At 48.4% G+C, this 72089-nt stretch overlaps 1 protein-coding gene and 2 non-coding genes across 3 annotated transcripts; all 3 read right to left on the bottom strand.

The window, feature by feature from the left end:
• Nucleotides 1-2727: 2727 nt before the first annotated feature.
• LOC143973707 (TOG array regulator of axonemal microtubules protein 2-like) lies at nt 2728-20998 on the bottom strand. Its single transcript, XM_077474558.1, has 7 exons — nt 20936-20998; nt 19476-19585; nt 9425-9583; nt 8570-8687; nt 8117-8223; nt 5821-6031; nt 2728-3262 (listed from the first exon to the last, which is right to left on the bottom strand). Exons 1-7 carry the CDS (start codon nt 20996-20998, stop codon nt 2954-2956), a joined length of 1077 nt encoding a protein of 358 aa, XP_077330684.1. The 3' UTR covers nt 2728-2953.
• On the bottom strand, nt 15978-16049 carry TRNAG-UCC (transfer RNA glycine (anticodon UCC)). Its single transcript has one exon. It is a non-coding gene; the product is annotated as a tRNA-Gly (tRNA).
• Nucleotides 20999-55259: 34261 nt separating the features above from the next.
• TRNAG-UCC (transfer RNA glycine (anticodon UCC)) lies at nt 55260-55331 on the bottom strand. The gene has a single exon. It is a non-coding gene; the product is annotated as a tRNA-Gly (tRNA).
• Nucleotides 55332-72089: the final 16758 nt, after the last annotated feature.

Raw genomic sequence — 72089 nt, forward strand, 5'->3', positions numbered from 1 at the left:
CTTTTCTAATCTGTTCTATTCTTTTTTTTTTTCTCTATTTTATTCTTTCTTGTTTTCAAATAAAATTTTTTATTAATTTTCTATTTGAATTTCGGCTGAATTTTGTTTCATTATTTCGGATCAGTTTAAATTTGTTTCTCTTGTAATTTGGAAATTCGGGTTCATCAAATAATGAAAAACGTGTCCGATTCGGAACGCAGCGATCTTCACGTCTCTGGAAGTCGCCCTGACAGAGACGGACAACCAAAACTCTGACAAAGGTTCTTACTTTTCCCTTTCTTGCTATAAAATGAAGGAACATGGAACTCTAAAGCCACGGCATCTCCCATGTCTCCATCCTCATTGGTTCCCCTTTAATCCTTCCAGTCAATCTACTTCCTGCGTTGAGGCGAGTTACCTGACAATCGTTCGGTCACGTCACTCATGGCGCGGCCGCTGAGGAAGCGGATGCGGCTGGCGAATGGTTGCAGAAGCCACAGATTGTCTGTAATGTAAAAATGATGGTCAATAAAGATTTCCTGTTTGTAGGGAAAGCTGAGAGTTCACGCTTTTCTCTCCTTTCTTTGCCGCTAATCTGCAGTCATGTGACCGACATTCCAAAAATTGCGTCTCTCCCCGCCCCCGACTACATCACGCTGTCTGACAGCAGAAGAAGAGTTCAAGTCAAATGCACCCTTCTCCATTCTAACGCACAAATGCATGCGTCCCAATGCAGGCCGCAGTGGTCGGCAAGGAAAGGCTTTGTTGGACTTGCTTTGCCTGCAATCCAAATTCCCCTCAATTGGAGCCACTGCATGCGAAGAAATGCAACGCAAAATCCAAACGCAGCCTCTGAACTGTCATCTAAATGCAGCCCCCCCCCCCCCCCCCCGCCCTGAGCAGGAACATCGATTTAGAATTAGAGTTACTAGGCTGTAGTCAGCCAGAGCTAGATTGATAGTTCGTCGTTCTTGGAACTCTCTGGTATTCGTTTGCTTCTGCCTGCTGCTGGGTAGTGCCCCAGAGAATGGTGTGGGGGGCGGCACTAATCATGGAGTGTGGGAGGATGTAGATGGCTGACTGGACCTCTTAGGCCCGCTGCCTGGGTAGAGTGACCATTTGTTTGGATAGAGGCCAAGGATTGGGACTTGGTGAGGTAAGTGAGGGGTGAAAGCACCATGGAAGAACTCAACTTCAATCCGGGTATCTGAGAAACTGGACAGACGCTTTGCCCCTGACTGCAGTGTGGTGGTCTCTCCCCTAGGAGGCGGTCACTGAACTATTTAGTATCTAATTTCACAGAATGTTGGGTTGACTTAAAGGTTCTCAATCTGTGAAGGCTGTAAGTACTTTTTGCCACTCTCCTGGTGACAGTTAAGTCCATGGGTGTCCTATGCCCCAGCCCTCTCCTTCGGGAGTGTTGGGTGAAATCTAATAAACTCCTTATTTGGTCTAAAAACTGACCATCTGTTCACACCGCTTCACTCCTACTGAGGACTAGATCTTGGCGTGAATGCTAACCTGCCCCGCACCTGAGGTTCCTAATATAACTTTGGGGGTCATGGGGTAGCAACATACACTACTCCATTAAGGACTAGTCCTGGGGGTGAAAAGCTGGTCTGATGTTCTTCACTTATCTTTGGAGGTCATGGAATTGCTACATACACTACTCCATTGAGAACTAGGTCTGGGGGTGAAATACTGGCCTGACCTGCATTTGAGGTTCCTCATATGTCTTTGGGGTCATGGGGTGGCAACACACACACTACTCCATTGAGGACTAGACCTGGGGGTAAAAAGCTGGTCTGATGTTCTTCACTTATCTTTGGAGGTCATGGAATTGCTACATACACTACTTCATTGAGGACTAGGCCTGGGGGTGAAATACTGGCCTGACCTGCATTTGAGGTTCCTCGTATGTCTTTGGGGGTTATGGTGCTGCAACATACACTACTCCACTGAAGACTAAACCTAGGAGGTGAAATGCTAGCCTGAGGTTCCTTATATGTCTTTGGGGGTCATGGGGTTGCAACATATAATACTATATTGAGAACTAAATGTAGAGGTGAAATGCCAAGTCCATGGGTGTCCTATGCCCCAGCCCTCTCCTTCGGGAGTATTGGGTGAAACGTAATGAACTCTTTATTTGGTCTAAAAACTGACCGTCTGTTCACACTGCTTCACTCCTGCTGAGGACTAGACCTTGGCGTGAATGCTAACCTGCCCCGCACCTGAGGTTCCTAATATACCTTTGGGGGTCATGGGGTAGCAACATACACTACTCCATTAAGGACTAGTCCTGGGGGTGAAAAGCTGGTCTGATGTTCTTCACTTATCTTTGGAGGTCATGGAATTGCTACATACACTACTCCATTGAGAACTAGTCATGGGGGTGAAATGCTGGTCTGAGGTTCTTCATATGTCTTTGGAGTTCATGGGGTAGCAACATACACTACTCCATTGAGTACTAGACCTAGGGTTGAAATGCTGGCCTGACCAGCATTTGAGGTTCCTCATATGTATTTGGGGGTCATGGGGTGGCAACACACACACACTACTCCATTGAGGACTAGACCTGGGGGTAAAAAGCTGGTCTGAGGTTCTTCACATATCTTTGGGGGTCATGGAATTGCTACATACACTACTTCATTGAGGACTAGGCCTGGGGGTGAAATACTGGCCTGCCCCGCATTTGAGGTTCCTCATATGTCTTTGGGGGTTATGGTGCTGCAACATACACTACTCCACTGAAGACTAAACCTAGGAGGTGAAATGCTAGCCTGAGGTTCCTCATATGTCTTTGGGGGTCATGGCGTTACAACATATACTACTCCATTGAGAACTAAATGCAGAGGTGAAATGTTGGCCTGAGGTTCCTCATATGCCCTTGGAGGTCAATGAGAATTTATTCATCCCAAAAAATGTGAGAAGAGTGTTTGCAAGAAAAGGAAAAAACCCCAATAAAGGTTACCGGCTATAACGCCAGGAATGATGAATATAGGATGGAGGTGGAAGGTCCTCCTAATGTGGAAGGAAGAGTACCGGATACAGTCAGCAATGATTTACCTATATTTTTCATGAGTGTGTCCAGGACGGTCACTGCGGCCGTGTAGATACCGGTGTGCTTGGAGTTCAGGTTGTCCGTGACGACAGTCACCATAGGGACTAACACATGGTGCAGACTGTCCTTCAGAATCGGGATCATGACCACCGCAGACTCCAGAGCGTACTGATTGACCTTCTTGTTGGCGTCCTGCATCCTCGGGTTAAAGGCATCAAATATCTGTGAATATAATAAAAATAAGATGTAATAAAATGACGGTTGTTGGCGAGGATCCTGTATAATATGAATTGGTTTCATGAAGTTATGTGAATTTGGAACAAAGTTCATTTACTAAACATTTCCACAGCCACCTATAATCTCCCAGCGATCAGCTTGTGACGTTCCTCCTACACACCTTCTATAGGAGTCTTCCATTATAGCGTCCCCATTACCCTTGGAAATTCACCTTCCCCATACTAGGGGTCTATTTGTCAAGGTTGTCTCTTAAAATTCCCAAGACTTTCACATAAGATTCACTCGTTTCTAATGGAATCCTATGTGGAAAATATTTGAACCTTGGGTGAAAGTTGTGAGAATCTTGGGTGAAAACATTAACCCTTTCAGCCTCCACACCCATATACCGCTTTTGGGTCAGAGCGGTTTTTAGCAGCTTCGTATAAATGGTAAAGGTACCTGTGTTGGTCTTCAAATCGGTCCCTGAAGAATCCCTTGGATCCTAGACCAGGACTTCTGCCCAAGAAGAGAATAAGCCCCACCCCCTGCTGAGGATAAGTACTTGCCCCAGAGGCTCTACTGCCCACTAAAGTACTGGCATTTGACAAGGGGCAGGATTTGGCCTTCATGAGGGAAGGGCTTATGCCTCGTACACACGGTTGGATTTTCCGATGGGAAATGTTGGATGTGAGCTTGTTGGCTGAAAGTCGGACCGTGTGTACGCTCCATCGGACATTTGTTGTCGGACTTTTTCTGCCAACAAATGTTGGCTAGCAGGTTCTCAAATTTTCCACCAACAAAACTTTGTTGTGGGAATTTCCGATCGTGTGCGCACAAGTCTGACGCACAAAAGTTCACGCACGCCCGGAATCAAGTATGAGCCGGAAGCGCCAGGTCTTGTAAAACTAGCGTCCGTAATGGAGAGATCACATGACTATAGAACTTCTTTTTTATCAGCTCGTCGTACGTCTTGTACGCCACTACGTTCGGAGTTGTTGGCCAACATTTGTGTGCCGTGTGCAGGGGCGGACTGACCATTCGGGCACTCGGGCTCTGCCCGAGGGCCCCATGCCACTAAGGGGCCCCATCAGGGTTGCCAGCCTCAATAAAACCAGCGACAGTATGTAAAAATCTGTGTTTTTTTTTAAAAAAATCCCAAGATTATAGCTGCCCCGCCTCTCCAATACCTTTTCAGGGTGTGTGTGTGTATTCTGTGTGTGTATATTGTGTGTCTGTGTGTATACTGTATGTGTGTGTATACTGTGTGGCCCCATAATCTATTGCCCGGAGGCCCCATAATCTTCTCCTATTGCCTGGGGGCCCCATGAGTTGTCAGTCCACCCCTGGCCGTGTGTATACAAGACAAGTTGGAGCCAACAGCCTTCCAACAATAATCCGCGGTTTTGTTGTGGGGAAGTGCGATGGTGTGGACGTTGCATTCGAGTATAACTCCAGCCAAATCTATTCTTTTTTATTTGGATAGATTAGGGAAAGGTTGGATTCCTCTGCCAAGTTTTCATTGCTGAGATTCTTAAATGGAGCGGTTTGGAGAAGATACGAAATGTCTTGAAGATTACAGAAGAAGAGCCAGATTGGAATGTGATTGGCCACTAGAGACAGGGACGTAACTATAGGGGGTGCAGCAGTTGCGACCGCAACTGGGCCATGTGATGCAGGGGGCCCATGCAACCCCCTCTACATATGGCCGGCAGCAGCATAGGCAGCTAGGGGTACCAGTGCACCATGCACACGGGTGGCTGGAGGTGGAGGGTGACTAGCAGAGCTCCATGCTTGACTATCGCACTGGCTGCTCTTTAGTTGTGAATTCCCCACATGACCTGTGTCCTCGGCCGGCTCCTCAGAGTACCCCTCTCCTGCTCCATGCATTGCCTCTCAGTCCGATGTCTGTTCTCCCCAGGCCAACATGGATGAGTGCGCAGCCTACAGCTTGGTCATGGTGAGTGAGAGGACCCCATCCCCCACACACCATTACTTACCCCCTCCATCTCCCCCAGGGGACAGAGGCCCCTTCTCACGTGGGGACAGGGACCCCCATCTCCCCTGGGGACAGGGACCCCTTCTCACCTGTGGGCAGTAACTTCATCTGCCCTGGAGAAAAGGACCTCATCTCTTCTGGGGTGGGGACCCAATCCTGCCTAGGGACAGTCCCCCAATAGGGCACCTAAAGGGGGGGCCCTTCATGGTTTCTTGCATCGGGGCCCTGAAGGTTCTAGTTACGCCACTGACTACAGACCTCATTGGTGGTCATGCTACAACAGATTCTTCAGCAAAGTGAATAGGAATGAGTAATTACACAACTATAGTCACAGGAAACAATTTTTCTTTTTTATAAAATAAAGGCTTATTGAGTAGGTAGGTTACAGAGCAGGGTGCTACACAATAGCAGAGGTTACGGAGGTAAGTGTATACAGGATAACAAATGATCTACAATGTATAACAAGATGCCAATAATGTTTCTCCTGCAGAACTAAACTGATCAGAAGCCTCTTATCTCATTGATCGTTATTTCTAAATCGTTCTTTTTTTTCTGCTTCTCCACTTACTGGAGTGATGTTGGAGGTGACAAACCTCACGTTGTTCTTGCAGCGCTCCAGGAGAAGCGTCACTCCCTCCATTTTGCTTTGATATTCCTTAGCGGAGAGAAGTTTGCTGAGCTCCTTCAGTTGCTCCGTCACTTCCGCTGCCCGGACCGGCGGCCTTCCAGGGACCGGGGATTCCTGCGCTTCTGCTTCCACATCTGCAGGTCTGGTAATGCTACAGAAAAAAAAAATATGTTTTATTTATTCCAAACTGATCCTCAGGATCCAGAGAGAGGACAAGTTCTCATACGTCATAGCTGTCCATAGCTGTCTATGGCTGTCCATAGCTGTCCATGGCTGCCCATGGCTGTCCATAGCTGTCCATGGCTGTCCATGGCTGTCCATAGCTGTCCATGGCTGTCCATGGCTGTCCATGGCTGTCCATAGCTGTCCATGGCTGCCCATGGCTGTCCATGGCTGTCCATGGCTGTCCATGGCTGTCCATAGCTGTCCATGGCTGTCCATGGCTGTCCATGGCTGTCCATGGCGTTCCCTCCGGGGACAATGCAGGCTGCACACCAAGGACCCCATTATAAAGATGGAGCAACTTTGCAGTGTCCAAGGGAATCTCCTCCCTGCTATACAGTGCCTTGCGAAAGTATTCGGCCCCCTTGAACTTTTCAACCTTTTGCCACATTTCAGGCTTCAAAACATAAAGATATAAAATTTTAATTTTTTGTGAAGAATCACCAACAAGTGGGACACAATTGTGAAGTGGAACGAAATCTTTTGGATTTTTGAAACTTTTTTAACTAATAAAAAAATGAAAAGTGGGGCGTGCAAAATGATTGGGCCCCCTTGCGTTAATACTTTGTAGAGCCGCCTTTTGCTGCGATTACAGCTGCAAGTCGCTTGGGGTGTCTCTATCAGTTTTGCACATCGAGAGACTGAAATTCTTGCCCATTCTTCCTTGCAAAACAGCTGGAGCTCAGTGAGGTTGGATGGAGAGCGTTTGTGAACAGCAGTTTTCAGCTCTTTCCACAGATTCTCGATTGGATTCAGGTCTGGACTTTGACTTGGCCATTCTAACACCTGGATACGTTTATTTGTGAACCATTCCTTTGTAGATTTTGCTGTATGTTTGGGATCATTGTCTTGTTGGAAGATAAGTCTCCGTCCCAGTTTCAGGTCTTTTGCAGACTCCAACAGGTTTTCATCCAGAATGGTCCTGTATTTGGCTGCATCCATCTTCCCCTCAATTGTAACCATCTTCCCTGTCCCTGCTGAAGAAAAGCAGGCCCAAACCATGATGCTGCCACCACCATGTGTGACAGTGGGGATGGTGTGTTGAGGGTGATGAGCTGTGTTGCTTTTACGCCAAACATATCGTTTTGCATTGTGGGCAAAAAGTTGGATTTCGGTTTCATGTGACCAGAGCACCTTCTTCCACATGTTTGGTGTGTCTCCCAGGTGGCTTGTGGCAAACTTTAGACAAGACTTTTTATGGATATCTTTTGGAAATGTCTTTCTTCTTGCCACTCTTCCATAAAGGGCAGATTTGTGCAGTGTACGACTGATTGTTGTCCTATGGACAGACTCTCCCACCTCAGCTGTAGTCCTCTGCAGTTCATCCAGAGTGATCATGGGCCTTTTGGCTGCATCTCTGATCAGTCTTCTCCTTGTCTGAGCTGAAAGTTTAGAGGGACGGCCAGGTCTTGGTAGATTTGCAGTGGTCTGATACTCCTTCCATTTCAAAATGATCGCTTGCACAGTGCTCCTTGGGATGTTTAAAGCTTGGGAAATCTTTTTGTATCCAAATCCAGCTTTAAACTTCTCCACAACAGTATTACGGACCTGCCTGGTGTGTTCCTTGGTCTTCATGATGCTCTCTGCGCTTTCAACAGAACCCTGAGACTATCACAGAGCAGGTGCATTTATACAGAGACTTGATTACACACAGGTGGATTCTATTTATCACCATCAGTCATTTAGGACAACATTGGATCATTCAGAGATCCTCGCTGAACTTCTGGAGTGAGTTTGCTGCACTGAAAGTAAAGGGGCCGAATAATTTTGCACGCACCACTTTTCAGTTTTTTATTTGCTAAAAAAGTTTAAAATATCCAATAGATTTCATTCCACTTCACAATTGTGTCCCACTTGTTGGTGATTCTTCACAAAAAATTAAAATGTTATATCTTTATGTTTGAAGCCTGAAATGTGGCAAAAGGTTGAAAAGTTCAAGGGGGCCGAATACTTTCGCAAGGCACTGTATATATATATATATATATATATACACACAGACACACACACACTTTACCTTTCCTCTGGTTGCTGGACATCCTGGGCCATCACGGCGGCGCTATTCTTCTGAGGAGGACGCTGGCTTCTAGCGGACGGGATCTCGGAGACGCTGTCACTCAGCTCCTGGAATAATCATCATATCATGTATTATAAAGTTTGTGTAAAACAAGGATCTCCAAACTGCGGCCCGTGGGCCGGATGTGGGCACTATCCCTCCCAATGATACCAGAGATGGGAAACAAATTCTCTCACTGACACCAATGATTATTTAACTCCCGCTGACCACCAAGCCTGTGCCATTGATTACTCCCTCCGATGCCGGGGCATTTTCTATACCCATTGGCCACAGTCCGGCCCCCTTCACATTTGAAGGGCAGTAAGCTGGCACTTTGTTTTTAGAACATTTGGAGACCCCTGGTGTAAAACCTGAAATATGAGGCATATGAGGCACATCACACAGCTCACATACTTTCTGCTTCACAGTGGCGATGAGGTCGCGGAGCTCATGTGACGGGATCAAACGTTCCATCTGCACCTCGAACTTGGGATGAGCCATGACCAGGCTGAACATCCGACGTCCGTAAAACCTGCAATACGGGTGATCATTATTACAATGTGTGGAATACACTCAGGACTGTAGGTGGGGGAGTTGGTCACTTAAATCCTCCCTCCGCCCCCCCCCCTTCAGTCTTGCACAGTTGTAGCGGCTCTTCTCATGGACTGGAATGTCTTACTCTGATGTCACTGCACACTGTCAGCTTCTCACAATGGGCATTAGAAGCTGCAGAAAGTCAGATAAACCCTGCCTCATTTCCTAAGAGGAGGACATCCAGTGTCCCTGGCCCCGCACCCTTTGAATTTTCTTTGGATTCGGGGGGGCGGTCTGCAGGGGGAGGAGGGGAGGTACATGGGGGAATCAGATGTGGTCAGCACAGGGAGGGGGGTCAGTATGGTGGGATGGTGGGAGGACAATTACAGAACGATGCACTGTGTCTGTGTCTCTCCCTCCAGCAGCTAAAAGCTGGCAGGAGGGAGAGGAGAGAAAACAGCTTTCTGCTGCTGGAGGGAGAGACACAGACACAGTGCATCGTTCTGTACTTGTCCTTCTAGCCCTCCGTGCCAATTCTCTGGGCCCTCCTGTGTTCCTGGGCCCCCTACAGGAGGCCTGGTGGTACCCCTTATCGGCGGCCCTGATGGCATGTGTGAGTTGCCCTGGGCAGAGGAAAAGGGGCCCCTCCAAGGAAGGGAGCTATAAAATAATCCCATAATAAGTCAAAGTCCATCAAATGGCATGGCTGGGAGGGTGACCTCTGTATGAAAGTACCTGGTGTCCTGCTGTCCATCCTGAACCAGTCTGACGAGGGTGCGGAGGAAGGTGTCTGTACTTTCTCTGGTTCCACACAGAAGTTTCTGGGCCCCCAGGAGCTCCATCACCCTGAGCAGATGTTTGGCTGTACATTTCCTCACTGCGCTGTTTCGGTGACTGTGGAGGAGAACGGCACAAATTACAACCTCAGGAGACCACAATGGGCATCAACGTCTCCTTATACCTCTATGGTGCCCCAAGAGATGGCAACATTTAATGGGCACAGCTTTGCCAGTGTGCCCGGGCTCCTCATGTAAATGGCTCTTTTGGAACGCCAATCCCCCCCCAGGCTCTCAGCATCCTTATACTGCAATGCTAGAGTTACACCTCCAAGTGGACCTATTTTGTTCACATTAAAAGATACCGACAGGGACAACATGTGCAAAAAAAAGGCTTGTTTTACCACTTATTGGCTTCTCAAGAAACAAGCTGCCAGAAAGGTAAGTATATGTAGGCAAGGCCACTTAGAAATCATGGGGCCCCATATATCCTTCCTGATGAGGCCCCCCAACCTCGCCTACAAAGGGGTGTAGCAGAACAGCAGCACTGACTTTATCCACCTACGCCCCAGAAATGAAAAAAAAAAAAGTCCCTCTTCTGCTTCCACCTCCTGGGCCCCTCTATTGATGGTAATTGAAGCCCTGGTAAGGGAGCAGAAGCGGGGATGTGATCTAGTAAAATCTATTTGTTCACTTAGGAACAATAAATGTGTCGATCGATATTCCTTCTTTGTTCTCCTTTCAGCAGCCTCTTATCATACGGATCAGCTTGTAATGCCGCATTTTCAGGGTCCAGTGTTTTGCGGGAGCGTGCGCTGGTCAGCGCCTCATAGAGCAGCTGGGGGGGTTAGCGGGTGAGCCAGGCTCCTCCCACCTGCCCCCGCCCCCCTCGCCATCTCCCGGGTGTGCCGCAGTGTGGATTTCTATCAGCAAAAAAATAAAAAAATAAAAGAGAAAAATTCTATATATTGAAATGCAGTTTGTTTAATGGAAGTGATGTAGAATCTCTCAGTAGTCGTGTAATAAAATAATTATCTCTCGTGTCACCGTTTCTAGATGTGTGTTTTATTTTCATGTGCGGGGACACCGTGTCCTGTAAGTGGCCAGAAACAGATCCTCGTCCGATCGACACCGACGGGCTCTGATTATGGACACTCCATAATTCAGAAAAATTAGGGGTGCTGAAACCGAAAATGCAGGATGCACTTAGTGGAAAACCGAAAACCTTTATTTTTATATACAATTGTATTATATTTGACTTATTAAATTGAGGATATTAATTAATATGAGGTTATTGTTGCCCATTATTGGCACCTTTTTACTGCAAGAAAAGCTCAGGAAAAATGCAGTCTGCAGTCTCTGACCGTCTCTTGTATCGTGTCCTCTCTGACCGTCTCTTGTATCGTGTCCTCTCTGACCGTCTCTTGTATCGTGTCCTCAGTCTATTGACCGTCTCTTGCATCGTGTCCTCAGTCTATTGACCGTCTCTTGTATCGTGTCCTCTCTGACCGTCTCTTGTATCGTGTCCTCTCTGACCGTCTCTTGCATCGTGTTCTCAGTCTATTGACCGTCTCTTGCATCGTGTCCTCAGTCTATTGACCGTCTCTTGCATCGTGTCCTCAGTCTATTGACCGTCTCTTACATCGTGTCCTCAGTCTATTGACCGTCTCTTGCATCGTGTCCTCAGTCTATTGACCGTCTCTTGCATTGTGTCCTCAGTCTATTGACCGTCTCTTGCATCGTGTCCTCAGTCTATTGACCATCTCTTGCATCGTGTCCTCAGTCTATTGATCGTCTCTTGCATCGTGTCCTCTCTGACCGTCTCTTGCATCGTGTCCTCAGTCTCTGTCTCTTGCATCGTGTCCTCAGTCTCTGACCGTCTCTTGCATCGTGTCCTCAGTCTCTGTCTCTTGCATCGTGTCCTCAGTCTCTGACCGTCTCTTGCATTGTGTCCTCAGTCTCTGTCTCTTGCATCGTGTCCTCAGTCTCTGTCTCTTGCATCGTGTCCTCAGTCTCTGACCGTCTCTTGCATCGTGTCCTCAGTCTCTGTCTCTTGCATCGTGTCCTCAGTCTCTGACCGTCTCTTGCATCGTGTCCTCAGTCTCTGACCGTCTCTTGCATTGTGTCCTCAGTCTCTGTCTCTTGCATCGTGTCCTCAGTCTCTGTCTCTTGCATCGTGTCCTCAGTCTCTGACCGTCTCTTGCATCGTGTCCTCAGTCTCTGTCTCTTGCATCGTGTCCTCAGTCTCTGTCTCTTGCATCGTGTCCTCAGTCTCTGACCGTCTCTTGCATCGTGTCCTCAGTCTCTGTCTCTTGCATCGTGTCCTCAGTCTCTGACCGTCTCTTGCATCGTGTCCTCAGTCTATTGACCTTCTCTTGCATCGTGTCTGCAGCCTTACTTAAATATCAGCGCCCATCAGAGGCAGCTTACCAGTGTCTGGGTCGTTTAGAGCGGCGATTTCCCGCTGTGTCATGGAGCTGGATTTGAATTTCTCGGGCCGGGAGGCCGCAGTAACGAAGTCCCACCTCCTGTGATGGACGTCACACTGTTTACATTTCCCGCCACTGGATGTGTGTGCCGTCTATTGACACTTTGGGCCCAATCTGGAGATTTTCACTTAGGGGTGTACTGACTTTTGTTGCCAGCAGTTTAGACATGAATGGCTGTGTGTTGAGTTATTTTGAGGGGACAGGAAATTTACACTGTTATACAAGCTGTACACTCACTACTTTACATTGTAGACAAGTGTCATTTCTTCAGTGTTGTCACATGAAAAGAGAGAAGAAATGTCACTGAGGGGTGTACTTACTTTTGTCACATACTGCATATACTGTACACTCACCGGCCACTTTATTATTTCCTCCTTGCTAGTAGCAGGTCGGACCCCCTTTATTAGATTCCCTATTGGTAGCAATTTTCACCCGTGACCTCAATGTTGGGGGTTATAAGTCCACAGATGGATGTCTGTATTGCTAGGACCCCCCACTCAGGTCACCAACCAATACCCCCCCCCCACAGAAATCCGGAGCACGGAACCCCACACATCATGGGGGGACTGACACCAATTATTCCCATCACCATGACGATGATAAACAATCACTGATCAAATTCTATGATGAAATATTGGAAATCAATCTACCTTGTTATTTACTTAACCACTTGCTTACTGGGCACTTAAACCCCCCTCCTGCCCAGACCAATTTTCAGCGCTGATGCACTTTGAATGACAATTACGCGGTCATACAACACTGTACCCAAATGAAATTTTTATCATTTTTTTCCCACAAATAGATATTTCTTTTGGTGGTATTTAATTACAGCTGGGAGATTTATTTTTTGCTAAACAAACAAAAAAAGATGCAAAAAAAAAAAAAAAATCATGTTTAATAGTTTGTTATAAAATTTTGCAAACAGGTAATTTTTCTCATTCATTGAAGTGCGCTGAAGAGGCGGCACTAGTGGGCACTGATAGGCATAGTTAAGGCGGCACCGATGGGCACAGATAAGGCGGCACCGATGGGCACAGATAAGGCGGCACCGATGGGCACAGATAAGGCGGCACCGATGGGCACAGATAAGATGGCACGGATGGGTGGCACTAAGGGGCACTGATAGGTACCACTGATAGATGAGACTGATGGGCACTGATAGGTGGCACTGATGGGCAGCCCTGCTGAGCACTGATGGGCACTGGTAGATGACACTGATGGGCACGGATATGTGGCCCTGGGGTGCAGCACCTTTGTTGAGGCAGGTTGTGGGCACTGCTGGGTGGCACTGTGGGCACTGCTGGGTGGCACTGTGGGCACTGCAGGGTGGCACTGAGGGGGGCACTTATTTTTTTATTATGTTCAGTGATGAGGGGGCAGGTGGGCACTGGCAGGGCAGGCCGTGATCGGGACTAATGTCCCGATCACGGCCGCCGGTGATCGGCTCTTTTTTTTTCTCCTCGCGCTGTCAGCGCGAGGAGGAATAATAGCCGATTACCGTCTCCGTTATATCACATGATCAGCTGTCATTGGCTGACAGCTGATCACGTGATAAGGGGTCGGGATCGACCCCTTGCTCGGATCAGTGATCAGGCGAGTCTCATAGACTCGCCGATCATAGAGCGTGCCGCGCGCGCCCCTCGTGCACGGGACGACGTCAATAGACGTAGACCCGGCAATGGAGATCCGCGCTGTAGCCGTCATTCGGCTATAGCACGGGTCTTAAGTGGTTAAAAATACCCCCCCCCCCCCAACATTGAGGTTACTGGTAGAAATTATAACCCCCAACATTGAGGTTACAACCCCCAACATTGAGGTTACTGGTAGAAATTATAACCCCCAACATTGGGGTCACTGGCAGCAATTACAACCCTCAACATTGGGGTCACAAAGTAATTCTAACCACCAATTTTGGGGTCACTGGTAGCAATTATAACCCCCAACATTCGGGTCACTGGCACCAATAATTACCAACAACATTGGGGTCACTGGTAGCAATTATAACCCCCAACATTGGGGTCACTGGCAGCAATTATAACCCCCAAAATTGGGTTCACTGGCAGCAATTACAACCCCCAACATTGGGGTCACTGTCAGCAATAATAACCCCCAACATTGGGGTCACTGTCAGCAATAATAACCCCCAACATTGGGGTCACTGACAGCAATTGTAACCTCCAACATTGGGGTCGCTGACAGATATTATAACACCCCACATTGGGGTCACTGGCAGCAATTTTAACCCCCAACATTGGGGTCACTAGTGGCAATTATAACCCCCAACATTGGGATCACTGGCAGCAATTATAACCCCCAACATTGGGGTCTCTGGAAGAAATTATAATCCCCAACAGTGGGGTCAGTGGTAGCAATTTTATCTCACAACATTGAGGCCACTGGCAGCAATTATAACCCCCAACATTTGGGTCCCTGGTAGTAATTATAACCCCCAACATTGGGGTCCCTGGTAGTAATTATAACCCCCAACATTCGGGTCACTGGCACCAATAATTACCAACAACATTGGGGTCACTGGCAGCAATTATAACCCCCAACATTGGGGTCACTGGCAGCAATTAAAACTCCAACATTGGGGGCACTGGTAACAATTATAACCCCCAACATTGGGGTCACTCTCAGCAATTATAACTCCAAAATTGGGGTCACTGGAACCAAAGGGTCTGGTATGGATATTTAGGGGGACCCCCACGTCAATTTTTTTTTTTAATTTGACACGGGGTTCATCCATGTCAGACCTGAAGGGCCTGGTAATTGAATTTAGGGGAACCCCTGCGCTTTTTTTTTTTTTATCAATGAATGAATGAATTGTCGGCTAATACAGAGAACACTCATTGAATGTTCTCTGTATTACGGGGAGCCGACAATATAGCCGCAAGTGATTTTAAAAGACTTTTTTTCCTGCACAAATGACACTTTGTGCAGGGACAGTTCTAAGCACGGGAAACATGCGCCCCTTCACAGGCATACTATAGACACCCCCCAGGCACGAAATTTAAAGGAATATTACACTTTTATTGTTTCACTTTAATCATTATTAAAATCACTGCTCCTGAAAAAACTGCCGTTTTTAAAACTTTTTTTTGCATTGATCCATGTCCCCTGGGGCAGGACCCGGGTCCCCAAACACTTTTTAGGACAGTAACTTGCATATAAGCTTTTAAAATTAGCACTTTAGATTGTGAACGTTCGAGTCCCATAGACTTTAATAGGGTTCTAAAGTTCACACGAAGTTTAGGTCTGTTCGCAGGTTCTGGTGCGAACCGAACAGGGGGGTGTTCGGCTCATCCCTATTCACAAGCTCCCCCCTGTGTAGTTCTGGGCGGATCCCTCACTTTTTCTCATGACCATCCTCACCCCATGAAGGTGAAATCTTCCATGGAGCTCCAGATTGAGGGCGATTGATGGTTATTTTGTATTTCTTCCATTCGTGAATAATCGATCCAACAGTTGTCTTCTTCATCTCACCAAGCTTCTTGCTGATGGTCTTGTAGCCCATTCCAGCCTTGTGCAGGTCCCCAATCTTCTCCCCGACGTCCTCTGACAGCTCTTTGGTCTTCCCCATGATGGTGAGGATTGGAGGGAAGGGATTCTGTGGACAGGCGTCTTCTATACACATAACGAGTTGTCGTTAGGAGAACCTTCTTACATTGACAGGACTAATCTGTGTACCACATGAGCACCTAGTGGAGCCAGTCTGTGGGGGGAGGGTTATTGTTGGTTGGTAGGTGTTTTTTCCCCCACTGTATATAGTACATAGCCGGCCTTTCTTCAGCAAAGTTGTGAAGAAGAGCCTAGAAAATACCTGAAAGGTAGCCGAGTGCTCCACCTACTGGCTGACACTGAGAATACACAACAATCACACCTACCTGCAAGAAATCTATTCTAAGGTGTGTAATAAAATCCATACAAACCCACGACATTCACTTCATTCCTTTACATTTTATCCCATCGCTAATCTGCACTCCACATATAATTCCAGTCTCTGGGGAGAATCTTGGCCATTATGTTGGCCGGGAATCGAACCCGGGTCGTCTGCTTGGAAAGCAGCTGTGCTCACCACTGCACCACCAACACAAAAAGTTGCATGTTTTTGTTGTGTGGGGGGAAACCGGAGTACCCGGGGAAAACCCACGCAAGCACAGGGAGAACATGCAAACTCCATGCAGATGGTGTCCTGGTCAGGTCTTGAACCGAGGACCCCAGTGCTGCAAGGCTCACCGCTAAGCCTCTGTGCTGCCCCATCTTAATGTGGAACTTCACCTAAAAAGGGAAGTTCCCCTCCTCCTCCTCCCTCGCTCCTCCTCCGCATCTTCAACCTGAACCCTGAAGGGGCGGGGACAGGACACCTCACCTGGGAATGGAAGGCTTGCTCCTAATAGATGGTGGAGACAGTCCACTGACAATACTGCTTTATATTTGTTGTGTCTTCCCCTTCACACAGCACAACTTCAACAACATTCGAAAAATTTCTACTCACCTGTAAAGGGGGAACTCCATGCAAACAAAATGACCTCCAAAATCTATACCAGACCCCCATCCGTGCACCCAGCCTGGCAGGCCAGGAAAGAGGGGGTGAGCATGCACCTCCCCCAACAGGGGCGGGCTGGGCCAGCGGACTTATCTAACACCCTCCCCCCCACCAGCGAACTTATCTAACACCCTCCCCCCACCAGCGGACTTATCTAACTCCCTCCCCCCCACCAGCCTACTTATCTAACACCCTACTCCCCAGTGGACTTATCTAACACCCTCCCCCCCACCAGCGGACTTATCTAACACCCTCCCCCCCACCAGCCTACTTATGTAACACCCCCCCACCAGCGAACTTATCTAACTCCCTCCCCCCCTCCAGCGGGCTTATCTAACACCCTCCCCCCCACCAGCGGACTTATCTAACACCCTCCCCCCCACCAGCGGACTTATCTAACTCCCTCCCCCCCACCAGCCTACTTATCTAACACCCCCCCCACCAGCGAAGTTATCTAACTCCCTCCCCCCCTCCAGCGGGCTTATCTAACACCCTCCCCCCCACCAGCGGACTTATCTAACACCCTCCCCCCCACCAGCGGACTTATCTAACACCATCCCCCCACCAGCCTACTTATCTAACACCCTCCCCCCCACCAGCGGACTTATCTAACACCCTCCCCCCCACCAGCGGACTGATCTAACACCCTCCTCCCCACCAGCGGACTTATCTAACACCTTCCCCCCCACCAGCGGACTTATCTAACACCCTCCCCCCCACCAGCGGACTGATCTAACACCCTCCCCCCCACCAGCGGACTTATCTAACACCCTCCCCCCCACCAGCAGACTTATCTAACACCCTCCCCCCCACCAGTGCACTTTCCCAACCAATCACCCCCTCCGGCATGCACGGCCAGCAGCACAGACACACAGCCACCTCCTAGACCCCCCGGTCAGTGGTGCGGACTGATCTGGGAGGACACCCGCCTGCTGCATGCCTGCCACTTACCCCATCTTAGTGGTGGGTCAGGCAGCAGGTGAATTGCAGCACGATACATATAGGGGGTGGAGAGGAGAGAGGGGGCGGGGCCCTGGTGCCCCTAATGGGCCTGCATTGCATTTTGGTTCTTCTGCTTTGAATGGAGCCCTCAGTGAGCTGATTCGGTGGTTCAATGGGCCACTTGACTGGACTAGCTCTGTGGAAAGAGAAAAAGAAGAGATATTACAGAATGTTACACACGACTATGGCCTTCCATCTACATTAAAGACGTCCCTCAGTTTTCTAGTACTGATCAGTTTATGCCAATTCCCCAAATGTCCATTTATATAAGGTGGTCTTCTCCACAGAAGCAGCTGGCCAGATACTTGGCGGAGGTTTTGGTGTTGGGTAGAGGAACCCTCTCTATATGTTTAGCTAGTGCCATGAGCCAAGTCATCTTAGGTACTGGAGGAGAACAAATGCCATAGAGGAGAACATTACTTTACTGGGATCCCTGAGGGAAGTTAGAGGAACACTTAATGGGATGTCCCAACTGGGCTGACCAACCACTGCCAAGCAAGCCGGAAAACCTTTCCTAATCCCTATACTTCCCCCTGGACAAAGCACCCCCCTCCCCCACCTTCCTCATAACACTAGGAAAGGAACATTCATCAAAGATCTGCAACTTTGGAAAATTCCATATGAACTGAGATTTGGTCCCCTCTAAAATGTCCTCCAGATACCAAAGGGTTTTGTTCTCCCTCCTCTAATCCACAACTGCCCCCGTGTATGGGAGATCGTACTTCATAGACAGGGGACTTTATCCTAGATAACTATGTAACTACAGGAAAGGATACTTACTATTATGGTCCGGCCATATTCCCGATAATCGGGATGGATCTCAGAAAGTTTATGAATAGTCCAGCATTGTGAGTCTGTTGTGTGGTTGTGTCAGGCCGGGATGAAGTTGGGTATGCATCCTCAGTGACCATAGCTTCTTCACTCCTGTAAGAGAAATTGGAAGGTAAATCATTTGCTACTAAAGTTATGAGATGTTGTAAAATGTCATTAGAAGGACTGGGAGAGATCATTTGTGAGCTTGGACTGATGTGCCGGGCCAAGAAGGAAGCAAGCATGGCCGCTGCCTTGGTGCTGTATTGGAGTCTTGCCTCCCCCTTTCCTCTGCCACCTTCTGGCCAGAAAATAAGGAACCCTCCATGGACATGGCTGAATATTGCCCATGCGGGGGTCTAGTCTGTGTTTCCAGGGAAAAAGAGATAGCTCCTCATACGGCTAGAAGGAACATGACAATGTAGCCATTTTATCCTTAAACTAGGCTTCTTGGCCGTATACAACTTAACTAAAAAACATGTACAATGAATCCCCAGGACATAATAACACTGTTTGTACTCGGCACTCCTAACCCCACACCCAAATATACACCTAGGGGAATACATTAGTATCTGGATCTTCAGCATAATCTGCAATGCCATTAATGGCTGGATGGAAGGACATTATATGGTCCTACTGCATAGGTGGCAGACCTGGCTCTCTTGTTATTTCTTCATAAAGTGAGCTGCTGGTAGTTACATATTTCACCACTAATCATCATCATCTAACCAAGAGGCTCTTCTCACTTTTCCCCACCAGACGTTTTCTCTTCCAGTGACTGGAATTCGTATCATGGGCTCATGGGACTTGTCATCTCCAGTCATTAGTGATTGGCCTCGTCCAATAATCCAGAACATCAAATGATCATCTGGATCCCAAATCAGTTTCGAGAAATCGGGAAACCAACTGAATGATAATTGCAGTTTGGTTACCATGGACACCAACACTTTACATAATTCATTTACCATTAGGGGAATCTTAGATGAGCTTTGTGCAAAGAATACAATATAACCTTTCCATTAAGAGTAGCAAAAATCCCTCCCATGACCCTGTTTTTCCAATTTTACTATCACTACAGATTATCCTCCAGATCTAAAGATCAGTGCCCCATCATTGGTGATGTCACATTGTACAAAGGAAATTCCAATGAAGAAACTTACGTGTTGATTGGAGATCTGCTGCTTGTATGGAATTCCCCATCATCGAGGTGTATCATTATGTCGATGGGTTCTGATGGTGGGACAGCGGGGATCTCACTCTCAATCCAAAACTAAAGAGAAAAAAAAGTCATATTCGTTATCATAGAAGCTCCAGGATGACATAAAACAGATCTATCATATAACATCCTTCAGTTCAAAGCAGGTGAAGCAATAGATGATTTCTGATTGGTTGGTAGAAGTTTCTGCATTTCTCCCATTGCTTGACTGATTAAGCTGAAGAGGAAATAGTTTGATCCAGGGAATTGCGACAACTGCCTGTGTGAGGTCACCGAGGAATCCGTCTGTCTTTATGAGACAAAACTGCCCCCCGATCCCTGACCGCAGTTTTTTTTTTGCCTTCCTCTGGAACAAACTGTTACTGTTTTTGGTCCACTTGCCAACCAGCCGCCGTCATTATACTGCGGCAGGTCGGCACGATCCCGCGAGCCGTCGTCACTGTACGTCGGCTCCTTTAAACGGGATAGCAGGCATGCGCGTGCCCGCTGCATTGCAGGGGGGTGCCAATGCTCAAAACCGGCAGACGCGATGACAGCATGCGATCATGGGCACGAGAGGCAGAACAGGGATGTGTGTCTGTAAAGGGAAGATATTTGCCAGCACACCAGGGAATGACATAAATAGCATCCAAACGGGTAAAACACACAAATCCCTGTTCTGTGAGGAGAGGAGAGGAGAGGCAGATCGTGAGTCCTAATAGCTAGGAACCACGATCTGTCATCTACTATAGTCTGTCCCCTCCCCCCACAGTTAGAACACACACTAGGGAACACAGTTAACCCCTTGATTGCCCCCTAGTGTTAACCCCTTCCCTGCCAGTGACATTTACATAGTAATCAGTGCGTTTTTATAGCACTGATCGCTGTATAATTGTCAATGGTTTCAAAAATGTGTCAAAAGTGTCCGATGTGTCGTAATGTCGCAGTCCCGATAAAAATGGCAGATCGCCGCCATAACCGGTAAAAAAAAAAAGAGCAATAATAAAAATGCTATAAATCTATCCCCTATTTTACAGACGTGATAACTTTCCTATATTTCACTCGGATATATTGTCTTTAGGTACGGAGCCTCCCTGCCGCTCATTCCTCCACTATCCAACAATGAAGGAAGGATCACCTTCTATATAGTCCATTCATTGCCTTCCTGTATGGTTATATCTGCTCTAGATCTAATCTATCTGATCATTGGAGGAGCTCTGCCTACTGATCACTTCTATGGATTTCCATATGAGGGACATGAGAAGGTCCCCCAACAATCTCTGTTGCCTATATCTGGGCGTGTCTATAACATACGGATATTTTATACCCAACCAGCATAATATCCTCCTACTGATGTGTAATCCTCCATGAAGGCAATGTCCCCCCTTCACTTTATATATTCTATATGCAAGAACATGTACTTACCTGTCTGTCTCTGCCTTCATCAGGGCCGACTTCCCATTGATCCCCGTATCTTTGATTGTCCATCGCGGCTTTTCTTGCCCGCACTTTCTCTAGGAGTTCTCTTTTCCTTCCTGTTGTCAGCTGCTTTCCTTCTTTCTCCCAGTATGCCTTCAGTGCATGGGCTTTCTGGAAAAGTCTTCTCTCCTCTTTCTTCAGCTGCAGGTCTGTCTGCTTCTCCACCTTACCCTCCTCCATCTGGGCTTTTCTTGCCCGAACTTTCTGCAGAAGCTCTCGTTTTCTTTCTGTTGTCAGCTGCTTTCCTTCCTTCTCCCAGTATGCCTTCAGTGTATAGGCTTTCTGGAAAAGTCTTCTCTCCTCTTTCTTCAGCTGCAGGCCTGTCTGCTCCTCCACCTTACTCTCCTCCATCTGGGCTTTTCTTGCCCGAACTTTCTGCAGAAGCTCTCGTTTTCTTTCTGTTGTCAGCTGCTTTCCTTCTTTCTCCCAGTATGCCTTCAGTGTATAGGCTTTCTGGAAAAGTCTTCTCTCCTCTTTCTTCAGCTGCAGGTCTGTCTGCTCCTCCACCTTACTCTCCTCCATCTGGGCTTTTCTTGCCCGAACTTTCTGCAGAAGCTCTCGTTTTCTTTCTGTTGTCAGCTGCTTTCCTTCTTTCTCCCAGTATGCCTTCAGTGTATAGGCTTTCTGGAAAAGTCTTCTCTCCTCTTTCTTCAGCTGCAGGTCTGTCTGCTCCTCCACCTTACTCTCCTCTATCTGGGCTTTTCTTGCCCGAACTTTCTGCAGAAGCTCTCTTTTTCTTTCTGCTGTAAGCATCTTTCTTTCCTTCTCCCAGTATGCCTTCAGTGTATAGGCTTTCTGGAAAAGTCTTCTCTCCTCTGCTTTCTTCAGCTCCCCGCCTGTCTGCTCCTCCACCTTACCCTCCTCATATTTCTTCTCCTCCATCTCGGCTTCTCCTCTGGAGAGTGCCTTCAGAGCGCGGAATTTCTTCCATTCATCCTCCGCCATTCTCTTAATTTCCGCCACCATGTCTTTAGCTCTGTTTAGAAACTCTCTCCTCTCGTTCACTTGTCTTTCGGTCACCCTTATAAAATCCCAATCCTCCTCCACTCTTCTCCATTCGTCTAATTCCGACATCATATTTTTAGTTTTGTAATACATCACTCAATCACTTTGAACCTATAAAAAGAAAAAAGAAAGGGTAAGTAGACGTTCAGATTGTAAAGCAAAACTTCACTCCAAAACATTTTCTTTTAGATTTGTATGGAGTTGGGGGCGGGGCTCAAACTTTTCTGAGGTTTTCCTTGTTTTCTGTGACCTGCCTGGGAAAGTTTCCCGCACTTCCTGTCCTCTCAGAAGGAAAAGAAGTGAGGGAAAGTCTACCAACCACATCACAGATGCCAGTAATTATCACCAACTGAGGTTCCATCCCCCCCCCCCCCGAAATTCTTATAAAGAGTTGCAGATTATTTCAATGAGGAACATTTTGAAGGTGCTAAATAACAGTGAGACTAATAGGGGGCGGGGCTACAATTTAAGCGCGGGTGTGGGGTGCACATATTAGGGATGGGGCGCACACACCCCAATGACATTGATCGTTCTGGGGCCGCCATTCACAGATAACTCTAAACCGATGGAATGTAAAGGCTCTCAGAGTGCCCCCTATGGAGAATTGTGGGTGATGTCGTTGTCAAGGGAAACTGCCGGGTGAGAGTTCAGCTGGAAATGGGCTTATGTAACGGGGCGGACGTATAACCGGAAATAATGGGATCTTCTAAGTCAGTGCAGACGGGTACAAATCGGATGTACACATCCCCCGGGCAATTGAATCAGAGAGGCTTCATTCACAAAGCTCTAACACAAGGCTGAGGACCTTCATATTACACAGCTGGCTGCAGGCCCAGACTGGGACAAAAAATAGGCCCAGGCATTTTGGATTGAGCAGCCCATGACATGTTAACCGACCCCTTCCCCACTCTTCACCCTGACAGATCCCCTGTGAGAGGGGAACCCAGCAGAGGTGTGTGTGTGTGTGGGGGGGGGGGGGCGAGGTGAGGTGAGACCAGGAAAGAGCATGGGGGGATGGAGAACACAGGGAAGAACCTTGAGAACATGGGGTGGGACGAGAGCATAGGGAGGAAGAGAAGAACACAAGAGGCAGCAGAGAGCATGGGGGGAGGTGGAGAGCACAGGGAGGGTGGTGGGGAGCATGGGGGGAGGTGGAGAGCACAGGGAGGGTGGTGGAGAGCATGGGGGGAGGTGGAGAGCACAGGGAGGGTGGTGGGGAGCATGGGGGGAGGTGGAGAGCACAGGGAGGGTGGTGGAGAGCATGGGGGGAGGTGGAGAGCACAGGGAGGGTGGTGGGGAGCATGGGGGGAGGTGGAGAGCACAGGGAGGGTGGTGGAGAGCATGGGGGAGGTGGAGAGCACAGGGAGGGTGGTGGAGAGCATGGGGGGAGGTGGAGAGCACAGGGAGGGTGGTGGGGAGCATGGGGGGGAGGTGGAGAGCACAGGGAGGGTGGGGGAGAGCATGGGGGAGGTGGAGAGCACAGGGGGGCTGGTGGAGAGCACAGGGAGGGCGGCGGAGAGCATGGGGGAAGTGGAGAGCACAGGGATGGCGGCGGGGAGCATGGTGGATTTGAAGAACATATGGGGGTAGCGAGCACAGGGAGGGCGTGGGAGAGCACAAAGGGAAGGTGGAGAGCATGGGGGGATGTGAAGAGCACCTGGGGAAGGTGGAGAGCACAGGGGAAAGCAAACAGCATGAGGGGGAAGCGGAGAGCATGGGGGGATATGAACAGCACAGGGGGGTGAGCGCAGAGCATGGAGGGTGGCGGAGAGCATGGGGGGGTGGCAGAGAGCATGCGGGGGTGGTGGAGAGCATGCTGGGATGGCAGAGAGCACAGGGAGGGCGGCAGAGAGCATGGGGGGTTGTGGAGAGCATGGGGGTGGCGGAGAGCATGGAGGGCAGCAGAGAGCACAGGGAGGGCGGCAGAGAGCACGGGGAGGGCGGCAGAGAGCACAGGGGGGGGGGGGGCGGAGAGAAGAAGGGGGTTGGCAGAGAGCACGGGAAGTGGCAAAGAGCACGGGGAGTGGCAAAGAGCACGGGGAGTGGAAAAGAGCATGGGGGGTGGAAAAGAGCATGGGGTGGGTGGCGGAGAGCATGGGGTGGGTGGCGGAAAGCACGGGGTGGGTGGCGGAGAGCACGGGGGTTGGCAAAGAGCACGTGGGGGGGCAAAGAGCATGGGGGGTGGCAGAGAGCAGGGGGGTGGCGGAGAGCACAGGGAGGGCGGCAGAGAGCAGGGGGGAGGTGGAAAGCACTGGGGGTGGCAGAGAGCATGAGGAGGCAAAGAGCATGGGTGGTGTGGGGAGCCGGGAGGGGCAGCAGAAATAACCAGGATAGGAGGAGCGGTGGGGGCGGCTGCATATAGAACAATCATTCTCTCCATCTTCCTCCTGCAGTCTCCTGCTTCTCCTCTCCCTCTCACAGGCATTCCAATACTGCAGGAGGAAGATGGAGAGAATGATTGTTCTATATGCAGCCGCCCCCCACCGCTCCTCCTATCCTGGTTACAGGGGGGTGAGCGCAGAGCACGGGCGGAACTCACGTTTACTGTTATCTGGCTTCAAGTTTGCAGTCACGCCCCCTGGTACGGATGGCTGACCTATACAAGCAGCCGCGGAGAGGCCGAAGGCTTCTCATCTAGCTCCACCCCCCCTTTGTGTACGTCCCCCGCCACCGATGGGCTGAGCCGAGCTACCGCGGAGAGACTGCATGAGGGGCGCGGGCTCAAAGAGCCTTGTGCCCTCCATGGACTTGCAGCCCAGCGGCCCCGGCCCACCGGGCAATTGTCCGGTATGCCCTATGGCCAATCCGGGCCTGGCTGGCTGCCATTTTCAAATATCATTGGGATCAGCTAAAAATAAACTGCCACTGACAGACCCCATTCAGGGGGGTTTGTAACTGAAATCACATGACTGATAACAAAGATCACCCCACCCCCCCATTGTGTGGGAGCTTTGTGACCTGTGACTGTATATAATATATACATAATCAATCTATTACATCTATGTATGAAATATTAGATAGAACATTTTTTAATAAATATACATATGTATATATATAATATCTATCATGTTATGGAGACTTATCAATCTCTGTAATATCAATGAGCTCCAATAAAAATGATCAATAATCATAAGTCTGGAGGGATTTTATTTCCCATCAGTTATTTTTTTTTAATTATTTTGATATATTTTTGTAAATGGATGAATAAATGAGAAGCAGGGAATTGTGGGAAATATATATATATATATATATATATATATATATATATATATATATATTTTTTTTTTTAATATATATATATATATATATATATATATATATATATATAATTTTTATAAATATCAATCATGTTATGGAGACTCTGATCAATCTGATATTTAACATATAAAATCCTCTCTGTAATATCAATGAGCTCCAATAACGATGATCAATAATGAGATCGGGAGGGATTTTTTTTCTTATCAAATTTATAAAAAAAAAAAAAAAAAATTTTTGATATATTTTGTAAATGGATGAATACATTGAATACATGAGAAGCGGGGGATTGTGGGAAATGTGTGATGTGGGGTCATTCTGGGTATGTTGGGTGGAAATCTGTCCCGGGTCTCAGGAGAGGAGAAAAGGTGAACTTACCTTCAGGATTGCTCCGGTACAAATGATGCCCAGCCCTCTGCTGCAGCCCTTTTATATGACCGTCAGCCGTTAGCCGTTAGTTGTATTCACCCTAATAGGCGGGACATGTTTACCAAGACAAGTGGTTTATATCTTGTGACATCACTTTGGGAGGTAAAACAAGGTCGGTATATTATGGTAAATACGGTAAAACTGTTAGCGGGGGGCTGTTATTATGCTAATAAGGTCAGTCTAAACTGTTAGCTCTCAGGATTTATTATAAAAAAAACTGTAATCTGCAGCAGCCAATGAGAGCTCTGCAGACACAGGGGGTGGGCGGGGACTGTTGCTATGGTCACCATCTGTGTACTGGGACTTTATTGATCATCTATTAGCTGTCATTAGGTGGAGGAGGGGAGAGGACGGCTGCGGATTATAACTCCTCCCAGTTATGGCGCCTACATCCAATCCGGATGGACTCTCCATAATGAGATGTGCAGAACTCCAGTCCGTGGGGGCCAAGCTCCGCCCACTCCCATAGGATTCCTGTAGGTGGAGGACGGCAGCCATGGAGGTACGGTGAGATCATTCTGCCCCCTCCAACACCTTGTCCACAGGCGGCCCTCGAGGGCCAGGCTCCGCCCACTCCCATAGGATTCCTCTAGGTGGAGGACGGCAGGCATGGAGGTACGGTGGGATCATTCTGTCCCCTCCAACACCTTGTCCATAGGCGGCCCTCGAGGGCCGGAGCTGTAGAGGGCTTTTAATGCAGAAATCTCGCCGGCTCCGCCCAGAATAGAAATTCCAGTTCTAGATCAGAGATTTCTAGATTCAGTTTTAGTGAAAAGTGTTTACAGAATGCAGCCATAGGAAATCCCAGTTTTTCACCACAGCTTACATTTGGTTTCCATGGTTACAGTGACCGCTCCAGCCTTATTATGGGCTAAGTCATGGGCGTCCGCAGAACTTTTTCCAAGGGGGGGGCATCATTTTAAGGCCGCTCATGCTCCGCCCCTTTTCAGCAATCTCATGAAAATCTTTCCACTGGTAATACATTTGTGTTATATAAGAGATAATTCATCTTCACTTTGTATTGGGAGTGACTCTGGCGGCCGTGTTCCAGGCCCATATAGCCTAGAGAATCTACATCTCTTTACATTGCAATACATCTGTTGTGGTCATATATTCATCTCATACTGTCACTCTATTGGCTGTTTTCATCAAGGGGGAGGGGGCTGTGAGACTATATCCTTCCCTTTTACTCGGCTGCCAATGGCGCCGGTTTTAAAAATATATACGGTATTCAGAATCGCCGTTTTTGGCGATCTGAATACTTTGAAGTGTAAAGGAGGGGTCCCTCCATAAAGAGTACCTGTCACCACCTATTACTGTCACAAGGGATGTTTTTTGTATTAGATCCGCAGTCTCTGGTCATCTCCTGTATTAGATCCGCAGTCTCTGGTCATCTCCTGTATTAGATCTGCAGTCTCTGGTCATCTCCTGTATTAGATCCGCAGTCTCTGGTCATCTCCTGTATTAGATCTGCAGTCTCTGGTCATCTCCTGTATTAGATCCGCAGTCTCTGGTCATCTCCTGTATTAGATCCGCAGTCTCTGGTCATCTCCTGTATTAGATCCGCAGTCTCTGGTCATCTCCTGTATTAGATCCGCAGTCTCTGGTCATCTCTTGTATTAGATCCGCAGTCTCTGGTCATCTCCTGTAATAGATCCGCAGTCTCTGGTCATCTCCTGTATTAGATCTGCAGTCTCTGGTCATCTCCTGTATTAGATCTGCAGTCTCTGGTCATCTCCTGTATTAGATCCGCAGTCTCTGGTCATCTCCTGTATTAGATCTGCAGTCTCTGGTCATCTCCTGTATTAGATCCGCAGTCTCTGGTCATCTCCTGTATTAGATCCGCAGTGTCTGGTCATCTCCTGTATTAGATCCGCAGTCTCTGGTCATCTCCTGTATTAGATCCGCAGTCTCTGGTCATCTCCTGTATTAGATCCGCAGTCTCTGGTCATCTCCTGTATTAGATCTGTAGTCTCTGGTCATCTCCTGTATTAGATCCGCAGTCTCTGGTCATCTCTTGTATTAGATCCGCAGTCTCTGGTCATCTCCTGTATTAGATCCGCAGTCTCTGGTCATCTCCTGTATTAGATCCGCAGTCTCTGGTCATCTCCTGTCTTACGTTTCTCAGTGAGCAGTAATGATGTGCAGTAACCTCTAGCAATGAATGTGGAAGCAGAAATTATGTGTTGTAACCTCTAGCAACCAGTCAGTGATCGGTATTAATATGCTGTATCCTCTGGCAACCAATTGCAATTGCTGCCTGATCTGCTGCAGTAAACTGATTTGGGTCTTGCTGCTATTTGTTATATGTCTAATAGCAGTTGGGGGCCCCAAGAAAATGTTTGCCCAGGGCCCAATCAACATTAAAGACGGCCCTGGGTAGGTTTGTTGTTCTGCATGCTACCATCGCAAATGTGGACTATGTCCTGGTGGGTATATACCTGCCTCCCCCTGCGGATACTGACCTTTTGTTTGTCATTATGAACTTAGTTATAAGGTATGGCGTAGAGAATGTTCTGTTGATAGGGGATTATAACATGGCCCCGTGCTCAGAGCTGGATAGGCTCCACTGGTCCTCCCGTGAGGCGCCGGGTCTGACACGTTGGGCTGATACTTTTGGGTTGATGGATGTCTGGCGCCACTTTCACCCCTCGGGCAGAGAGTTTACTTGCCATTCCTCCACGTTTCGCACCTTCTCCCGTATAGACCTGGGGTATGTTTCGCAGGCTATTCTGCAGCGAGTGGCGAACGTGCGGATTCTGCCTAGGGGGGTGTCTAATCACGCTCCCCTCCTCCTTGGGGTGTCCCTTGGGCTCCCCTTGTGGAGGGGACTGTGGAGGCTGTCGGGGTATTGGATAGCGGATATTGGGGTTCAGGAGGATATGCCGGAGGCCCTGTGTCACTACTGGTTGGATAATGCGGACTCTACCGAACCCCTGGTGGTCTGGGATGCGTTCAAGGGCTAGCTGAGGGGTGAATACATTTCCCGAATTGTCAGGTGTCGCAAACGGTCTGTGCAGTTGCTGGAGGAATTAGAGGGGTTGTTGAGAGAAAAGGAGAGTAGACACGTGGCGGACCCCACCCCCCCCCCCCCCCCCTAGCTATCAGGAATGGCAGATGGCACTTAGGGCGGTCGATCTGCACAGGATAGACATGACTAAGAATTCTATGCTGGGCACTGCTCAGAAAATCTTTGAGTATAGGGATAAAAATGGGAGGCTGCTCTCGTGGTTAGCCCGGGGACATTCTACCAGCGCCCATATTGGCAGGGTCAGAGACGAGGGGGGACCCCTATCCCGGACCTGGAAGAGATCCTGTCTAGGTTTGTGTGCTATTATAGCGCCTTATATTCCACTAGGGTAGACTACAATGACTCGGCGCTGCTGGCCTTCCTGGACGGGGTGGAACTTCCTACCCTGTCCCGGGGGGCAGTGGACCACCTGGAGCGGGACATATCATTGGAGGAGGTTCAGGTGGCAATGGCCCAAATGCAGGCAGGGAAGTCCCCGAGGGGCGGATGGTATTACCGTGGAATTTTATTCCATTTATCAGGAGATGGTCGCCCCTAAGCTAGTATCTTTGCCCAGTCTCTGGAGAGGGGGTTGCTCCCCTATTCCATGTCAGAGGCGATTATTGTGTTGGTGCCCAAGCCAGGTAAGGATCCCGAGGACTGTGCGTCCTACCGTCCAATAACCTTGATTAATGTCAACGCCAAATTGCTGGCAAAGGTGTTGGCGAATCGGCTGGCGCAGGTCCTGGAGGAGCTTGTCCATGTTGACCAGACGGGGTTTATGCCTGGTAAGGGCACCGACATTAATGTACGGCATCTGTTTCTTAATTTGTCTATCCCCATGATAATGCTGGGACCAGGGTCATTGCCTCACTGGATGCCGAAAAGGCATTTGACTCAGTGGAATGGGGATACCTATGGCGGTATTGCACACATATGGGTTTGGTTCCCATTACCTGAGTTGGCTGCAGCTGCTTTATAGGCGACCCAGAGCTCGGTTGCGGATTAATGGTAGGCTATCGGAAGGGTTTCAGTTGGAGAGGGGTCCCCGTCAGGGCTGCCCCCTTTCTCCCTCATTATTTGCGCTGGCGCTGGAGCCTCTGGCGGTAGCCCTGTGAGCGTCCTCGAGGGTGGAGGGGTTGAGAATTGGCTCCCTTGAGGAGAAGGTGTCGCTCTACGCCGATGATGCCCTGCTCTACTTGAAGGACGCGGACTCCTCATTACGAGCGGCTCTGGAAATTTTTAACGAGTTTGGTCGTTTTTCTGGGGTCAGAATAAACTGGACCAAATCTGTCCTGTTTCCTCTGGACCTGGGGTCGAGAGCGGCTGCAGCGGATACCCAACTCCAGTGGGTCAATGAATTTAAGTATCTCGGAGTGGTGGTGGGCAGTGACCCGTCGACCTATTACGACCTTAACTTGAAGCCTGCCCTCCTTCAGCTGAAGGCTAGATGTGCCTCCTGGGGGAAGCTTCCCCTGAATTTGTTGGGTCGCATCAACCTGTTGAAAATGGTGTTCCTCCCCAAATTCATCTATCTATTCAGGAACTCCCCCGTTTTGATCCCGGGTGTATTTTTTGCTGATCTAGATAGTTGTGTTGGGTCATTTATTTGGGGGGGCTCCACCCTAGACTTGCACGATCCACTCTGTGTCTACCCGTGAGTGGTGGAGGGCTGGCCCTACCCAACTTTAGGGTCTATTACTGGGCAGCGATCCTCGTGTCGGTCCGTTGGTGGTTTGCCCGTTCTAGGACAAACGCCGCGGTCTGCATTGAGGCAGCTGGAGTGGGTTCTTTGGACAACCTTGGCAATTTAGTGTACAGAGGACCTGGCGCACACCCTGGGCTTCCACTGCCGACTAGGACGACACTTAGGGTGTAGGGGGTTGGCTAGGAGACGGTTTATTAGGCCAGGGGTCTGGTCTCCCCGGCAGCCCCTGTGGGAGAACCCTGTGTTCCCGCATTTTCGGACTGTACCTGACCCGATAGTGTGGGTGCGCTACGGGGTGAAGACGGTAGGAGACATTATCATAGATGGAAGATTGGGGTCGTATGGGGAACTCGCCACCAAATTTAAATTGCCCGGGTGGATGTACTTCCGCTACCACCAACTGCAACATGCAGCCAGGGCGCATCTGCCAGAAGTCACGTGCCTCTCTATGGACCCCATGGAGGAGCTATTGACCCAGGACCAGCACTCCAAGCCTCTCTCGTCCTTATACATCTCGCTAATTTGTGTGGACTCTCCTAAGATGGAGAAATTGTGGGAGGCCTGGAAGAGGGATATTCCTACCCTGGCGAGAGAGGATTGGAATGACTGCTTTGAGGATAGCCTAGGCCTGGTGATTTTATCTAGGGATAAAGTAATTCAGACCAAGTTTCTACATAGATTTTATTATACCCCACAGCGGCTGCACAGACTGTACCAGCAAAGAGACCCTGCCTGTACCAGGTGCAAAACAGATATGGGAACGTTCTTCCATATGTTCTGGAGCTGCCCGGCTGTGGCCGGCTTCTGGACTGACGTGTTTGACACCATTCATGAGCGTCTTGGCTTGTCCTTACCCCGGTCCCCAGAGCTGGCTCTTCTTGGCATTCAGGAGGAGGACCAGCGGTCTCGCTACTCCAGACTCCTGGTAGCGTTTTTGCTTTATTATGCCAAGAAGGCCATTCTCCTTCGCTGGACTTCTGCTTCCCCCCCGTCGGTGGCTTTGTGGGATGACATCATTAATAAGGCCCTACCGTTATACATAATGACATATATAAGCAGGAAGTGTCCTAAGAAATTTGATATGGTTGCCCTGGACGGGAGGAGATAGAGAGGGTATATAGAAATCAGAACTGCTACTGCTGGGTCCATAGGGGATGGTCTCCCTCCCTTCCCCCCTTCCTTCCCCCTTCTCCCTTTTCTTTCCCTTGTCATGCTCCTACTCTTGTTCCCCTTCTCCCTTTGCCTTCCCCTTTCCTACCTGCCCCCCCTCCCTTCTCCCCCCCTTCCCCCCTTGCAGGGTCTGATGGGGGGTACAGTGGCTACCTTGTTACATTGACTGTTCTGCGGTATCTGGGTGTCCACTGGCCTCACCTGGTTAATGTCAGAGAAGTTTGTACAAAAAATCTTGTATTGCACGTGGAATATACTATATTCCTATTCCTTTTCTTGCTGTATGTTTTAACTCTGTTTTTTCTGGATTGTAACCTGTGTGTCAAGTATCAATAAAGCGAACTTTATTCACCGTGAAAAAAAAAAAATATATAAGGAGGAAACCCTTTATATCAGTGTCCCTTACATTATCGTATTCACTCCACCCTTACATGCAGCCTCACTGTGCCCATCAATGCAGTCTCACTGTGCCCATCAATGCAGCCTCACTGTGCCCATCAATGCAGCCTCACTGTGCCCATCAATGCAGCCTCACTGTGCCCAACAATGCCGCCTCACTGTGCCCAACAATGCCGCCTCACTGTGCCCAACAATGCCGCCTCACTGTGCCCATCAAATGCAGCTTTACTGTGCCGTGAATGCAGTCTCAACTGTGCCCATCATTGCAGACCCTCCTGTGCCCCATGTCCCAGTCTGCAGTCCCTGTCTGTGGGAAGGGGTGTTGTTGATGCTCGGTACGGTACCTTGCATGCCATCAGGATATCCATGATGGACAGCAGCAGGCAGGGTCTGTTCTCGTTTTGGATGGGGACGGTGCTCCTTCCAGAGGATCTGTTTGCTGTGAGATAGAGTGGTCCCTGGCCACCTGCACCTTCAGCCGTCCTCATTTTCCGGCCCCAGTCAGCCTGCGCTCTGGTTCTGGGGAAGTGGAGAGCACTGGGTGGGAGTCGGAGAGAAGGGGGGGCAGAGAGTACTGGCAGGGTTGGAGAACACATGGGTGGGGGCAAAGAGCGAGGGGGAGTGGAGATCACAGGGGTGGGGAGCAGAGAGCGCTGGGGGGGAACTTGAGAGCACTGGGGGGGCCAATAAGAACAGGGGTAGAGAGCACGGTAGGCTGAGAGCACTGGGGGGGCTAAGAGTGTGGGGCGGTGAAGAGCACTGGGGGGGGTAGAAAAACCGAGGTGGAGAGCATGGGGGCTGGAGAGTACTGGGGGGGTAGAAAGAGCAGGGGGGAGTGGAGAGCACCAGTGGGGGCCAGAAAAAACAGGGGTGGAAAGCACGGGGGACTGGAGAGCACTATGGGGGGTGGAGAGCACTGGTAGGGTTGGAGAGCACATGGGTGGGGGCAAAATGCAGGGGGAGTGGAGAGTACAGGGGTGGGGAGTGGAGAGTGCTGGGGGGAGCCAAAAAGAACAGGGGTGGAGAGCACGGAGGGTAGAGAGCACTGGGGGGGTGGAGAGCACCAGGGGGGGCAGAAAGAACAGGGGTGGGGAGAATGGGGGGCTGGAGAGCACTGGGGTGGGGGCTGGAGAGTGATGGGGAGAGCTGAAGAGCACTGGTGGCGGGGAAGAACAGGAGGGAGAGCACGGGGGGAGCACTGGGGGAGTGGAGAGCACTGGGGGGGGAGTGGAGAGCACGGGGGGAGAAAGAAAAGGGGGAGAAAGAACAGGGGGGAGTGGAGGGCACTGGTGGGGGTAGGGGGAGAGCATTGGGGGGGAGAGCACTGGAGGGAGTGGAGAGCACTGGGGGGGAGAACAGGGGGAGAGCACGGGGGGGGGAAGAACAGGGGGAGAGCACGGGGGGGAAAAACAGGGGGGAGAGCACTGGGGAGGAGAACGGGGGAAGAGCACGGAGGAGATAGGACTGGGGGGGAACATGGGGGGAGAGCACTGGGATGGTGGCTAGAGAAGGATGGGGAGAGCTGGAGAGCAGGGCGGGCAGCAAGAACAGGGGAGGAGAGAACTGTGGGGGGGGCAGGAGAGTGTGGTGGTGGAGAAGAGCACTGGGGGGGGGGGGCAGGGAGCACAAGGTGAACTGGAGACAGTAAAATAAGTTGGATAGGAGAATCGCCCCCCCCCCCCACCCCTTCGATCCTCCTATCCAGGCACTGTGGCACACAAGGCGGGCTGTACCTGCAGTATCTCCTCCTATGGATCACAGCACTGGCTGGCTCTGTGTTCGGCGGCCGCTCTGTAACATGGCCCCGCCCCCTCAGACCGGCTCATGTGATAGGTGGAACGTTGATTCTCTCTACTATCACACGAGCTGGTCTTGGGGGGGGGGCCATGTTACAGCGCGGCCGCCGAACACAGAGCCAGCCAGCCAGCGCTGTGATCCATAGGAGAGGGCGGAGGATGCAGCTGCCAGTGGACTCAGTGAAAAAAAGGCAGCATGGCGGCGGCGGCGGCGGCGGCAGACGCTGCTGGCTGCTGCAACACCTTGGGGATTCCAGGGGGGGGGCACTTGACTCCCCTTGCCCCCTGCTGCGGACGCCCATGGGCTAAGCTCACCGATTACATTAAAGTGGCCCCTGAAGTGTCACATAGAGGGCGCCATTTGTAGAAATATTCTTTATTACAAATGTCAGATCTGTCGGCCTTTCCTGTCCCCCTGAAGCCTGGCTGGATAACTCCCATAGGAGTGAGTACATGGATTGAAAACTGGCTACAAGGGCGAGTTCAGAGGGTGGTGATAAATGGGGTGTACTCGGAATGGTCAGGGGTGGGTAGTGGGATCCCCCAGGGTTCTGTGCTGGGACCAATCCTATTTAATTTGTATATAAATGACCTGGAGGATGGGTATGGGGGAAACAGTTCAATCTCTCTATTTGCGGACAATACTAAGCTAAGCAGGGCAATAACTTCTCCGCAGGAAGTGGAAACCTTCCAAGAAGATCTGAACAAATGAATGGGGGGAGGGGCAACTACATGGCAAATGAGGTTCAATGTAGAAAAATATAAAATAATGCATTTGGGCGGCAAAAATCTGAATGCAATCTATAGACTGGGGGGAGAACCTCTGGGGGGTCTAGGATGGAGGAGGACCTGGGGGGAGGGGAACCTCTGGGGGGATGTAGGATGGAGAAGGACCTGGGGGTCCTAGTAGACGATAGGCTCAGCAATGCCAAGTTGCTGCTAACAAAGCAAACAGAATATTGACATTAAAAAGGGATCAACTCCAGAGATAAAACGATAATTCTCCCCTCTACAAGACTCTTCCGGCTCCGCCAATCCCTACTGCTGCTCAGACCTTGAAAAGCCTCAATCCAGCCAAGAGCTGAGCAGTTCTGGATTCAAGCCATGGAACCCGTCATTGAGGTCATGGGGTGAATGGAGCCCCACGATTGTCCAATGAAAATTCTTACTTTGATCTGAGGACACATCTCCAGCTGACTACCCCGGCAAAGACCATTACATCAAGCCTCTGTAATAAAGGGTCCAGGCCCTCTGGTAAGAGGCTATGCTGCTTGTGGGGGAGGTATCTGCACGAGGTGGGGCTCTTCTGGATTCATCTGCAATTTCACGGATTTGTGTCTTTTGAGTTTTTTCACAATTGTACTTTTTCTAACACTTTATGAGCAAAATGTATGTTTAGCGCAACACTTGTTTTTTGTATATGCGATGTAATGTGATTATATCTCACTTTAGTATCTCACTGTAATGGTTTTATTTCATATGTATGATTTTTTTTTTTTTTTTTTTTGCACACTGCTTTGTATTACTTCTGTATGAATTATACGTCTTTATACTGATTTGCTAATGGTAAAAAAAAAAAAATATATATATCTTAATTTACTTACCATATTCTTCATTTTACAAGTAAGCAATTAATAGCCAACGCACACACAATAGTGGTGTCACAGAGCATTTATAAAGAACAACCAGAAGCTGTTTGCCTTCAGACTCTCTCTCTCTAATTGAAACTCCCTAAACCTCTATGAAGAGAGCGGGCAGGGAGGGAAGGAGAAGGGGGGAGATCAGTCATTCCTCTGACTCATCTGATTAACTCAACCTTTTTATAATTAGTTCAAATTGTTTGGAATTATAAAAAAAAAAAAAAAGACAAAAACAACATATAAAAATACAATTTAATGCTAATTCCAATAATACAGTATATACATACATGAGCTCCATCAGGGTTTAATGGGGGTATTCCAGCATATTGTTCAGATATTGACTATAAATTAATATACAGAAAGCTCAGGAATAAGATTGTCTTCATTTCAGAACTTCACATGTTGTATTAATAACTACAGTATATAGTAAAATATAATATCCATATCAATATATATATATATATATATATATATATATATATATATATATATATATATATATATACCTACCATCAGGATGGGCTGCTATGTGGACAGACTCTACTATGGTGTCAGATCATTGAATAATATCTTAAATTGGCTCCTCCTCTTCTCGCTCCCTCCGGCTGCACTCCAGGGGGATTGGTTCTGTGCTGTATGGGCCCCGTGATTTCTAACAGCAGTACCGTCACTAGGATAGTGAACTTTTGCATGACAGGTCCTCTTTAACAGGCTACCATTCAGTTATATATATCGGAGATGCATCACATCCCGTATTAATAAATTCCCAATCTATAGAAAGAATCAGTTCTTCTTCTTCTTCTTCTATTATAATAGTTTTTAATCTTAAATACAGAATTTACACTAAATACAGAGAACGCAGGCTCCGCCCCCATTACATCACCGTGCTCCGCCTCCTCCGGCACCGTGGATCGGGGGTCGGTATTTATTTATTGGTCCCCAGAATGTCGGCCAGCATTTTGGTGGCGTGTTGGGACTGTCCAGAGGCGTACTCCTCCAGGCTCCGCCCCATCACTCGGTGTAAGTTATTGGTAAGTTTGGTGATGACGTCCTTGAAGTTACCGTTTCGGCCGGGCAGCACTCCGTTCCCGGTTATATTACTCAGGAAGAACCACAAAACGGGCAAAACGTGACGCTCCACGGCCTGCGGCTTCCGGGGGTAGACAGAGGATACAAGACCTGGGGGGGCAATGGAGAAATGTTGAGGGGTTCATTATAGAAATAATAATAATAATGCGGTGAGAACCCGCCACATAATACAGTATTCGCCTTCAGGGGCGTCTTGTAAATGCCATCAGACGTGGCCTAAAATTTTTGTTAGAGCAACAGCACTATGTGCCTCACCTTGTAGGCTATGAAAGTACCAGTGTCAGTCTTCAAATCAGTCCCAGCCCCACGCTGAACCCCCTGAATTCTAGATGAAGAATTCTGCCCAGAAAGAGATTAAGCTCCACCCAGTGGCATAACCAACAGCCAGAGTGGCCCATGTGGCACCTGGGGTAAAAGGGGGCCCCGTAATTTGTAGTTATGCCCCTAGTCGCCCTTCTGCCAATGCTAAGCAGTGCCCTCAGAGCCCTGGACCAGGAGTGGAAGGGGCCTCATAATTCATAGTTACACACCGCAGGCCCCACCCCTGCTGATGTTAAGCAGTGTCTCAAAGATCCCTGAAGTAGAAGGGGCCTTCATAATTTCTAGTTAAACCCCTGCTGATGCTGAGCAGTCCTACCAGAGCCCGGGATTAGGCGAAGCCCCAAACTTCATAGTTATATACCCTTGGCTCCACCCCTGCTGATGTTAAGCAGTGCCCCTAGATCCTTGGAGTAGGAGAGAGTCCCATTATTTGTAATTACATCCCCTGGCCCCACCCCTGCTGATGCTAAGCAGTGCCCCCCAGAGCCATGGAGTAGAAGGGGGCTCCCTAATTTGTGGTTACACCCCTGCTGATGCTAAGCAGTGCCCCCCAGAGCCATGGAGTAGAAGGAGGCTCCATAATTTGTGGTTACACCCCTGCTGATGCTAAGCAGTGCCCCCAAAGCCCTGGAGTAGAAGGAGGCTCCATAATTTGTGGTTACACCCCTGCTGATGCTAAGCAGTGCCTCCCAGAGCCGTGGAGTAGAAGGGGGCTCCATTGTATTGTATGATGGTGTTGTGTGTTTGTATTGTATTATGGTGTTGTGTGTTTGTATTGTATGATGGTGTTGTGTGTTTGTATTGTATGATGGTGTTGTATGTTTGTATTGTATGATGGTGTTGTGTGTTTGTATTGTATGATGGTGTTGTGTGTTTGTATTGTATGATGGTGTTGCATGTTTGTATTGTATGATGGTGTTGTATGTTTGTATTGTATGATGGTGTTGTGTGTTTGTATTGTATGATGGTATTGTATGTTTGTATTGTATGATGGTATTGTATGTTTGTATTGTATGATGGTGTTGTATGTTTGTATTGTATGATGGTGTTGTATGTTTGTATTGTATGATGGTGTTGTATGTTTGTTAGGCATTAAAATGAAAACATACGATCCATAAATGACTGTGTGAGAATTCTTTGGAATACTGTGCAGTGCTGGAGAAGATCTGGATAGAGTGGAGAAAAGTCGGAACCTCTGGCAGGTTTTTATTGTTGGCTGTGTCTCCATTGCAGAGGTTTCTCTTCACTTCCTGTCCTGATTAGAGGCGTCACAGGAAGTGAGGAGAAATCACTAGACATGTGCAGAATGAAAAAAATTGTTTTGTTTTGTTTTGTTAAATAATTGAATCTAGTTAAATTTGATAAATTTGCTTCACTCATTTTTGGAATTTGTTTAGTTTATTGACTTTTCGATTTAAATTTTCCGAATTCTGTTGAATTGAATTCAGTTTGATCGAATTTGGAAAATTTGAATCGGCATTCGAATTTATTCTATTCTAAATTTGAAAGACTGTATTATCTTTCTTTCTATTTTATTCTATTATATTCTTTTCTATTCAAAATTCAAATTTCGGAAGGTGATTATAGTCTATTTGTTTTTGTTTTTTTTTATTCTATTATTCTGATGCTATTCTATTGTTTTTTCTATTCTATTCTTTTCTAATCTGTTCTATTCTTTTTTTTTTTCTCTATTTTATTCTTTCTTGTTTTCAAATAAAAATTTTTATTAATTTTCTATTTGAATTTCGGCTGAATTTTGTTTCATTATTTCGGATCAGTTTAAATTTGTTTCTCTTGTAATTTGGAAATTCGGGTTCATGAAATAATGAAAAACGTGTCCGATTCGGAACGCAGAGATCTTCACGTCTCTGGAAGTCGCCCTGACAGAGACGGACAACCAAAACTCTGACAAAGGTTCTTACTTTTCCCTTTCTTGCTATAAAATGAAGGAACATGGAACTCTAAAGCCACGGCATCTCCCATGTCTCCATCCTCATTGGTTCCCCTTTAATCCTTCCAGTCAATCTACTTCCTGCGTTGAGGTGAGTTACCTGACAATCGTTCGGTCACGTCACTCATGGCGCGGCCGCTGAGGAAGCGGATGCGGCTGGCGAATGGTTGCAGAAGCCACAGATTGTCTGTAATGTAAAAATGATGGTCAATAAAGATTTCCTGTTTGTAGGGAAAGCTGACAGTTCACGCTTTTCTCTCCTTTCTTTGCAGCTAATCTGCAGTCATGTGACCGACATTCCAAAAATTGCGTCTCTCCCCGCCCCCGACTACATCACGCTGTCTGACAGCAGAAGAAGAGTTCAAGTCTAACGCAACCTTCTCCATTCTAACGCAGCGCTGCACAAATGCATGCGTCCCAATGCAGGCCGCAGTGGTCGGCAAGGAAAGGCTTTGTTGGACTTGCTTTGCCTGCAATCCAAATTCCCCTCAATTGGAGCCACTGCATGCAAAGAAATGCAACGCAAAATCCAAACGCAGCCTCTGAACTGTCATCTAAATGCAGCCCCCCCCCGCCCTGAGCAGGAACATCGATTTAGAATTAGAGTTACTAGGCTGTAGTCAGCCAGAGCTAGATTGATAGTTCGTCGTTCTTGGAACTCTCTGGTATTCGTTTGCTTCTGCCTGCTGCTGGGTAGTGCCCCCGAGAATGGTGTGGGGGGCGGCACTAATCATGGAGTGTGGGGGGCTGCACTAATCATGGAGGGTGGGAGGATGTAGATGGCTGGACCTCTTAGGCCCGCTGCCTGGGTAGAGTGACCATTTGTTTGGATAGAGGCCAAGGATTGGGACTTGGTGAGGTAAGTGAGGGGTAAAAGCACCATGGAAGAACTCAACTTCAATCCGGGTATCTGAGAAACTGGACAGACGCTTTGCCCCTGACTGCAGTGTGGTGGTCTCTCCCCTAGGAGGCGGTCACTGAACTATTTAGTATCTAATTTCACAGAATGTTGGGTTGGCTTAAAGGTTCTCAATCTGTGAAGGCTGTAAGTACTTTTTGCCACTCTCCTGGTGACAGCCAAGTCCATGGGTGTCCTATGCCCCAGCCCTCTCCTTCGGGAGTGTTGGGTGAAATCCAATAAACTCTTTATTTGGTCTAAAAACTGACCGTCTGTTCACACCGCTTCACTCCTACTGAGGACTAGATCTTGGCGTGAATGCTAACCTGCCCCGCACCTGAGGTTCCTAATATAACTTTGGGGGTCATGGGGTAGCAACATACACTACTCCATTAAGGACTAGTCCTGGGGGTGAAATGCTGGTCTGATGTTCTTCACTTATCTTTGGAGGTCATGGAATTGCTACATACACTACTCCATTGAGGTCTAGGTCTGGGGGTGAAATACTGGCCTGACCTGCATTTGAGGTTCCTCATATGTCTTTGGGGGTCATGGGGTGGCAACACACACACTACTCCATTGAGGACTAGTCGTGGGGGTAAAAAGCTGGTCTGATGTTCTTCACTTATCTTTGGAGGTCATGGAATTGCTACATACACTACTTCATTGAGGACTAGGCCTGGGGGGGAAATACTGGCCTGCCCCGCATTTGAGGTTCCTCATATGTTTTGGGGGTCATGGGGTTGCAACATATACTACTCCATTGAGAACTAAATGTAGAGGTGAAATGCCAAGTCCATGGGTGTCCTATGCCCCAGCCCTCTCCTTCGGGAGTGTTGGGTGAAACCTAATAAACTCTTTATATGCTCTAAAAACTGACCGTCTGTTCACACCGCTTCACTCCTGCTGAGGACTAGACCTTGGCGTGAATGCTCACCTGCCCCGCACCTGAGGTTCCTAATATATTTTTGGAGGTCATGGGGTAGCAACATACACTACTCCATTAAGGACTAGACCTGGGGGTGAAATGCTGGTCTGAGGTTCTTCATATGTCTTTGGAGTTCATGGGGTAGCAACATACGCTACTCCATTGAGTACTAGACCTAGGGTTGAAATGCTGGCCTGACCAGCATTTGAGGTTCCTCATATGTATTTGGGGGTCATGGGGTGGCAACACACACACTACTCCATTGAGGACTAGTCCTGGGGGTAAAAAGCTGGTCTGAGGTTCTTCACATATCTTTGGGGGTCATGGAATTGCTACATACACTACTCCATTGAGGACTAGGTCTGTGGGTAAAATACTGGCCTGCCCCGCATTTGAGGTTCCTCGTATGTCCTTGGGGGTTATGGTGCTGCAACATACACTACTCCACTGAAGACTAAACCTAGGAGGTGAAATGCTAGCCTGAGGGTCCTTATATGTCTTTGGGGGTCATGGCGTTGCAACATATACTACTCCATTGAGAACTAAATGCAGAGGTGAAATGTTGGCCTGAGGTTCCTCATATGCCCTTGGAGGTCATGAGGTTGCTACATACTCTACTCCATTGAAGTCAATGAGAATTTATTCATCCCAAAAAATGTGAGAGGAGTGTTTGCAAGAAAAGGAAAAAACCCCAATAAAGGTTACCAGCTATAACGCCAGGAATGATGAATATAGGATGGAGGAGGACGGTCCTCTTTATCGGGAAGGAAGAGTACCGGATACAGTCAGCAATGATTTACCTATATTTTTCATGAGTGTGTCCAGGACGGTCACTGCGGCCGTGTAGATACCGGTGTGCTTGGAGTTCAGGTTGTCCGTGACGACGGTCACCATAGGGACTAACACATGGTGCAGACTGTCCTTCAGAATCGGGATCATGACCACCGCAGACTCCAGAGCGTACTGATTGACCTTCTTGTTGGCGTCCTGCATCCTCGGGTTAAAGGCATCAAATATCTGTGAATATAATAAAAATAAGATGTAATAAAATGACGGTTGTTGGCGAGGATCCTGTATAATATGAATCGGTTTCATGAAGTTATGAGAATTTGGAACAAAGTTCATTTACTAAACATTTCCACAGCCACCTATAATCTCCCAGTGATCAGCTTGTGACGTTCCTCCTACACACCTTCTATAGGAGTCTTCCATTATAGCGTCCCCATTACCCTTGGAAATTCACCTTCCCCATACTAGGGGTCTATTTGTCAAGGTTGTCTCTTAAAATTCCCAAGACTTTCACGTAAGATTCACTCGTTTCTAATGGAATCCTATGTGGAAAATATTTGAACCTTGGGTGAAAGTTGTGAGAATCTTGGGTGAAAACATTAACCCTTTCAGCCTCCACATCCATATACCGCTTTTGGGTCAGAGCGGTTTTTAGCAGCTTCGTATAAATGGTAAAGGTACCTGTATTGGTCTTCAAATCGGTCCCTGAAGAATCCCTTGGATCCTAGACCAGGACTTCTGCCCAAGAAGAGCATAAGCCCCACCCCCTGCTGAGGATAAGTACTTGCCCCAGAGGCTCTACTGCCCACTAAAGTGCTGGCATTTGACAAGGGGCAGGATTTGGCCTTCATGAGGGAAGGGCTTATGCCTCGTACACACGGTTGGATTTTCCGATGGGAAATGTTGGATGTGAGCTTGTTGGCTGAAAGTCGGACCGTGTGTACGCTCCATCGGACATTTGTTGTCGGACTTTTTCTGCCAACAAATGTTGGCTAGCAGGTTCTCAAATTTTCCACCAACAAAACTTTGTTGTGGGAATTTCCGATCGTGTGTGTGCACAAGTCTGACGCAAAAAAGTTCACGCACGCCCGGAATCAAGTATGAGCCGGAAGCGCCAGGTCTTGTAAAAACTAGCGTTGGTAATGGAGAGATCACATGACTATAGAACTTCTTTTTTATCAGCTCGTCGTACGTCTTGTACGCCACTACGTTCGGAGTTGTTGGCCAACATTTGTGTGCCGTGTGCAGGGGCAGACTGACCATTCGGGCACTCGGGCTCTGCCCGAGGGCCCCATGCCACTAAGGGGCCCCATCAGGGTTGTCAGCCTCAAAACCAGGGACAGTATGTAAAAATCTGTGTTTTTTTTTAAAAAAATCCCAAGATTATAGCTGCCCCGCCTCTCCAATACCTTTTCAGTGTGTGTATGTGTATTCTGTGTGTGTATGTTGTGTGTCTGTGTGTATATACTGTATGTGTGTGTGTGTGTATACTGTGTGTGTATACTGTGTGTGTATACTGTGTGTGTATACTGTGTGTCTGTGTGTATATAATGTATGTGTGTGTGTGTGTGTATACTGTGTGGCCCCATAATCTATTGCCTGGGGGGCCCATAATCTTCTCCTATTGCCCGGGGGCCCCATAATCTTCTCCTATTGCCCGGGGGCCCCATAATCTTCTCCTATTGCCTGGGGGCCCCATAATCTTCTCCTATTGCCTGGGGGCCCCATAATCTTCTCCTATTGCCCGGGGGCCCCATAATCTTCTCCTATTGCCTGGGGGCCCCATAATCTTCTCCTATTGCCCGGGGGCCCCATAATCTTCTCCTATTGCCCGGGGGCCCCATAATCTTCTCTTATTGCCCGGGGGCCCCATAGGTTGTCAGTCCGCCCCTGGCCGTGTGTATACAAGACAAGTTGGAGCCGCGGTTTTGTTGTGGGGAAGTGCGATGGTGTGGACGTTGCATTCCAGTATAACTCCAGCCAAATCTATTCTTTTTTATTTGGATAGATTAGGGAAAGGTTGGATTCCTCTGCCAAGTTTTCATTGCTGAGATTCTTGAATGGAGCGGCTTGGAGAAGATACGAAATGTCTTGAAGATTACAGAAGAGCCGGATTGGAATGTGATTGGTCACTACAGACCTCATTGGTGGTCATGCTACAACAGATTCTTCAGCAAAGTGAATATGAATGAGTAATTACACAACTATAGTCACAGGAAACAATGTTTCTTTTTTTATAAAATAAAGGCTTATTGAGTAGGTAGGTTACAGAGCAGGGTGCTCCACAATAGCAGAGGTTACGGAGGTAAGTGTATACAGGATAACAAATGATCTACAATGTATAACAAGATGCCAATAATGTTTCTCCTGCAGAACTGAACTGATCAGAAGCCTCTTATCTCATTGATCGTTATTTCTAAATAGTTCTTTTTTTTCTGCTTCTCCACTTACTGGAGTGATGTTGGAGGTGACAAACCTCACGTTGTTCTTGCAGCGCTCCAGGAGAAGCGTCACTCCCTCCATTTTGCTTTGATATTCCTTAGCGGAGAGAAGTTTGCTGAGCTCCTTCAGTTGCTCCGTCACTTCCGCTGCCCGGACCGGCGGCCTTCCAGGGACCGGGGATTCCTGCACTTCTGCTTCCACATCTGCAGGTCTGGTAATGCTACAGAAAAGAATGTTTTATTTATTCCAAACTGATCCTCAGGATCCAGAGAGAGGACAAGTTCTCATACGTCATAGCTGTCCATAGCTGTCCATAGCTGTCCATAGCTGTCCATGGCTGTCCATAGCTGTCCATAGCTGTCCATTGCTGTCCATTGCTGTCCATGGCTGTCCATAGCTGTCCATGGCTGTCCATGGCTGTCCATGGCTGTCCATAGCTGTCCATGGCTGTCCATAGCTGTCCATAGCTGTCCATGGCTGTCCATAGCTGTCCATAGCTGTCCATGGCTGTCCATAGCTGTCCATGACGTTCCCTCCGGGGACAATGCCGGCTGCACACCAAGGCCCCCATTATAAAGATGGAGCAACTTTGCAGTGTCCAAGGGAATCTCCTCCCTGCTATAAATATATATATATATATACAGTGCCTTGCGAAAGTATTCGGCCCCCTTGAACTTTTCAACCTTTTGCCACATTTCAGGCTTCAAACATAAAGATATAAAATGTTTATTTTTTGTGAAGAATCACCAACAAGTGGGACACAATTGTGAAGTGGAACGAAATCTATTGGATTTTTGAAACTTTTTTTAACTAATAAAAAAATGAAAAGTGGGGCGTGCAAAATGATTGGGCCCCCTTGCGTTAATACTTTGTAGAGCCACCTTTTGCTGCGATTACAGCTGCAAGTCGCTTGGGGTGTCTCTATCAGTTTTGCACATCGAGAGACTGAAATTCTTGCCCATTCTTCCTTGCAAAACAGCTGGAGCTCAGTGAGGTTGGATGGAGAGCGTTTGTGAACAGCAGTTTTCAGCTCTTTCCACAGATTCTCGATTGGATTCAGGTCTGGACTTTGACTTGGCCATTCTAACACCTGGATACGTTTATTTGTGAACCATTCCTTTGTAGATTTTGCTGTATGTTTGGGATCATTGTCTTGTTGGAAGATAAATCTCTGTCCCAGTTTCAGGTCTTTTGCAGACTCCAACAGGTTTTCATCCAGAATGGTCCTGTATTTGGCTGCATCCATCTTCCCCTCAATTTTAACCATCTTCCCTGTCCCTGCTGAAGAAAAGCAGGCCCAAACCATGATGCTGCCACCACCATGTGTGACAGTGGGGATGGTGTGTTGAGGGTGATGAGCTGTGTTGCTTTTACGCCAAACATATCGTTTTGCATTGTGGGCAAAAAGTTGGATTTTGGTTTCATGTGACCAGAGCACCTTCTTCCACATGTTTGGTGTGTCTCCCAGGTGGCTTGTGGCAAACTTTAGACGAGACTTTTTATGGATATCTTTGAGAAATGACTTTCTTCTTGCCACTCTTCCATAAAGGGCAGATTTGTGCAGTGTACGACTGATTGTTGTCCTATGGACAGACTCTCCCACCTCAGCTGTAGTTCTCTGCAGTTCATCCAGAGTGATCATGGGCCTCTTGGCTGCATCTCTGATCAGTCTTCTCCTTGTCTGAGCTGAAAGTTTAGAGGGACGGCCAGGTCTTGGTAGATTTGCAGTGGTCTGATACTCCTTCCAATGATGGCTCGCACAGTGCTCCTTGGGATGTTTAAAGCTTGGGAAATCTTTTTGTATCCAAATCCGGCTTTAAACTTCTCCACAACAGTATTACGGACCTGCCTGGTGTGTTCCTTGGTCTTCATGATGCTCTCTGTGCTTTCAACAGAACCCTGAGACTATCACAGAGCAGGTGCATTTATACAGAGACTTGATTACACACAGGTGGATTCTATTTATCACCATCAGTCATTTAGGACAACATTGGATCATTCAGAGATCCTCGCTGAACTTCTGGAGTGAGTTTGCTGCACTGAAAGTAAAGGGGCCGAATAATTTTGCACGCACCACTTTTCAGTTTTTTATTTGCTAAAAAAGTTTAAAATATCCAATAGATTTCATTCCACTTCACAATTGTGTCCCACTTGTTGGTGATTCTTCACAAAAAATTAAAATGTTATATCTTTATGTTTGAAGCCTGAAATGTGGCAAAAGGTTGAAAAGTTCAAGGGGGCCGAATACTTTCGCAAGGCACTGTATATATATATATATATATATATACACACAGACACACACACACTTTACCTTTCCTCTGGTTGCTGGACATCCTGGGCCATCACGGCGGCGCTATTCTTCTGAGGAGGACGCTGGCTTCTAGCGGACGGGATCTCGGAGACGCTGTCACTCAGCTCCTGGAATAATCATCATATCATGTATTATAAAGTTTGTGTAAAACAAGGATCTCCAAACTGCGGCCCGTGGGCCGGATGTGGGCACTATCCCTCCCAATGATACCAGAGATGGGAAACAAATTCTCTCACTGACACCAATGATTATTTTACTCCCGCTGACCACCAAGCCTGTGCCATTGATTACTCCCTCCGATGCCGGGGCATTTTCTATACCCATTGGCCACAGTCCGGCCCCCTTCACATTTGAAGGGCAGTAAGCTGGCACTTTGTTTTTAGAACATTTGGAGACCCCTGGTGTAAAACCTGAAATATGAGGCATATGAGGCACATCACACAGCTCACATACTTTCTGCTTCACAGTGGCGATGAGGTCACGGAGCTCATGTGATGGGATCAAACGTTCCATCTGCACCTCGAACTTGGGATGAGCCATGACCAGGCTGAACATCCGACGTCCGTAAAACCTGCAATACGGGTGATCATTATTACAATGTGTGGAATACACTCAGGACTGTAGGTGGGGGAGGTGGTCACTTAAATCCTCCCTCCGCCCCCCCCCCTTCAGTCTTGCACAGTTGTAGTGGCTCTCATGGACTGGAATGTCTTACTCTGATGTCACTGCACACTGTGAGCTTCTCACAATGGGCATTAGAAGCTGCAGAAAGTCAGATAAACCCCGCCTCATTTCCTAAGAGGAGGACATCCAGTGTCCCTGGCCCCGCACCCTTTGAATTTTCTTTGGATTCAGGGGGGCGGTCTGCAGGGGGAGGAGGGGGGTACATGGGGGAATCAGATGTGGTCAGCACAGGGAGGGGGGTCAGTACGGTGGGATGGTGGGAGGACAATTACAGAACGATGCACTGTGTCTGTGTCTCTCCCTCCAGCAGCTAAAAGCTGGCAGGAGGGAGAGGAGAGAAAACAGCTTTCCGCTGCTGAAGGGAGAGACACAGACACAGTGCATCGTTCTGTACTTGTCCTTCTAGCCCTCCGTGCCAATTCTCTGGGCCCTCCTGTGTTCCTGGGCCCCCTACAGGAGGCCTGGTGGTACCCCTTATCGGCGGCCCTGATGGCATGTGTGAGTTGCCCTGGGCAGAGGAAAAGGGGCCCCTCCAAGGAAGGGAGCTATAAAATAATCCCATAATAAGTCAAAGTCCATCAAATGGCATGGGTGGGAGGGTGACATCTGTATGAAAGTACCTGGTGTCCTGCTGTCCATCCTGAACCAGTCTGACGAGGGTGCGGAGGAAGGTGTCTGTACTTTCTCTGGTTCCACACAGAAGTTTCTGGGCCCCCAGGAGCTCCATCACCCTGAGCAGATGTTTGGCCGTACATTTCCTCACTGCGCTGTTTCGGTGACTGTGGAGGAGAACGGCACAAATTACAACCTCAGGAGACCACAATGGGCATCAACGTCTCCTTATACCTCTATGGAGCCCCAAGAGATGGCAACATTTAATGGGCACAGCTTTGCCAGTGTGCCCGGGCTCCTCATGTAAATGGCTCTTTTGGAACGCCAATCCCCCCCAGGCTCTCAGCATCCTTATACTGCAATGCTAGAGTTACACCTCCAAGTGGACCTATTTTGTTCACATTAAAAGATACCGACAGGGACAACATGTGCAAAAAAAAAGGCTTGTTTTACCACTTATTGGCTTCTCAAGAAACAAGCTGCCAGAAAGGTAAGTATATGTAGGCAAGGCCACTTAGAAATCATGGGGCCCCATATATCCTTCCTGATGAGGCCCCCCAACCTCGCCTACAAAGGGGTGTAGCAGAACAGCAGCACTGACTTTATCCACCTACGCCCCAGAAATGAAAAAAAAAAAAGTCCCTCTTCTGCTTCCACCTCCTGGGCCCCTCTATTGATGGTAATTGAAGCCAGGGGCGGATCCAGAGTCTAGTCTCGGGAGGGGCACTGCTATAAAATATGTTTTTTTGGGGGCAATTTATATGGGAAATGGCTGGTATTGGCACTTCAATCATTACGGCACCATGGTTGTTATGGTGTCAGGATGATTGAAGCGCATTATTTCTATGAATACATTGTAATATAAAATTAAATGGTTCATCTCACCATAATGCAGAATCAGTGGGAGCCCTGAGGATGTCACTTGCCATGTCGCCTGCCACCAAATGTGGATTGTCACTTGCCACGTCACCTGCCACACATTGCGGATTGTCACTTGCCACGTAGCCTGCCACACATTGCGGATTGCCACTTGCAACGTAGCCTGCCACACATTGCGGATTGTCACTTGCCACGTCACCTGCCACACATTGCGGATTGTCACTTGCCACGTAGCCTGCCACACATTGCGGATTGCCACGTAGCCTGCCACACATTGCGGATTGCCACGTCACCTGCCACACATTGCGGATTGTCACTTGCCACGTTGCCTGACACACATTGTGGATTGCCACTTGCCACGTCACCTGCCACACATTGGGGATTGTCACTTGCCACGTCACCTGCCACACATTGCGGATTGTCACTTGCCACGTTGCCTGCCACACATTGCGGATTGCCACTTGCCACGTCACCTGCCACACATTGCGGATTGTCACTTGCCACGTTGCCTGCCACACATTGCGGATTGCCACTTGCCACGTCACCTGCCACACATTGCGAATTGCCACTTGCCACGTAGTCTGCCACACATTGTGGATTGCCACTTGCCACGTAGTCTGCCACACATTGCGGATTGCCACTTGCCACGTCACCTGCCACACATTGCGGATTGTCGCTTGCCACATCACCTGCCACACATTGCGGATTGTCACTTGCCACATCACCTGCCACACATTGCGGATTGTCACTTGCCAGGTCACCTGCCACACATTGCGGATTGCCACTTGCCACGTAGTCTGCCACACATTGTGGATTGCCACTTGCCACGTAGTCTGCCACACATTGCGGATTGCCACTTGCCACGTAGTCTGCCACACATTGCGGATTGCCACTTGCCACGAAGCCTGCCACACATTGCGGATTGTCACCTACTGTGTCACTTTTCTGCTAAGGTGGTCTTTTGTTGGGTCCCAGAGTGAAGATAGGCAGCAGAGAGATGTTGCAATCTCTCTGCTGCACACAGCTTCCTACACAGTGAGGGCAGGACTGGAGGGATGCAGGGCAGTGAGAGATGATGTCATCTCCCTGCTCCCCTGCCTGCTGGCTGCCTGATTGGCCAGCAGCCCTCCCTCACCCATCCACTCAGCGCGGGTACCCGCGGAACCGGCCGCGCGGGTACCCGCGGAACCGGCCGCGATTGGACCCGCGGAACCGGCCCGCGGGTACCCGCGGAACCGGCCGCGATTGGACCCGCGGAACCGGCTTTGCCGGTATTCTCGGAGGGGGCAATTGACCCGCTGCCCCCCCCCTGGATCCGCCCCTGATTGAAGCCCTGGTAAGGGAGCAGAAGCGGGGATGTGATCTAGTAAAATCTATTTGTTCACTTAGGAACAATAAATGTGTCGATCGATATTCCTTCTTTGTTCTCCTTTCAGCAGCCTCTTATCATACGGATCAGCTTGTAATGCCGCATTTTCAGGGTCCAGTGTTTTGCGGGAGCTTGCGCTGGTCAGCGCCTCATAGAGCAGCTGGGGGGGGTTAGCGGGTGAGCCAGGCTCCTCCCACCTGCCCCCACCCCCTCGCCATCTCCCGGGTGTGCCGCAGTGTGGATTTCTATCAGCAAAAAAATAAAAAAATAAAAGAGAAAAATTCTATATATTGAAATGCAGTTTGTTTAATGGAAGTGATGTAGAATCTCTCAGTAGTCGTGTAATAAAATAATTATCTCTCGTGTCACCGTTTCTAGATGTGTGTTTTATTTTCATGTGCGGGGACACCGTGTCCTGTAAGTGGCCAGAAACAGATCCTTGTCCGATCGACACCGACAGGCTCTGATTCTGGACACTCCATAATTCAGAAAAATTAGGGGTGCTGAAACCGAAAATGCAGGATGCACTTAGTGGAAAACCGAAAACCTTTATTTTTATATACAATTGTATTATATTTGACTTATTAAATTGAGGATATTAATTAATATGAGGTTATTGTTGCCCATTATTGGCACCTTTTTACTGCAAGAAAAGCTCAGGAAAAATGCAGTCTGCAGTCTCTGACCGTCTCTTGTATCGTGTCCTCTCTGACCGTCTCTTGTATCGTGTCCTCTCTGACCGTCTCTTGTATCGTGTCCTCTCTGACCGTCTCTTGTATCGTGTCCTCAGTCTATTGACCGTCTCTTGCATCGTGTCCTCAGTCTATTGACCGTCTCTTGCATCGTGTCCTCAGTCTATTGACCGTCTCTTGCATCGTGTCCTCAGTCTATTGACCGTCTCTTGCATCGTGTCCTCAGTCTATTGACCGTCTCTTGCATTGTGTCCTCAGTCTATTGACCATCTCTTGCATCGTGTCCTCAGTCTATTGATCGTCTCTTGCATCGTGTCCTCTCTGACCGTCTCTTGCATCGTGTCCTCAGTCTCTGACCGTCTCTTGCATCGTGTCCTCAGTCTCTGTCTCTTGCATCGTGTCCTCAGTCTCTGTCTCTTGCATCGTGTCCTCAGTCTCTGTCTCTTGCATCGTGTCCTCAGTCTCTGACCGTCTCTTGCATCGTGTCCTCAGTCTCTGACCGTCTCATGCATCGTGTCCTCAGTCTCTGACCGTCTCTTGCATCGTGTCCTCAGTCTATTGACCTTCTCTTGCATCGTGTCTGCAGCCTTACTTAAATATCAGCGCCCATCAAAGGCAGCCTACCAGTGTCTGGGTCGTTTAGAGCGGCGATTTCCCGCTGTGTCATGGAGCTGGATTTGAATTTCTCGGGCCGGGAGGCCGCAGTAACGAAGTCCCACCTCCTGTGATGGACGTCACACTGTTTACATTTCCCGCCACTGGATGTGTGTGCCATCTATTGACACTTTGGGCCCAATCTGGAGATTTTCACTTAGGGCTGTACTGACTTTTGTTGCCAGCGGTTTAGACATTAATGGCTGTGTGTTGAGTTATTTTGAGGGGACAGGAAATTTACACTGTTATACAAGCTGTACACTCACTACTTTACATTGTAGACAAGTGTCATTTCTTCAGTGTTGTCACATGAAAAGAGAGAAGAAATGTCACTGAGGGGTGTACTTACTTTTGTCACATACTGCATATACTGTACACTCACCGGCCACTTTATTATTTCCTCCTTGCTAGTAGCAGGTCGGACCCCCTTTATTAGATTCCCTATTGGTAGCAATTTTCACCCGTGATCTCAATGTTGGGGGTTATAAGTCCACAGATGGATGTCTGTATTGCTAGGACCCCCCACTCAGGTCACCAACCAATACCCCCCCCACAGAAATCCGGAGCACGGAACCCCACACATCATGGGGGGACTGACACCAATTATTCCCATCACCATGACGATGATAAACAATCACTGATCAAATTCTATGATGAAATATTGGAAATCAATCTACCTTGTTATTTACTTAACCACTTGCTTACTGGGCACTTAAACCCCTCCTCCTGCCCAGACCAATTTTCAGCGCTGATGCACTTTGAATGACAATTACGCGGTCATACAACACTGTACCCAAATGAAATTTTTATCATTTTTTTCCCACAAATAGATATTTCTTTTGGTGGTATTTAATTACAGCTGGGAGATTTATTTTTTGCTAAACAAACAAAAAAAGATGCAAAAAAAAATAAAAAATCATGTTTAATAGTTTGTTATAAAATTTTGCAAACAGGTAATTTTTCTCATTCATTGAAGTGCGCTGATGAGGCGGCACTAGTGGGCACTGATAGGCATAGTTAAGGCGGCACCGATGGGCACAGATAAGGCGGCACCGATGGGCACAGATAAGATGGCACGGATGGGTGGCACTAAGGGGCACTGATAGGTACCACTGATAGATGAGACTGATTGGCACTGATAGGTGGCACTGATGGGCAGCCCTGCTGAGCACTGATGGGCACTGGTAGATGACACTGATGGGCACAGATATGTGGCCCTGGGGTGCAGCACCTTTGTTGAGGCAGGTTGTGGGCACTGCTGGGTGGCACTGTGGGCACTGCTGGGTGGCACTGTGGGCACTGCAGGGTGGCACTGACGGGGGCACTTATTTTTTTATTATGTTCAGTGATGAGGGGGCAGGTGGGCACTGGCAGGGCAGGCCGTGATCGGGACTAATGTCCCGATCACGGCCGCTGGTGATCGGATCTTTTTTTTTCTCCTCGCGCTGTCAGCGCGAGGAGGAATAATAGCCGATTACCGTCTCCGTTATATCACATGATCAGCTGTCATTGGCTGACAGCTGATCATGTGATAAGGGGTCGGGATCGACCCCTTGCTCGGATCAGTGATCAGGCGAGTCTCATAGACTCGCCGATCACAGAGCGTGCCGCGTGCGCCCCTCGTGCACGGGACGACGTCAATAGACGTAGACCCGGCAAAGGAGATCCGCGCTGTAGCCGTCATTCGGCTATAGCACGGGTCTCAAGTGGTTAAAAATACCCCCCCCCGGTGATAATTACATTACTGAGGGGTGTACTTACTTTTTTCAGCTACTGTACACCCACCGGATTGGACCCCCCATGACAGTAATTATAACCCCCAATATTGGGGTCACTGACAGCAATTACAACCCCCAACATTGAGGTTACTGGTAGAAATTATAACCCCCAACATTGGGGTCACTGGCAGCAATTACAACCCTCAACATTGGGGTCACAAAGTAATTATAACCACCAATTTTGGGGTCAAGGGTAGCAATTATAACCCCCAACATTCGGGTCACTGGCACCAATAATTACCAACAACATTGGGGTCACTGGTAGCAATTATAACCCCCAACATTGGGGTCACTGGCAGCAATTACAACCCTCAACATTGGGGTTACAAAGTAATTATAACCACCAATTTTGGGGTCAAGGGTAGCAATTATAACCCCCAACATTCGGGTCACTGGCACCACTAATTACCAACAACATTAGGGTCACTGGCAGCAATTATAACCCCCAAAATTGGGTTCACTGGCAGCAATTACAACCCCCAACATTGGGGTCACTGTCAGCAATAATAACCCCCAACATTGGGGTCACTGTCAGCAATAATAACCCACAACATTGGGGTCACTGACAGCAATTGTAACCTCCAACATTGGGGTCGCTGACAGCAATTATAACCTCCAACATTGGGGTCACTGACAGATATTATAACACCCCACATTGGGGTCACTGGCAGCAATTTTAACCCCCAACATTGGGGTCACTAGTGGCAATTATAACCCCCAACATTGGGATCACTGGCAGCAATTATAACCCCCAACATTGGGGTCTCTGGAAGAAATTATAATCCCCAACAGTGGGGTCAGTGGTAGCAATTTTATCTCACAACATTGAGGCCACTGGCAGCAATTATAACTCCAACATTGGGGTCACTGGTAGCAAATATAACCCCCAACATTGGGGTCCCTGGTAGTAATTATAACCCCCAACATTCGGGTCACTGGCACCAATAATTACCAACAACATTGGGGTCACTGGCAGCAATTATAACCCCCAACATTGGGGTCACTGGCAGCAATTAAAACTCCAACATTGGGGGCACTGGTAACAATTATAACCCCCAACATTGGGGTCACTCTCAGCAATTATAACTCCAAAATTGGGGTCACTGGAACCAAAGGGTCTGGTATGGATATTTAGGGGGACCCCCACGTCAATTTTTTTTTTTAATTTGACACAGGGTTCCCCTTAATATCCATGTCAGACCTGAAGGGCCTGGTAATTGAATTTAGGGGAACCCCCACGCTTTTTTTTTTTTATCAATGAATGAATTGTCGGCTAATACAGAGAACACTCATTGAATGTTCTCTGTATTACGGGAGCCGACAATATAGCCGCAAGTGATTTTAAAAGACTTTTTTTCCTGCACAAATGACACTTTGTGCAGGGACAGTTCTAAGCACGGGAAACATGCGCCCCTTCACAGGCATACTATAGACACCCCCCAGGCACGAAATTTAAAGGAATATTACACTTTTATTGTTTCACTTTAATCATTATTAAAATCACTGCTCCTGAAAAAACAGCCGTTTTTAAAACTTTTTTTTGCATTGATCCATGCCCCCTGGGGCAGGACCCGGGTCCCCAAACACTTTTTATGACAGTAACTTGCATATTAGCTTTTAAAATTAGCACTTTAGATTGTGAACGTTGGAGTCCCATAGACTTTAATAGGGTTCTAAAGTTCACACGAAGTTTAGGTCTGTTCACAGGTTCTGGTGCGAACCGAACAGGGGGGTGTTCGGCTCATCCCTATTCACAAGCTCCCCCCTGTGTAGTTCTGGGCGGATCCCTCACTTTTCTCATGACCATCCTCACCCCATGAAGGTGAAATCTTCCATGGAGCTCCAGATTGAGGGCGATTGATGGTTATTTTGTATTTCTTCCATTCGTGAATAATCTCTCCAACAGTTGTCTTCTTCTCCTCACCAAGCTTCTTGCTGATGGTCTTGTAGCCCATTCCAGCCTTGTGCAGGTCTCCAATCTTCTCCCCGACGTCCTCTGACAGCTCTTTGGTCTTCCCCATGATGGTGAGGATTGGAGGGAAGGGATTCTGTGGACAGGCGTCTTCTATACACATAACAAGTGGTCGTTAGGAGAACCTTCTTACATTGACAGGACTAATCTGTGTACCACATGAGCACCTAGTGGAGCCAGTCTGTGGGGGGAGGGTTATTGTTGGTTGGTAGGTGTTTTTTCCCCCACTGTATATAGTACATAGCCGGCCTTTCTTCAGCAAAGTTGTGAAGAAGAGCCTAGAAAATACCTGAAAGGTAGCCGAGTGCTCCACCTACTGGCTGACACTGAGAATACAGAACAATCACACCTACCTGCAAGAAATCTATTCTAAGGTGTGTAATAAAATCCATACAAACCCACGACATTCAATTCATTCCTTTACATTTTATCCCATCGCTAATCTGCACTCCACATATAATTCCAGTCTCTGGGGAGAATCTTGGCGATTATGTTGGCCGGGAATCGAACCCGGGTCGTCTGCTTGGAAAGCAGCTGTGCTCACCACTGCACCACCAACACAAAAAGTTGCATGTTTTTGTTGTGTGGGGGGAAACCGGAGTACCCGGGGAAAACCCACGCAAGCACAGGGAGAACATGCAAACTCCATGCAGATGGTGTCCTGGTCAGGTCTTGAACCGAGGACCCCAGTGCTGCAAGGCTCACCGCTAAGCCTCTGTGCTGCCCCATGTTAATGTGGAACTTCACCTAAAAAGGGAAGTTCCCCTCCTCCTCCTCCCTCGCTCCTCCTCCGCATCTTCAACCTGAACCCTGAAGGGGCGGGGACAGGACACCTCACCTGGGAATGGAAGGCTTGCTCCTAATAGATGGTGGAGACAGTCCACTGACAATACTGCTTTATATTTGTTGTGTCTTCCCCTTCACACAGCACAACTTCAACAACATTCGAAAAATTTCTACTCACCTGTAAAGGGGGAACTCCATGCAAACAAAATGACCTCCAAAATCTATACCAGACCCCCATCCGTGCACCCAGCCTGGCAGGCCAGGAAAGAGTGGGTGAGCATGCACCTCCCCCAACAGGGGCGGGCTGGGCCGGGGGGCAGGGCACCCCCCCCACCAGCGGACTTATCTAACACCCTCCCCCACCAGCGGACTTATCTAACTCCCTCCCCCCCACCAGCCTACTTATCTAACACCCTACTCCCCAGTGGACTTATCTAACACCCTCCCCCCCACCAGCGGGCTTATCTAACACCCTCCCCCCCACCAGCGAACTTATCTAACTCCCTCCCCCCTCCAGCGGGCTTATCTAACACCCTCCCCCCACCAGCTGGCTTATCTAACACCCTCCCCCCCACCAGCGGACTTATCTAACACCCTCCCCCCACCAGCCTACTTATCTAACACCCTCCCCCCCACCAGCGGACTTATCTAACACCCTCCCCCCACCAGCCTACTTATCTAACACCCTCCCCCCCACCAGCGGACTTATCTAACACCCTCCTCCCCACCAGCGGACTTATCTAACACCCTCCCCCCCACCAGCGGACTTATCTAACACCCTCCCCCCCACCAGCGGACTGATCTAACACCCTCCCCCCCACCAGCGGACTTATCTAACACCCTCCCCCCCACCAGCAGACTTATCTAACACCCTCCCCCCCACCAGTGCACTTTCCCAACCAATCACCCCCTCCGGCACGCACGGCCAGCAGCACAGACACACAGCCACCTCCTAGACCCCCCGGTCAGTGGTGCGGACTGATCTGGGAGGACACCCGCCCGCTGCATGCCTGCCACTTACCCCATCTTAGTGGTGGGTCAGGCAGCAGGTGAATTGCAGCACGATACATATAGGGGGTGGAGAGGAGAGAGGGGGCGGCGCCCTGGTGCCCCTAATGGGCCTGCATTGCATTTTAGTTCTTCTGCTTTGAATGGAGCCCTCAGTGAGCTGATTTGGTGGTTCAATGGACCACTTGACTGGACTAGCTCTGTGGAAAGAGAAAAAGAAGAGATATTACAGAATGTTACACACGACTATGGCCTTCCATCTACATTAAAGACGTCCCTCAGTTTTCTAGTACTGATCAGTTTATGCCAATTCCCCAAATGTCCATTTATATAAGGTGGTCTTCTCCACAGAAGCAGCTGGCCAGATACTTGGCGGAGGTTTTGGTGTTGGGTAGAGGAACCCTCTCTATATGTTTAGCTAGTGCCATGAGCCAAGTCATCTTAGGTACTGGAGGAGAACAAATGCCATAGAGGAGAACATTACTTTACTGGGATCCCTGAGGGAAGTTAGAGGAACACTTAATGGGATGTCCCAACTGGGCTGACCAACCACTGCCAAGCAAGCCGGAAAACCTTTCCTAATCACTATTCTTCCCCCTGGACAAAGCACCCCCCTCCCCCACCTTCCTCATAACACTAGGAAAGGAACATTCATCAAAGATCTGCAACTTTGGAAAATTCCATATGAACTGAGATTTGGTCCCCTCTAAAATGTCCTCCAGATACCAAAAGGTTTTGTTCTCCCTCCTCTAATCCACAACTGCCCCCGTGTATGGGAGATCGTACTTCATAGACAGGGGACTTTATCCTAGATAACTATGTAACTACAGGAAAGGATACTTACTATTATGGTCCAGCCATATTCCCGATAATCGGGATGGATCTCAGAAAGCTTATGAATAGTCCAGCATTGTGAGTCTGTTGTGTGGTTGTGTCAGGCCGGGATGAAGTTGGGTATGCATCCTCAGTGACCATAGCTTCTTCTTCACTCCTGTAAGAGAAATTGGAAGGTAAATCATTTGTTATTTTTTACTAAAGTTATGAGATGTTGTAAAATGTCATTAGAAGGACTGGGAGAGATCATTTGTCAGCCTGGACTGATGTGCCGGGCCAAGAAGGAAGCAAGCATGGCCGCTGCCTTGGTGGTGTATTGGAGTCTTGCCTCCCCCTTTCCTCTGCCACCTTCTGGCCAGAAAATAAGGAACCCTCCATGGACATGGCTGAATATTGCCCATGCGGGGGTCTAGTCTGTGTTTCCAGGGAAAGAGATAGCTCCTCATACGGCTAGAAGGAACATGACAATGTAGCCATTTTATCCTTAAATGAGGCTTCTTGGCCGTATACAACTTAACTAAAAAACATGTACAATGAATCCCCAGGACATAATAACAGTGTACTCGGCACTCCTAACTCCACACCCAAATATACACCTAGGGGAATACATTAGTATCTGGATCTTCAGCATAATCTGCAATGCCATTAATGGCTGGATGGAAGGACATTATATGGTCCTACTGCATAGGTGGCAGACCTGGCTCTCTTGTTATTTCTTCATAAAGTGAGCTGCTGGTAGTTACATATTTCACCACTAATCATCATTATCTAACCGAGAGGCTCTTCTCACTTTTCCCCACCAGACGTTTTCTCTTCCAGTGACTGGAATTCGTATCATGGGCTCATGGGACTTGTCATCTCCAGTCATTAGTGATTGGCCTCGTCCAATAATCCAGAACATCAAATGATCATCTGGATCCCAAATCAGTTTAGAGAAATCGGGAAACCAACTGAATGATAATTGCAGTTTGGTTACCATGGACACCAACACTTTACATAATTCATTTACCATTAGGGGAATCTTAGATGAGCTTTGTGCAAAGAATACAATATAACCTTTCCATTAAGAGTAGCAAAAATCCCTCCCATGACCCTGTTTTTCCAATTTTACTATCACTACAGATTATCCTCCAGATCTAAAGATCAGTGCACCATCATTGGTGATGTCACATTGTACAAAGGAAATTCCAATGAAGAAACTTACGTGTTGATTGGAGATCTGCTGCTTGTATGGAATTCCCCATCATCGAGGTGTATCATTATGTCGATGGGTTCTGATGGTGGGACAGCGGGGATCTCACTCTCAATCCAAAACTAAAGAGAAAAAAAAGTCATATTCGTTATCATAGAAGCTCCAGGATGACATAAAACAGATCTATCATATAACATCCTTCAGTTCAAAGCAGGTGAAGCAATAGATGATTTCTGATTGGTTGGTAGAAGTTTCTGCATTTCTCCCATTGCTTGACTGATTAAGCTGAAGAGGAAATAGTTTGATCCAGGGAATTGCGACAACTGCCTGTGTGAGGTCACCGAGGAATCCGTCTGTCTTTATGAGACAAAACTGCCCCCCGATCCCTGACCGCAGTTTTTTTTTTGCCTTGCTCTGGAACAAACTGTTACTGTTTTTGGTCCACTTGCCAACCAGCCGCCGTCATTATACTGCGGCAGGTCGGCACAATCCCGCGAGCCGTCGTCACTGTACGTCGGCTCCTTTAAACGGGATAGCAGGCATGCGCGTGCCCGCTGCATTGCAGGGGGGTGCCAATGCTCAAGACCGGCAGACGCGATGACCGCACGCGATCATGGGCACGAGAGGCAGAACAGGGATGTGTGTCTGTAAAGGGAAGATATTTGCCAGCACACCAGGGAACGACATAAATAGCATCCAAACGGGTAAAACACACAAATCCCTGTTCTGTGAGGAGAGGAGAGGAGAGGCAGATCGTGAGTCCTAATAGCTAGGAACCACGATCTGTCATCTACTATAGTCTGTCCCCTCCCCCCACAGTTAGAACACACACTAGGGAACACAGTTAACCCCTTGATTGCCCCCTAGTGTTAACCCCTTCCCTGCCAGTGACATTTACATAGTAATCAGTGCGTTTTTATAGCACTGATCGCTGTATAATTGTCAATGGTTTCAAAAATGTGTCAAAAGTGTCCGATGTGTCGTAATGTCGCAGTCCCGATAAAAATGGCAGATCGCCGCCATAACCGGTAAAAAAAAAAGAGCAATAATAAAAATGCTATAAATCTATCCCCTATTTTGCAGACGTGATAACTTTCCTATATTTCACTCGGATATATTGTCTTTAGGTACGGAGCCTCCCTGCCGCTCATTCCTCCACTATCCAACAATGAAGGAAGGATCACCTTCTATATAGTCCATTCATTGCCTTCCTGTATGGTTATATCTGGTCTAGATCTAATCTATCTAATGATTGGAGGAGCTCTGCCTACTGATCACTTCTATGGATTTCCATATGAGGGACATGAGAAGGTCCCCCAACAATCTCTGTTGCCTATATCTGGGCGTGTCTATAACATACGGATATTTTATACCCAACCAGCATAATATCCTCCTACTGATGTGTAATCCTCCATGAAGGCAATGTCCCCCCTTCACTTTATATATTCTATATGCAAGAACATGTACTTACCTGTCTGTCTCTGCCTTCATCAGGGCCGACTTCCCATTGATCCCCGTATCTTTGATTGTCCATCGCGGCTTTTCTTGCCCGCACTTTCTCTAGGAGTTCTCTTTTCCTTCCTGTTGTCAGCTGCTTTCCTTCTTTCTCCCAGTATGCCTTCAGTGCATGGGCTTTCTGGAAAAGTCTTCTCTCCTCTTTCTTCAGCTGCAGGTCTGTCTGCTCCTCCACCTTACCCTCCTCCATCTGGGCTTTTCTTGCCCGAACTTTCTGCAGAAGCTCTCGTTTTCTTTCTGTTGTCAGCTGCTTTCCTTCCTTCTCCCAGTATGCCTTCAGTGTATAGGCTTTCTGGAAAAGTCTTCTCTCCTCTTTCTTCAGCTGCAGGTCTGTCTGCTCCTCCACCTTACTCTCCTCCATCTGGGCTTTTCTTGCCCGAACTTTCTGCAGAAGCTCTCGTTTTCTTTCTGTTGTCAGCTGCTTTCCTTCTTTCTCCCAGTATGCCTTCAGTGTATAGGCTTTCTGGAAAAGTCTTCTCTCCTCTTTCTTCAGCTGCAGGTCTGTCTGCTCCTCCACCTTACTCTCCTCTATCTGGGCTTTTCTTGCCCGAACTTTCTGCAGAAGCTCTCCTTTTCTTTCTGCTGTAAGCATCTTTCTTTCCTTCTCCCAGTATGCCTTCAGTGTATAGGCTTTCTGGAAAAGTCTTCTCTCCTCTGCTTTCTTCAGCTCCCCGCCTGTCTGCTCCTCCACCTTACCCTCCTCATATTTCTTCTCCTCCATCTCGGCTTCTCCTCTGGAGAGTGCCTTCAGAGCGCGGAATTTCTTCCATTCATCCTCCGCCATTCTCTTAATTTCCGCCACCATGTCTTTAGCTCTGTTTAGAAACTCTCTCCTCTCGTTCACTTGTCTTTCGGTCATCCTTATAAAATCCCAATCCTCCTCCACTCTTCTCCATTCGTCTAATTCCGACATCATATTTTTAGTTTTGTAATACATCACTCAATCACTTTGAACCTATAAAAAGAAAAAAGAAAGGGTAAGTAGACGTTCAGATTGTAAAGCAAAACTTCACTCCAAAACATTTTCTTTTAGATTTGTATGGAGTTGGGGGCGGGGCTCAAACTTTTCTGAGGTTTTCCTTGTTTTCTGTGACCTGCCTGGGAAAGTTTCCCGCACTTCCTGTCCTCTCAGAAGGAAAAGAAGTGAGGGAAAGTCTACCAACCACATCACAGATGCCAGTAATTATCACCAACTGAGGTTCCATCCCCCCCCCCCCGAAATTATTATAAAGAGTTGCAGATTATTTCAATGAGGAACATTTTGAAGGTGCTAAATAACAGTGAGACTAATAGGGGGCGGGGCTACAATTTAAGCGCGGATGTGGGGTGCACATATTAGGGATGGGGCGCACACACCCCAATGACATTGATCGTTCTGGGGCCGCCATTCACAGATAACTCTAAACTGATGGAATGTAAAGGCTCTCAGAGTGCCCCCTATGGAGAATTGTGGGTGATGTCGTTGTCAAGGGAAACTGCCGGGTGAGAGTTCAGCTGGAAATGGGCTTATGTAACGGGGCGGACGTATAACCGGAAATAATGGGATCCTCTAAGTCAGTGCAGACGGGTACAAATCGGATGTACACATCCCCCGGGCAACTGAATCAGAGAGGCTTCATTCACAAAGCTCTAACACAAGGCTGAGGACCTTCATATTACACAGCTGGCTGCAGGCCCAGACTGGGACAAAAAATAGGCCCAGGCATTTTGGATTGAGCAGCCCATGACATGTTAACCGACCCCTTCCCCACTCTTCACCCTGACAGATCCCCTGTGAGAGGGGAACCCAGCAGAGGTGTGTGTGTGTGGGGGGGGGGGGGGGGGTGAGGTGAGGTGAGACCAGGAAAGAGCATGGGGGGATGGAGAACACAGGGAAGAACCTTGAGAACATGGGGTGGGACGAGAGCATAGGGAGGAAGAGAAGAACACAAGAGGCAGCAGAGAGCATGGGGGGAGGTGGAGAGCACAGGGAGGGTGGTGGGGAGCATGGGGGGAGGTGGAGAGCACAGGGAGGGTGGTGGAGAGCATGGGGGGAGGTGGAGAGCACAGGGAGGGTGGTGGGGAGCATGGGGGGAGGTGGAGAGCACAGGGAGGGTGGTGGAGAGCATGGGGGAGGTGGAGAGCACAGGGAGGGTGGTGGAGAGCATGGGGGGAGGTGGAGAGCACAGGGAGGGTGGTGGGGAGCATGGGGGGGAGGTGGAGAGCACAGGGAGGGTGGTGGAGAGCATGGGGGAGGTGGAGAGCACAGGGGGGCTGGTGGAGAGCACAGGGAGGGCGGCGGAGAGCATGGGGGAAGTGGAGAGCACAGGGAGGGCGGCGGGGAGCATGGTGGATTTGAAGAACGTATGGGGGTAGCGAGCACAGGGAGGGCGTGGGAGAGCACAAAGGGAAGGTGGAGAGCATGGGGGGATGTGAAGAGCACCTGGGGAAGGTGGAGAGCACAGGGGAAAGCAAACAGCATGAGGGGGAAGCGGAGAGCATGGGGGGATATGAACAGCACAGGGGGGTGAGCGCAGAGCATGGAGGGTGGCGGAGAGCATGGGGGGGTGGCAGAGAGCATGCGGGGGTGGTGGAGAGCATGCTGGGGTGGCAGAGAGCACAGGGAGGGCAGCAGAGAGCATGGGGGGTTGTGGAGAGCATGGGGGGTGGCGGAGAGCATGGAGGGCAGCAGAGAGCACAGGGAGGGCGGCAGAGAGCACAGGGAGGGCGGCAGAGAGCACGGGGAGGGCGGCAGAGAGCACAGGGGGGGAGGAGAGAAGAAGGGGGTTGGCAGAGAGCACGGGAAGTGGCAAAGAGCACGGGGAGTGGCAAAGAGCACGGGGAGTGGAAAAGAGCATGGGGGGTGGAAAAGAGCATGGGGTGGGTGGCGGAGAGCATGGGGTGGGTGGCGGAGAGCACGGGGTGGGTGGCGGAGAGCACGGGGGTTGGCAAAGAGCACGTGGGGGGGCAAAGAGCATGGGGGGTGGCAGAGAGCAGGGGGGTGGCAGAGAGCAGGGGGGTGGCGGAGAGCACAGGGAGGGCGGCAGAGAGCAGGGGGGAGGTGGAAAGCACTGGGGGTGGCAGAGAGCATGAGGAGGCAAAGAGCATGGGTGGTGTGGGGAGCCGGGAGGGGCAGCAGAAATAACCAGGATAGGAGGAGCGGTGGGGGCGGCTGCATATAGAACAATCATTCTCTCCATCTTCCTCCTGCAGTCTCCTGCTTCTCCTCTCCCTCTCACAGGCATTCCAATACTGCAGGAGGAAGATGGAGAGAATGATTGTTCTATATGCAGCTGCCCCCCCACCGCTCCTCCTATCCTGGTTACAGGGGGGTGAGCGCAGAGAATGGGCGGAACTCACGTTTACTGTTATCTGGCTTCAAGTTTTCAGGACTCAACGACAGGCGTCTGCTCTGGCTCCTCCCCCTTTGCAGTCACGCCCCCTGGTACAGATGGCTGACCTATACAAGCAGCCGCGGAGAGGCTGAAGGCTTCTCATCTAGCTCCACCCCCCCTTTGTGTACGTCCCCCGCCACCGATGGGCTGAGCCGAGCTACCGCGGAGAGACTGCATGAGGGGCGCGGGCTCAAAGAGCCTTGTGCCCTCCATGGACTTGCAGCCCGGCGGCCCCGGCCCACCGGGCAATTGTCCGGTGTGCCCTATGGCCAATCCGGGCCTGGCTGGCTGCCATTTTCAAATATCATTGGGATCAGCTAAAAATAAACTGCCACTGACAGACCCCATTCAGGGGGGTTTGTAACTGAAATCACATGACTGATAACAAAGATCACCCCACCCCCCCATTGTGTGGGAGCTTTGTGACCTGTGACTGTATATAATATATACATAATCAATCTATTACATCCATCTATGAAATATTAGATAGAACATTTTTTTATAAATATACATATGTATATATATAATATCTATCATGTTATGGAGACTTATCAATCTCTGTAATATCAATGAGCTCCAATAAAAATGATCAATAATCATAAGTCTGGAGGGATTTTATTTCCCATCAGTTATTTTTTTTAATTATTTTGATATATTTTTGTAAATGGATGAATAAATGAGAAGCAGGGAATTGTCGGAAATATATATATATATATATATATATATATATATATATATATATTTTTTTATATATATATATATATTTTTTTTTTTTATATATATATATATATATATATATATATATATATATATATATATAATTTTTATAAATATCAATCATGTTATGGAAACTCTGATCAATCTGATATTTAACATATAAAATCCTCTCTGTAATATCAATGAGCTCCAAAAACCATGATCAATAATGAGAGATCTGGAAGGATTTTTTTTCTTATCAAATTTATAAAAAAATATATATATATTATTTTGATATATTTTTGTAAATGTATGAATACATGAGAATCAGGGAATTGTGGGAAATATATATATATATATCATGTTATGGAGACTCTGATCAATCTGATATTTAACATATAAAATCCTCTCTGTAATATCAACAAGCTCCAATAACGATGATCAATAATGAGATCTGGAGGGATTTTTTTTCTTATCAAATTTATAAAAAAAAAAAAAAATATTTTGATATATTTTTGTAAATGGATGAATAAATGAGAAGCAGGGATATATATATATATATATATATATATATATATATATATATATATATATAACTTTTATAAATATCAATCATGTTATGGTGACTCTGATCAATCTGATATTTAACATATAAAATCCTGTCTGTAATATCAATGAGCTCCAATACTCCAATAACGATGATCAATAATGAGATCTGGAGGGATTTTTTTTCTTATCAAATTTATAAAAAAAAAAAAAATTATTTTGATATATTTTTGTAAATGGATGAATAAATGAGAAGCAGGGATATATATATATATATTTTTTTTTTTTATTATATATATATATATATATATATATATATAATATATAATTTTTATAAATATCAATCATGTTATGGAAACTCTGATCAATCTGATATTTAACATATAAAATCCTCTCTGTAATATCAATGAGCTCCAATAACGATGATCAATAATGAGATCGGGAGGGATTTTTTTTCTTATCAAATTTATAAAAAAAAAAAAAAAATATTTTGATATATTTTGTAAATGGATGAATACATTGAATACATGAGAAGCGGGGGATTGTGGGAAATTTGTGATGTGGGGTCATTCTGGGTATGTTGGGTGGAAATCTGTCCCGGGTCTCAGGAGAGGAGAAAAGGTGAACTTACCTTCAGGATTGCTCCGGTACAAATGATGCCCAGCCCTCTGCTGCAGCCCTTTTATATGACCGTCAGCCGTTAGCCGTTAGTTGTATTCACCCTAATAGGCGGGACATGTTTACCAAGACAAGTGGTTTATATCTTGTGACATCACTTTGGGAGGTAAAACAAGGTCGGTATATTATGGTAAATACGGTAAAACTGTTAGCGGGGGGCTGTTATTATGCTAATAAGGTCAGTCTAAACTGTTAGCTCTCAGGATTTATTATAAAAAAAACTGTAATCTGCAGCAGCCAATGAGAGCTCTGCAGACACAGGGGGTGGGCGGGGACTGTTGCTATGGTCACCATCTGTGTACTGGGACTTTATTGATCATCTATTAGCTGTCATTAGGTGGAGGAGGGGAGAGGACGGCTGCGGATTATAACTCCTCCCAGTTATGGCGCCTACATCCAATCCGGATAGACTCTCCATAATGAGATGTGCAGAACTCCAGTCCGTGGGGGCCAGGCTCCGCCCACTCCCATAGGATTCCTCTAGGTGGAGGACGGCAGCCATGGAGGTACGGTGAGATCATTCTGCCCCCTCCAACACCTTGTCCATAGGCGGCCCTCGAGGGCCAGGCTCCGCCCACTCCCATAGGATTCCTCTAGGTGGAGGACGGCAGGCATGGAGGTACGGTGGGATCATTCTGTCCCCTCCAACACCTTGTCCATAGGCGGCCCTCGAGGGCCGGAGCTGTAGAGGGCTTTTAATGTAGAAATCTCGCCGGCTCCGCCCAGAATAGAAATTCCAGTTCTAGATCAGAGATTTCTAGATTCAGTTTTAGTGAAAAGTGTTTACAGAATGCAGCCATAGGAAATCCCAGTTTTTCACCACAGCTTACATTTGGTTTCCATGGTTACAGTGATCGCTCCAGCCTTATTATGGGCTAAGTCATGGGCGTCCGCACAACTTTTTCCAAGGGGGGGCATCATTTTAAGGCCGCTCATGCTCCGCCCCTTTTCAACAATCTCATGAAAATCTTTCCACTGGTAATACATTTGTGTTATATAAGAGATAATTCATCTTCACTTTGTATTGGGAGTGACTCTGGCGGCCGTGTTCCAGGCCCATATAGCCTAGAGAATCTACATCTCTTTACATTGCAATACATCTGTTGTGGTCATATATTCATCTCATACTGTCACTCTATTGGCTGTTTTCATCAAGGGGGAGGGGGCTGTGAGACTATATCCTTCCCTTTTACTCGGCTGCCAATGGCGCCGGTTTTAAAAATATATACGGTATTCAGAATCGCCGTTTTTGGCGATCTGAATACTTTGAAGTGTAAAGGAGGGGTCCCTCCATAAAGAGTACCTGTCACCACCTATTACTGTCACAAGGGATGTTTTTTGTATTAGATCCGCAGTCTCTGGTCATCTCCTGTATTAGATCCGCAGTCTCTGGTCATCTCCTGTATTAGATCCGCAGTCTCTGGTCATCTCCTGTATTAGATCTGCAGTCTCTGGTCATCTCCTGTATTAGATCCGCAGTCTCTGGTCATCTCCTGTATTAGATCCGCAGTCTCTGGTCATCTCCTGTATTAGATCCGCAGTCTCTGGTCATCTCCTGTATTAGATCCGCAGTCTCTGGTCATCTCCTGTATTAGATCCGCAGTCTCTGGTCATCTCCTGTATTAGATCTGCAGTCTCTGGTCATCTCCTGTATTAGATCCGCAGTCTCTGGTCATCTCCTGTATTAGATCCGCAGTCTCTGATCATCTCCTGTATTAGATCCGCAGTCTCTGGTCATCTCCTGTATTAGATCCGCAGTCTCTGGTCATCTCCTGTATTAGATCTGCAGTCTCTGGTCATCTCCTGTATTAGATCCGCAGTCTCTGGTCATCTCCTGTATTAGATCCGCAGTCTCTGGTCATCTCCTGTATTAGATCCGCAGTCTCTGGTCATCTCCTGTATTAGATCAGCAGTCTCTGGTCATCTCCTGTATTAGATCCGCAGTCTCTGGTCATCTCCTGTATTAGATCCGCAGTCTCTGGTCATCTCCTGTATTAGATCCGCAGTCTCTGGTCATCTCTTGCATTAGATCCGCAGTCTCTGGTCATCTCCTATATTGGATCCGCAGTCTCTGATCATCTCCTCTATTAGATCCGCAGTCTCTGGTCATCTCCTCTATTAGATCCGCAGTCTCTGGTCATCTCCTCTATTAGATCCGCAGTCTCTGGTCATCTCCTGTATTAGATTGGCAGGCTCTGGTCATCTCCTGTATTAGATCGGCAGTCTCTGGTCATCTCCTGTATTAGATCCGCGGTCTCTGGTCATCTCCTGTATTAGATCCGCAGTCTCTGGTCATCTCCTGTCTTACGTTTCTCAGTGAGCAGTAATGATGTGCAGTAACCTCTAGCAATGAATGTGGAAGCAGAAATTATGTGTTGTAACCTCTAGCAACCAGTCAGTGATCGGTATTAATATGCTGTATCCTCTGGCAACCAATTGCAATTGCTGCCTGATCTGCTGCAGTAAACTGATTTGGGTCTTGCTGCTATTTGTTATATGTCTAATAGCAGTTGGGGGCCCCAAGAAAATGTTTGCCCAGGGCCCAATCAACATTAAAGACGGCCCTGGGTAGGTTTGTTGTTCTGCATGCTACCATCGCAAAGGTGCACTATGTCCTGGTGGGTATATACCTGCCTCCCCCTGCGGATACTGACCTTTTGTTTGTCATTATGAACTTAGTTATAAGGTATGGCGTAGAGAATGTTCTGTTGATAGGGGATTATAACATGGCCCCGTGCTCAGAGCTGGATAGGCTCCACCGGTCCTCCCGTGAGGCGCCGGGTCTGACACGTTGGGCCGATACTTTTGGGTTGATGGATGTCTGGCGCCACTTTCACCCCTCGGGCAGAGAGTTTACTTGCCATTCCTCCACGTTTCGCACCTTCTCCCGTATAGACCTGGGGTATGTTTCGCAGGCTATTGTCAGGGAGTGATTAGACCAGACTGTGTGGACTGCACAGAGGAAACCCAAACGCATGTGAATGCAATAACAAACGTGTTTATTATAAATAAAAAGGAAAATGAAAACAAACAGTGCACTACCAACCATAACAAGTAATATATATATATAATAAATGGGACTACCAGTGACGTCAACGAAAGCCAGGCCGAGGTCAAACACCGGGAAAACAGTAGAAGTGTAAGGACGGATGGATGGGCTGCAGAGCAGGGATCAAGGTAGCAGGATACAAGAGGGACGGGTCCAGGATGGGCTAAGAATCAGGAAGGGACAAGTCAGGAAAATACAAAGTACAGGTTCAGGTCCAAAGGTTCAGGTCCAAAGGTTCAGGTCCAAAGGTTCAGGTCCAAAGGTTCAGGTCCAAAGGTTCAGGTCCAAAGGTTCAGGTCCAAAGGTTCAGGTCCAAAGGTTCAGGTCCAAAGGTTCAGGTCCAAAGGTTCAGGTCCAAAGGTTCAGGTCCAAAGGTTCAGGTTACATGAAGAGAGTGTGATACTGAGACAAGCATGTTAGGGCTTGCTGGGTCTTTATAAGACTACTGATTTCCCTCACGTAACAGCTGATCGCTGCAGGTGCTGTCTGTTCCACACTGCCGGAGTACACCCGTTGGTGAGCGCTGGTACTACAGTCCAGGGATCCAATAGTGCCACCAGGAGGTATGTCCTCTTATTACAGGCCCTGGGTGTTAGAAGACACCCGCTGGTGGACACTGGTACTGCAACCCAAGAGATCAACAGCGCCACCAACGGGTGGACCATTTCATGACAGCTATGCTGCAGCGAGTGGCGAACGTGCGGATTCTGCCTAGGGGGGTGTCTAATCATGCTCCCCTCCTCCTTGGGGTGTCCCTTGGGCTCCCCTTGTGGAGGGGACTGTGGAGGCTGTCGGGGTATTGGATAGCGGACATTGGGGTTCAGGAGGATATGCCGGAGGCCCTGTGTCACTACTGGTTGGATAATGCGGACTCTACCGAACCCCTGGTGGTCTGGGATGCATTCAAGGGCTGGCTGAGGGGTGAATACATTTCCCGAATTCTCAGGTGTCGCAAACGGTCTGTGCAGTTGCTGGAGGAATTAGAGGGGTCGTTGAGAGAAAAGGAGAGTAGACACGTGGCGGACCCCACCCCCCCCTAGCTATCAGGAATGGCACTTAGGGCGGTCGAGCTGCACAGGATAGACTTCACTAAGAAGTCTATGCTGGGCACTGCTCAGAAAATCTTTGAGTATGGGGATAAAAATGGAAGGCTGCTCTCGTGGTTAGCCCGGGGACATTCTACCAGTGCCCATATTGGCAGGGTCAGAGACGAGGGGGGGACCGCTATCCCGGACCTGGAAGAGATCCTGTCTAGGTTTGTGCACTATTATAGCACCTTATATTTCACTAGGGTAGACTACAATGACTCGGCTCTGCTGGCCTTCCTGGACGGGGTGGAACTTCCTAACCTGTCCCGGGGGGCAGTGGACCACCTGGAGTGGAACATATCATTGGAGGAGGTTCAGGTGGCAATGGCCCAAATGCAGGCAGGGAAGTCCCCGGGGGGCGGATGGTATTCCCGTGGAATTTTATTCCACTTATCAGGAGACGGTCGTCCCTAAGCTAGTATCTTTGTTTGCCCAGTCTCTGGAGAGGGGGTTGCTCCCCTATTCCATGTCAGAGGCGATTATTGTGTTGGTGCCCAAGCCAGGTAAGGATCCCGAGGACTGTGCGTCCTACCGTCCAATAACCTTGATTAATGTCGATGCCAAATTGCTGGCAAAGGTGTTGGCGAATCGGCTGGCGCAGGTCCTGGAGGAGCTTGTCCATGTTGACCAGACGGGGTTTATGCCTGGTAAGGGCACCGACATTAATGTACGGCATCTGTTTCTTAATTTGTCTATCCCCCATGATAATGCTGGGACCAGGGTCATTGCCTCACTGGATGCCGAAAAGGCATTTGACTCAGTGGAATGGGGATACCTATGGCGGTATTGCACAGATATGGGTATGGTTCCCATTACCTGAGTTGGCTGCAGCTGCTTTATAGGCGACCCAGAGCTCGGTTGCGGATTAATGGTAGGCTATCGGAGGGGTTTCAGTTGGAGAGGGGTCCCCGTCAGGGCTGCCCCCTTTCTCCCTCGTTATTTGCGCTGGCGCTGGAGCCTCTGGCGGTAGCCCTGTGAGCGTCCTCAAGGGTGGAGGGGTTGAGAATTGGCTCCCTTGAGGAGAAGGTGTCGCTCTACGCCGATGATGCCCTGCTCTACTTGAAGGACGCGGACTCCTCATTACGAGCGGCTCTGGAAATTTTTAACGAGTTTGGTAGTTTTTCTGGGGTCAGAATAAACTGGACCAAATCTGTCCTGTTTCCTCTGGACCTGGGGTCGAGAGCGGCTGCAGCGGATACCCAACTCCAGTGGGTCAATGAATTTAAGTATCTCGGAGTGGTGGTGGGCAGTGACCCGTCGACCTATTACGACCTTAACTTGAAGCCTGCCCTCCTTCAGCTGAAGGCTAGATGTGCCTCCTGGGGGAAGCTTCCCCTGAATTTGTTGGGTCGCATCAACCTGTTGAAAATGATGTTCCTCCCCAAATTCATCTATCTATTCAGGAACTCCCCCGTTTTGATCCCGGGTGTATTTTTTGCTAATCTAGATAGTTGTGTTGGGTCATTTATTTAGGGGGGCTCCACCCCTAGACTTGCACGATCCACTCTGTGTCTACCCGTGCGTGGTGGAGGGCTGGCCCTACCCAACTTTAGGGTCTATTACTGGGCAGCGATCCTCGTGTCGGTCCGTTGGTGGTTTGCCCGTTCTAGGACAAACGCTGCGGTCTGCATTGAGGCAGCTGGAGTGGGTTCTTTGGACAACCTTGGCGATTTAGTGTACAGAGGGCCTGGCGCACACCCTGGGCTTCCACTGCCGACTAGGACGACACTTAGGGTGTGGGGGTTGGCTAGGAGACGGTTTATTAGGCCAGGGGTCTGGTCTCCCCGGTAGCCCCTGTGGGAGAACCCTGTGTTCCCGTATTTTCGGACTGTACCTGACCCGATAGTGTGGGTGCGCTACGGGGTGAAGACGGTAGGAGACATTATCATAGATGGAAGATTGGGGTCGTATGGGGAACTCGCCACCAAATTTAAATTGCCCGGGTGGATGTACTTCCGCTACCACCAACTGCGACATGCAGCCAGGGCGCATCTGCCAGAAGTCACGTGCCTCTCTATGGACCCCATGGAGGAGCTATTGACCCAGGACCAGCACTCCAAGCCTCTCTCGTCCTTATACATCTCGCTAATTTGTGTGGAGACTCTCCTAAGATGGAGAAATTGTGGGAGGCCTGGAAGAGGGATATTCCTACCCTGGCGAGAGAGGATTGGAATGACTGCTTTGAGGATAGCCTAGGCCTGGTGATTTCATCTAGGGATAAAGTAATTCAGACCAAGTTTCTACATAGAGTTTATTATACCCCACAGCGGCTGCACAGACTGTACCAGCAAAGAGACCCTGCCTGTACCAGGTGCAAAACGGATATGGGAACGTTCTTCCATATGTTCTGGAGCTGCCCGGCTGTGGCCGGCTTCTGGACTGACGTGTTTGACACCATTGATGAGCGTCTTGGCTTGTCCTTACCCCGGTCCCCGGAGCTGGCTCTTCTTGGCATTCAGGAGGAGGACCAGCATAGCGTTTTTGCTTTATTATGCCAAGAAGGCCATTCTCCTTCGCTGGACTTCTGCTTCCCCCCGTCGGTGGCTTTATGAC

This window comes from Lithobates pipiens, unplaced genomic scaffold, assembly GCF_037356315.1.
Source record: "Lithobates pipiens isolate NorthernLeopardFrog02 unplaced genomic scaffold, aLitPip1_a1.2 Scaffold_93, whole genome shotgun sequence".
In the NCBI taxonomy this organism is placed as follows: Eukaryota; Metazoa; Chordata; class Amphibia; order Anura; family Ranidae; genus Lithobates; species Lithobates pipiens.

Bases quoted from the DNA above. Each gene is read 5' to 3' on its own strand.
- LOC143973707 (XM_077474558.1), bottom strand. From the start codon at position 20,998: ATGGACAATCAAAGATACGGGGATCAATGGGAAGTCGGCCCTGATGAA. The intron at 9,584-19,475 runs GTAAGTTTCTTC...TCTCCTCCACAG, and splicing joins AGCAGATCTCCAATCAACAC to TCACCGAAACAGCGCAGTGA. The intron at 8,224-8,569 runs GTATGTGAGCTG...TGATTATTCCAG, and splicing joins TCGCCACTGTGAAGCAGAAA to GAGCTGAGTGACAGCGTCTC.